The 69,490-nt window shown below is 38.0% G+C and overlaps 5 protein-coding genes across 8 annotated transcripts; 3 read left to right on the forward strand and 2 right to left on the reverse strand.

The window, feature by feature from the left end:
- The first annotated feature begins 14,095 nt into the window (after positions 1–14,095).
- LOC110684852 (ferredoxin-1-like) lies at positions 14,096–14,889 on the forward strand. The gene has a single exon (XM_021861292.1). It carries the CDS (start codon positions 14,326–14,328, stop codon positions 14,776–14,778), a length of 453 nt encoding a protein of 150 aa, XP_021716984.1. The 5' UTR covers positions 14,096–14,325; the 3' UTR covers positions 14,779–14,889.
- Positions 14,890–16,394: 1,505 nt separating this feature from the next.
- Positions 16,395–21,747, forward strand: LOC110684853 (FRIGIDA-like protein 4a). The gene is made up of 3 exons (XM_021861293.1): positions 16,395–17,450; positions 19,733–19,908; positions 20,939–21,747. Exons 1-3 carry the CDS (start codon positions 16,541–16,543, stop codon positions 21,422–21,424), a joined length of 1,572 nt encoding a protein of 523 aa, XP_021716985.1. The 5' UTR covers positions 16,395–16,540; the 3' UTR covers positions 21,425–21,747.
- Positions 21,748–32,375: 10,628 nt separating this feature from the next.
- Positions 32,376–37,975, reverse strand: LOC110684754 (disease resistance protein At4g27190-like). The gene is made up of 9 exons (XM_021861188.1): positions 37,396–37,975; positions 36,218–36,633; positions 35,761–36,081; positions 35,428–35,616; positions 35,158–35,307; positions 34,907–34,964; positions 34,254–34,321; positions 34,095–34,153; positions 32,376–32,469 (listed from the first exon to the last, which is right to left on the reverse strand). Exons 1-9 carry the CDS (start codon positions 37,973–37,975, stop codon positions 32,376–32,378), a joined length of 1,935 nt encoding a protein of 644 aa, XP_021716880.1.
- Positions 37,976–38,015: 40 nt separating this feature from the next.
- On the reverse strand, positions 38,016–39,313 carry LOC110684755 (disease resistance protein At4g27190-like). The gene is made up of 2 exons (XM_021861190.1): positions 39,298–39,313; positions 38,016–38,350 (listed from the first exon to the last, which is right to left on the reverse strand). Exons 1-2 carry the CDS (start codon positions 39,311–39,313, stop codon positions 38,016–38,018), a joined length of 351 nt encoding a protein of 116 aa, XP_021716882.1.
- Positions 39,314–39,579: 266 nt separating this feature from the next.
- On the forward strand, positions 39,580–43,702 carry LOC110684854. Of its 4 annotated transcripts, none has more exons than XM_021861296.1 (4): positions 39,580–40,043; positions 40,661–40,772; positions 42,490–42,748; positions 43,081–43,702. In XM_021861296.1, the coding sequence occupies exons 2-4, from the start codon at positions 40,754–40,756 to the stop codon at positions 43,115–43,117; spliced, it is 315 nt and encodes a 104-aa protein (XP_021716988.1). In that variant the 5' UTR covers positions 39,580–40,043; positions 40,661–40,753; the 3' UTR covers positions 43,118–43,702. The 4 variants fall into 4 exon arrangements, with proteins under 4 accessions (XP_021716988.1, XP_021716989.1, XP_021716990.1 ...); XM_021861297.1 differs by having other exon boundaries at positions 40,667–40,772; XM_021861298.1 differs by having other exon boundaries at positions 40,683–40,772.
- The last annotated feature ends 25,788 nt before the right edge of the window (positions 43,703–69,490 follow it).

The following is a 69,490-nucleotide window of genomic DNA, read 5'->3' on the forward strand; positions in this document are numbered from 1 at the left end:
CCAATAGATATCACCACCCTTCTCCTATTCCACAGGCCAGTTTTCTGATTTAGGGGGCCCACATATTGGACGTATTCTTCTTCTTTGCTCGTTTTTTCCCACTTCTAAAAAATCTCTCAATTATTTTTTCAAATTCTCCTATTTTTTGCACTAGATCAAGGAAATTCAGAATGGAATCATTTAAATGAGGGATATTTTGAATTCGATGAGGGTTCTTGCAAATTAAATTGGGAATTTTTTGAAGTTGACCAACGAACCCCAATTAAAACCCGAAATGAGCAAACCACCTTGACTAATGTAAACATTTAAAAATGTCTTCCCAAAACCAAACCCAATGATAATCAACCTTTCACCGCCATTATTGGTCTGGTCGAATATTTCATCTCAGGAGTGCGTAAAATCCATATTCAAACCAATACAGTTTTAAATCAATCCACATTTCAGTCCAAGTATTTAAGCAAGCCTTGTCCAATTCTCATTTTAGCCAAAACCATTTTTAATCCATTTCACTTATTTATTAATTGAGCCCAATTAATAAAATATCAAAACCCTAAAATGAGTCTAGAATGATAGAAACAATGCATAATTATCCCGTACTTTATGTAAAACAAGATAAAAATGATTTTTAAGGAAGTTTCTAGAAAACAAAACTGCCACGCCATGGCAAGATTGCCGTGCCACGGTAATAAGTACCGTGCCACGACATTTCTTGTCGTGCCACGACATTTCTTGTCGTGCCACGACATTTCTTATAACCCGGTTTTTTTCTTTTCACGCGTTTTTGTCTTTCAAAATGATAAAATATACTACTGCGTGACGGTATAGGTACCGTGCCACGGCATTTTATACCGTGTCACGGTGCCCAATGCCGTGGTCTGGTGCATTTTTCAGCTACGTCGCCTTATTTCTAGGGTTTCGGACCTCACCCCTCATTTTCCATCTATAAATGCGAGGCTGATTTACAGTCTCGGGGGACCAATTTAGATTCTCTCTTTCTCTCTTATGCTCTAGCCTAAATACTTGCCTTCCCTAATCTCACCATTCATTCCCTAAGCACTCCCTGGAGTGCGTACTTTACCCAAAATTCTATACTTAAACCAAGGCGTGAAAAGTAGAACTGTTTGCGGGTTTGGCCCCAAATTAACTTTACTTTCATTTAAATTAATATCCATTTTATTATTTATTTTCCTTGAAGTTACTAACGTGTTTATTGTTTTATAGCTGCAAGCAAACGCTATCAAAGTAAGGAATAATGTTCCTTTTGTTCCTATTATATTTCTAACGATTTTAACTATGTTTGTCATATATTAATTGTTAGACTTATTATGGTTAAATTTCTTCCAATGTTATCGTTCTTATATTATATTGATTGATCACCATATTGCATTTTTAAAGGGAATATGTAATTGAATATAACGCCTAATAAGATAATGTGGACGTTTGGTTAGGATCCTTTTTAATCTTGTTCTTAATTAAAGTGATCACGATATTTAGAATTACGCGTTGCATTAACATTCTACCAATTTAGCCTGATATTAGTTAGGAGAAAATTGAATCTTTGTATTGTGTGCCTTTGAGATCGCAGGAATCCTTTTCACAATAAGAATCGAGTAGAGGCCAATACGGGCAAATGTGACTCCATGACTCACTTCGTACCATCATCCCCGATCCTCCTTTTCGTGGTTCCGAACCATATGGAGTTAGTAATCTCATGGATTATGAATGGGGTGTAACCTTTACGAGTCAATCGTTGTTGCCTATCGTTGACCCTTATTCGTGGTTGGCTTAAATGATTCGTGAACGGTTTACAAGTTTCTTAACTTAAAAACTTGTTGGCGGCATCATACTTTATTTGTCCCTAATCGTTGTCCCTAATCGTATATGTCAAATCCCAATTCCTATGATTGTCAAGCATATTCACACATGCTTAAGTAGGCGCGCTTCAATCGACGCCTACAATTTGGCGACTCCGCTGGGAAGGATTCTTGGTTACTTATCGATTTAAGTGATCGGTATTTGATCGAGATGAGTGGATGAGACTTGAAAGATTCTTGAATCGTACTCCTGTTATTAAATCGACATTTTTGCATATGCATTGACGTTTTAACGTCATATTTAGGTTTGGCTCGTAGGAAAAATCGAATAACTGGGATCGCGATCGAAAAAAAGAGGCACTGTTACAACTTTTTGGAATACCGCGCAATGGCACAGGTGCCGTGGCACGGTATTCTGTACCGTGGCACGGTATTCTTCAAATTATTCCAGTGGTTCTACTTTTTCTCGTTATTAGCTTTCTTCGTTTTTTCTGAAAACTGTATGAGTTCTACATACGTTTTAACCTCGGGGGATATAAGCTCTATCGACTCAAAAACGCTCATGGTAATAAGGGTTCATCCGAGTTTTTAAATCCACCCAAACCATGGAGTCGAGTTTGATTTTATCACGAACTTGCAGAGCCGCCTGTTGGCATAGACCCTCAAGGGAGGCTACCTTGCTAACGCATCCAAGCTCTTAACCATGGTACCCTTTTGACACCCAAACAAGCTTGACCATAGTGGAACATGGAACTTGACTTTAGGTTGCGAACTTCGTTGCATCATTGTGACTATGTGCCCTACGTGCGCATATTAATTGTTGTAATCCTAACCTTAACGATCGTTCTTTGTCTATGATGGTGGTTTGCTTTGTTTGATTTATGACTAATGAATACCCACGGACCATACTCACTTAGTAATTAGGGCAAACACTAAATTTACAAAAACTTGGAAGAAAAAACACAAACAGACCTGGAAACTAAATACCGTGTCGCAGCAGAAATGCCGTGTCATGGCATTTAGTGCCGTGCCGCAGCAGTCTGTACCGCACCAAGTTATGGATTGCCGTGCCACGATAGTTGTTACCGTGCCATGGTACACGGGTTTTAGTCTGGTCAGTCCTGCTTTGGTCTTCCGTGCTATTTTGGTCCTTGCGTCAGTCGTTTTTATACTGTTTACATGTCTAGCCATGTGATCATACCACGAGTCTTATAACATCACTTAATCACTCACGAGTCAAGTTTCGTCCCACACACTTTATTTTTGACTTGAGTCATACACCATGTTGTTTATGATCGTATACTAGGTCCATGCATGCTTCCTCTTTTTTGTCACAAAAAAATGAGTGGAGTTTTCTCGCTTGTTTTAATTTCAAAATGATATATTTCCCCCTTACATTCCTATTTTGAGTAGTGAGTCAAACCATTAAGTAAATTTGTTTTATTTCATAGTTTTTGGTCAAGGAGCAAGGGTCGATTAGTACGGCTCGATTTACAACTTCAACCACCTCTTAGACCTAAGAGGCTTTCAAAGAAAACTCCACCATCTCCACATCAACTTTCACCTCCAATTTACTTTCACTACACTCCAATGGCTAGCAAGAAAGATATTGAATAAATCAACAAGTCCATTGTTGCACTCACTACTAAGGTCATCACCATAGAACATAACAATGCTACTCTTGTATTAGTTGAGAAACTAAAAGAAAAGGTGAGCAAAATCACTAATGAGTTCACCTACGTGGAACAACCTTCTACTACTCTGGTTATGAAGAATAGGCTTACTGAAAAGCTCTCCACTTCTAACATACCAAAGTTCAAGCCTACTGACAATCCAATATTCCATTTAAAGGCTTTATCTACAACCATGACTCTCAATGGAATAGAGGTGGCACTCTTCCCTACTGTGTTTCCTCTCTTCCTAGAGCATGCTTGCCAACAATGGTTTTATTCTTTGGATTCTAAGAACACTACAACTTGGGAAAAAGTTAATGAAAGCTTTATGAATCGTTACAAATGTAACATTCAAACCAAGAATTCTAAACGTGAGCTCTATATCCTTAAGCAAAAAGAAAATGAAGGATTCACCGCATACCTGAGTAGGTGGAGAGAAACAGCTGCACAAATGGTTGAGCCACCAAAAGAGAAGGAGATGGTTTGTCTCTTCATCCTCAATGTGAATAACAAGTACATGCCACATCTCAGATTCCAGCTACTAAACACTTTCGAAGCTGTATACAATGTTGGCATAGAAGTGGAGGATGAGTTAGTGAAAACTGCCGGTAGTAATTACAATAATAACACTTGGAAAAACGAGAAGAACGACCTTCCTTCTTCTTCGTCTTCTAAGCCCAAAAATACTGCTAACAATGTAAGCTAGTATGATCCCAATGAAGTGCTAGCTCTTGATGCTCCCTTGTCAGAGAAAAGGAGAACTTACACGCCTTTGGGAATGACTTATGATGTTGCCTTTGATCACCTCTACAGTCAATGCTTGATTACACCTATTGGACCATTTCCTGAGCCAAAATTTGAAGAAAGGAGTGCCAAATGAAACCCTAATGTTCACTGCAAATTCCACACAGGAAGGGGTCACTCTACTGAACAGTGCTAGAATTTGAAAGATGTTATTCAAGATTTGGTTGATGCAAACAAACTTCCTGTCCCTCCAGGTGGCAAGAAGTAAATAAATAGTGATGAAGACAAGGCACAAGACGAGCCTTCTTGTGAGATTTCATGATTTCTTTCTTTCTTTCTTTTTATTCCCGTTTTCCCCATTCATGTCTAGCATATGTTAATTTTTCCATTCTGAGTTTCTATATGTTTTATGTGTTTTGTTCACCTTTCATTAACAAAATGAGCATCTTTCCTCTACATCGTGATCATGTCATTTTTGCATTATTAAAAAAAAAAATCAATTGCTGAACCAAACACAAGGTATACCAATGATTTGAGGCATCCTTTCCAAACTATCATTCCCCTTAACTCATTTGAATACATATCCCCTTCTTCGTTAGCCATGTTGTGCCTCGTCTAATGTTTGGCCTTCATTTATTCAACCCACATTTACTTAACCTTGGGATGGGAAAGTGTGTAACTTGTGTAGTATTTAAAAACAAGCTAAAAAAAAAGAAAACAAAAGTCTAAGGGCAAGTGTTCCAATGTCTTTGATATGAACACGTCTCGAATTGCGTCTCTCATCGAGTGCTTTGTACCGTGCCTGAGAAACATGAATGCTAAGTGAGTGATAAACTGCATGATCCGAGATTTCTCACATTGATTCAAAAGAATGAAATAAGAAGAAAAAAAAAACAAAGCTCAGAATGAAAAAATAAAACTTGCAAAGTTCAAATTTTAAATACACAATTGCACATCTGTGGGGGCTTCTCTTGGTCTTGAGCCTTTTTTTACCCTTTCTTCTTCAACCATCAGCTTAACTACATTACAACCTTTGAAATACCTCTTTGATGTGTACATACACTTGTGGTTCGACTAGAGCTGCGTTCGGCTTGATTCCTAACAGATACGTAGGCAACCTCGCATTGAGGTGCGGCCACATTCATATTCATATTCATGCATGATCGAGTCAAAGAATCTCCAATGCTCATCCCAATCCATCTAAAGCTAGACTTGGGGGATTGAACCCATTACTTATCTTACCTAGCCTAAAGAGTCACCATCTTGACTCTTTTCACATCGATTTTCCACAACCACAGCCTTTGCAGCCAAACCTTAGTATCACTTTCACACACATCATTCACACATACATAGCCAAATCACCCTTCCCTTAGGAACCCTTGTCATCAAATCTTGTTCCCATACCGTGCATGCTTCATCATCTTAACATTCAGCGAACATCATCATTGTTCAAGAGCATCATTGTACACTTGCTTAGCTTCCTGACCTAAGCAACATTCATCAAGATTCGTTTCTCATACATTGCATATCGTGCTTAGCTCCCTGACCTAAGCAACATTCATCAAGATTTGTTTCACATACATTGCATATTGTGCTTAGCTCCCTGACCTAAGCAACATTCATCAAGATTTGTTTCTCATACATTGCATATTGTGCCTAGCTTCCAAACCTAAGCAACATTCGCCAATTAATTATATCACATGACGTAATTGTTCTTAATCTCCTGGCCTAAGAACATTCATCATACATACATTACTCTTAAATTAAGCGATTCAATTCGACAAGAAGAAAATCCACGAGATTCACCTCACTTCGCTCTATCATATTTGCCGAGGAAGCTCAAAACTTCTTCCCATTTTTCATCTTTTGGGGAAGTCCGAAAACTTTACTGAAATTTTTCTTTTGAGGAACTCCAAAAACTTTTCTAAAATTTTCCTTTTGGGAAAGTTCAAAAAAAATTTCAATTTTTTTTTTAGGGAAGTTCGAAAACTTCATTTTTCACGTCTTTCTTTTTCGGAAGAAAGTTAGTACTCTCCACTCACGACAAAAAATGACGGAAATTTTTCCATGTGTGTGCAAGCACACACTCAATTTTTACACATACACATACAATCACAAGTCATACACATGTCATGTCAATTCAAGCTTAGTCGAGTCAGTTGGTTCAGTCTTGAGTCAATCACCATCTATACGAGTCCTTAGGCAAATTCCATTTTGCAGGTCTTAGGTACAACCTCTGTTCGGGGACTATAGAACAATCACATCTTCAGCCTCTGTTCGAGGACAATCGAGCAATTATATCTTTAGCCTCTGTTCGGGGACAATCGAACAATGTCGTACCCTCTTCTCAACCAATACCTATACTAATATGAAATAACCAAGAAAACTAAGAAAAGAGGGGAGAAAATCAATTAACAACAATTTCAAAGCAATAAAATAAGATAAACCTATCTAAATAATCACCAAGATAAATGAAATATGGGTTCTTAATCAAAGCCAACAACAAGTAAAGCAAGGATTAAGGTGTAACCACAAAGATTACAAGGAAGCAATCACAAAGATAGCAAATAATCACAAAGATTATCGATAGAGAGAGAAAATCTCATTGATTTCAAAATTAAGCAAAAGTTCATTCCAAAAGAAAGCTTAGCCCCCAATTAAAGGCTTTACAAATAAACCTTAAAGTTCTTAAATTACACCCCTTAGATTACAAATGAAAGGCCAAGATTCAACGATAGCAAAAAGAAGCACAAAAGAAAAGAAGTTGTCCGCTCAAAACAGGGCTTCGGGAGCGGCCGCTCTAAAGGGTAGGAGCAGGCGTTCCTCACTACTGAAAGTTCAAGTGACGCTCCTAGGAGCAGGCGCTCCTCTTGGGGGAGCGGGCGCTCCTCGCGACTACCTGGACTCCTCAACTTTAAACGTTCATAACTTCTTCGTACTTGCTCAAATTGGGCATGTGACCTGTCGTTGGAAAGCTCTTGTACTTTACATTCACCTCCAACTTGAATCACCTGAAAATTCTTTGTAAAAAAGAAGATATAGCTTATTGAATTTGATTATTGCATGTTTTTACCAAATAAAAGCTTTTCTTTCTCATCCTTGTTCCCATGCTTCATCTTCAACCATCAATTGTAAAATTAAGACACAAGGATCACTTTTATTCACCTAAGCCACGTTATAAGATAAGAAATCTATCTAAAAAGTAGATTAGAGCCATAAATGCCACTAAACAGGTCATATAGCCCTATAACATGTAGGTTTAATGAACGCTCCCGCATCAAACCCTCTCTGTTGAAAAGGAATTGACCTCAATTCCTAGAGGTGACATTAAACTCAAATCAAACCTTGGATAATGACTTCATTATTAAAAGAAATAAATCCTACTTGACTTCAAAAAACACATTCAACCGATGTATCTACCCAGATCAGACACAAAGATGACAAACTTGAGCAAAATGAGGAGTAAAACCAAGTGAACCATTGTGTAGAACAAGAAGAGGACAATATCACCATTCACATTATTGATTCTTTTTCCCAAGCAACCATAACAAGCTCAATATGATAACCATGGAGGTTGGCCAACACACGACGACCCAACAAATAGTGTAGAATCACATTGAAAATCATCATTGAACGAAAATCAAACACTAAATGTGATACCAATGCAAGATGTCCAAATCAAAACACCATAGAACAAAGAATTACTTTCAAATTGAAGCCTAGCTACACTTTGTCCAACATGAAAATATGGTAAACAAGAATCACACATAGGATGTTCATAAGAATTGGAAGTCATTAAACAACCACCATGCTCATTGAAGAAGTTTTCACAACATCCGACTTATACTCTTCTTTCAATTCATGCTCAATATAGTAACCATCACAACTCTCGTTAACACGAGTGGCAAGAACCTTAATAGAAGAAGATAAGGAAGAATTAGGATTATATACCTCACTTAAGAGATTCTCATGAATCATAGACAAAGAATCATTAACATGAAATGTGGACTCCATGTTTACTTCATTCAAGATCATAATCGGTAGTGCCTCTTTGCAATTTGTTGACTCGACATCAAACACTACTTCTTCATCATAGATTGGTGCACCACAGTCTCTCTTGTGAGAAATAAGAGAATGTGGTGTGATACTTCTTCGTCAAACATAGGAGCTTTAAATTTGCACATAGCCTCTTCCATCATAGTTGGCAAAAGTTTGTGTGTCTCACCTTTTGAAGCAAAAGCATTTTTGAAAGTAGGCTTAGAATAACCACTAGCACTACTCATCTTGTCATACTTCTCAAACCTCAAAGCCTTTTGCTCCACATGATCAAAACTTCCATGGGCATTAACATCAACCTTTTTCCCAAGCTTCCTCTCAAGACAACCAATGTTTCTAGCAATCTTATGTTTCGGGGCTACTTCAATCCCACTCAAAATAGAGAGATTTTTAAACTCCCTTGTATACTTCTCCACCAACATAGATTGTTTTTTGAAAGCATTCAATTTAAGAGAAACTTCATGCAAATAATCTCTAGGAACAAAAGCTCTACTCATGTGTTTCTTCAATTTCTCCAAAGATGTGATTTTTGTTTTTCCTTCATCCCTCCTACGATTCTTAAAATTCTCATACCACAAAGATGCATGTTTCTTAAGCTTAATGATGGCCAATTTATGGCATTTTTCATCATTATAGCCTTTACAATCAAACAATTTCTCCATAGTGCTAACCCAATCAAGAAATTCATTAGGATCAAGATTACCTTCGAAGTCCGAAAGTTGCAAAATGATGTCTCGGTCACGGTTGTCCTCATGGTGCCGTTGGTGGTGTTCTTTTCTCCGGTGAGGAGAGTGAGAACCATCTTCTCCACTTGGACTTCTCCTTCTTCTAGGGCCTCTTCTATTCTCCAAGACTTCAAGAAGTCTATCAAACTTCCTTTCTAGAGCATCCAATCTAGAGTGTTCATTGTAACTTTCATCATCTTCATAAAAGTACCCATCATCCATGTTTCTAGATAGAAAGCTTATATCTTTGAGAGAAAAATTCAAATTTTGTAGGAAAAAAGATGAGATCTTTTGAGAGGGGAAAAGAGAAAATCAAAAGGTAGGATCTTTCTAGGCTAATAACCTAGGCTCTTGATACCAAATTGATATGAAACAACCAAGAAAAATCAATATTCAATCCAAACTTCAACGTTCAAGATGTAATTTGAGTGAGAACAAATAACAAAGATAATTTTTTATCACACCAATCACCAAGTTTTATGGAATAAGGGTTTAATCAAAGCCTAACACAAAGTATGGCAAAGATTAGAGGAGAAATCACATAGATTTCAATAATTAAGCAAAAGTTCATCCCAAAAGAAAGCTTCGCCCCTATTTAAAGGCTTTACAAATAAACCCTAAAGTTCTTAAATTACACCCCTTGGATTACAAATGAAAGGCAAAGATAAAAAGATAGCAAAAAGAAGCACAAAAGAAAAGAAGTTGTCTGCTCGAAACAGGGCCTCGGGAGCGGCTTCTCTAAAGGGTAGGAGCGGGCGCTCATCACTACTGAAACTTCAAGTGATGCTCTTAGGAGTGGGTGCTCCTATTGGGGGAGCGCGCGCTCCTCGTGACTACCTGGACAGCTCAACTTCAAACATTCATAACTTCTTCGTTTCTAGCTCAAATTGGGCATGTGACCTGTCGTTGGAAAGCTCTTGTACTCTACTTTCACCTCCAACTTGAATCACCTGAAAATTTTTTGTAACGAAGAAGATATAGCTTATTGAATTTGATAATTGCATGTTTTTACCAAATAAAAGCTTTTCTTTCTCATCCTTGTTCCCATGCTTCATCTTCAACCATCAATTGTAAAATTAAGACACAGGGATCACTTTAATTCACCTAAGCCACGTTATAAGATAAGAAATCTATCCAAAAAGTAGATTAGAGCCATAAATGCCACTAAACAGGTAATATAGCCCTATAACATGTAGGTTTAATGAACGTTCTCGCATCATATACAGTCAAATGTACATGACTTGAAGGTACCGAGCAACACCTATACAGTCAGATACACATGACTTGAAGGTGCAACCATCGACATTTCATCATCATCACCAACGCCCATACAGTCACATACATACGACTTGAAGGCGCTATTATCATCATCCACAACTTCTGTTTGGAGATAATCGAACATCCCTTTTCTTAGGAGGCAATCGAAGGCATTTATCAACACTCAGTGATCATCCCGAGGCGCGGACGGTTACTGTTCATACTCACATTGTAAGCTTCTCGAGGCGCAAAGGCTTATAATCTTTCATCAACAAGCATGTTTTCCTGAGGCGCAAAAAATGGTCAATCACTGCATACTTCTCGAGGCGCAGTGGTATGCAATTATGTCCCGGGGCGTGGACACCTTTTTTTAGTGTAATTCCCGAGGCGTGAATTTTCACTTGTGAGCTACTCGAGGCGTAGGAGTTCACGATAGGTAATACTATCATTCATCATCCTTCCTGAGGCGCAGAAGATCATCAATCAGTAGGCTGCTCGAGGCGCAGGAGTCTACGACATGTTTCCCGAGGTGCGGAGACTTGTCACCTCTTTTATTTAGTGAATCGCTCGAGGCGCAGTGGTTCACGATAGGATTCTTGAGGCGTAGAAGACTATCATTCAATATCTGGTAGATTTCTTGAGGAGAAGAAAGCTACCAAACGTATTTGGCGCCAACACATTGGTTTACGATAAGCATTCTATCCCCTTACTCTTTTATCTTTTGAATTAACATTTTTTCGTAGGTATCGACATAAACAAAATGATTTAAGATCGCTGAACATCTTAGATCATTCTCCGTTCCAATCGACTACTTTGACTATTGTTTTCGAACCTGACGTTTCTACAAACTCAGTCAAAGTGGGGGCTTCTGTAGACATCTAAAAATGTCTCCCCAAAACCAAACCCGATGATGAACAACCTTTCACCGCCATTATTGGCCGGGTCGAATATTTAATGTCGAAAGTGCTTAAAATCCATATTCAAACCAATACAGTTTACAAATCAATCCACATTTCAGTCCAAGTATTTAATCAAGCCTTGTCCAATTCTCATTTTATCCTAAACCGTTTTTAATGTATTTCGTTTATATTTTAATTGAGCCCAATTAATAATATATCAAAACCCTAAAATAAGTCCGAAATGACAAAACGGCGCAAAATTATCCCATACTTTATGTAAAACAAGATAAAAATGATTTTTAAGGAAGTTTCCAGAAAACGAAACCGTCGCGCCACTGCAAAATTGCCGTGCCATAGTAATAAGTATCGTGCCACGACATTTCTTTTAACCTGGGTTTATCTTTTTACGCATTTTTGTCTTTTAAAATGATAAAATATACTACAGTAACAGGTACCGTGCCACGGTGTCTTTGCTATGCCACGACATTTTGTACCAGTGCTTCGACGCCCAATGCCATGGCGCGGTGCATTTTTCTGCTGCGACGCCTTATTTCTAGGGTTTCGGACCTCACCCCTCATTTTACCTCTATAAATATGAGGCTGATTTATAGTCTCGGGGGACCAATTCAGATTCTCTCTTTCTCTCTTATGCTCTAGCCTAAACACTTGCCTTCCCTAATCTCACCATTCATTCTATAAGCATTCCCCAGAGTGAGTACTTTTCCCGAAATTCTATACTTAAATCAAGACATGAAAGGTAGAACTGTTTGAGGGTTTGGCCCCAAATCAACTTTACTTTCATTTGAATTAATTTCCATTTTATTATTTATTTTCCTTGGAGTTACTAACGTGTTTATTATTTTATAGTTACAAGCAAACACAATCAAAGTAAGGAATCATGTTCCTTTTATTCCTATTATATTTCTGACGATTTTTATTATGTTTGTCATCATTAATTGTTAGATTTATTATGGTTAAATTGCTTCCAATGTTATTGTTATTCTTTATATTGATTGATCACCATATTGCATGTTTAAAGGGAATATGTAATTGAATATAACGCCTAATAAGAAAATGTGGACGACCGGTTATGATCCTTTTTAATCTTGTTGTTAATTGAAGTGATCATGATATTTAGAATTACATGTTGTATTAATATTCAACAAATTTAGCCTAATATTAGTTTAGAGCAAATTGAATCATTGTATTGTGTGGCTTTGAGATCAAAGGAATGCTTTTCACAATAAAAATCGAGTAGAGGCCAATACGGGCGAATGTGACTGCACGACTCATTTTGTACCATCATCCCCGAATGGTTCACCATCTGGAGTTGGTAATTTCATGGATTATGAATGGGGTGTAACCTTCATAGGTCAATCGTTGTTTCCTATCGTTTCCTTTATTCGTGGTTGCCTTAAATGATCCGTGAACGGTTTACAAGTTCTTGAAAAACTTGTTGGTAGCTCCTTGCCTTTTTTGTCCCTAATCGTATATGTCAAATCCAACTTCCTATGATTTCCAAGCATAATCACACATCCTTAAGTAGGCGCGCTTCAATTGACGTCTACAACTAGGTACCGATATATTAGTGGTGGAGCTTATATTAAGGGTGTTGTGGTGCAGGGGCGGTGAAGATGTGGTGTCTTATTGTGTATAGTTCGATGGAATTGGGGCGATTTGGGTGATAGTGTTGCAGGTTGGAATTGTTGGCGTGAGGGAAGGTGAAAATTGCTGGTGTGACGTTGTTGTGGTGTTGCGGGTTTGGTGGTGGTGGATGAGTGGTGGAGCTTTGAGTAAGGTGGCGGTTTTATTTGAAGATGGATGATGGTAGATGAATAGTGGTTTTTGAAGTTGGGCCTGAACACATGAAGAGAAGGAAAAAAATAGAGAAAGAATGTGCAATGGAGGGCCCCCAAGTCAGAATTGAAAACAGGCCGGAATAGGAGAAGGGGTTGTGAAACGTACTGGTTTTGTCTTTAATGGATGGTGTTTAGAGTAAAAATACCCTATGCTACGTGGACCAATCAGCGTGTGACACGTGTCACCTTCAGAGTGTTCACCAGAATCAATCCCCTCTGGACACGTGGCACGTACTTCAAGACCCTATAATTAGGGAGATGTTTCCCCATTGGAAACACATTATTCACATTCAATTACAAGAAACCGAGCATATTAATTGCAGATCATTTACTCCCGATCTCGTAATTCGAGAAGATTCTTAACTTCCGCATTTATTACAGACTCCCTTCCCGTTCTAACTTGATCGTTGGAGGCGGAACTCCCCCAACCGAAGTCTCCGTTGTTTTGCAGGTACAGACGTCCGGATTCTAGTCTTGGTGTTGTAACTCTCCCGAATGACACAGAAAACCCCGAAACAGATGGTATTTTTTAATTTCGAAAAACCGGGTGATTAGTTCAGTGAAGGTGCTTTCAGGGGTGGTTATTTATAAAATTTCTTTTTTTTTTTAACAATGGACAAAAGGGGCTACCCCCCCCCCCCCCAACATCCTACAAAAACGCAGCCACATAATGTGCATAGAGCAAACTCTGCTTGTACCTTTGACACTTAAAACTATCCTTTACGAGATCTAAATTGTCAATACAAAATTAATGGCATCGCTTCCGAATTGCTCTTAAATACTTTTAGATGTCTTTGTATCATTTTTTTTAGGAAGTATTTGCATATTTCTTGATTAAGCTTCATTAATGTTTTGTCGTGAACGTGAAATAACTTGATTGGCTCTCAAAGTCGGACGAGTCTTTCAAATCAACAATCCTATCAACAGACACATAATTCCTTACACAGATGTGCAAGACGAATTTTTCAAATTTGTATCCATGTACACAAAAAACAAACCAACAAACAAAACTAAAATCTCTAATATGACAAAACTGAATAAATATTACATAAAGGGACTGACTGTAATTACTATACTATTTGTGATCTTTTTAACCCGTGCTTCTAAATAACAATACAGTGTTATTTTCCATTTTAAATATGGAATAACTAAAAAGAAAAAAGAAATAAGCAGTACGTTTGCAAAAGCTATCAAAGTAGGATAGAGAACCTTATCCTAGCGCCAACCACACAATCCTCTTAGACTCTCAACCCTTCCAAACAACCCACACTGCCTTCTTCCTCACTAGAGCCATAACCATGACAACTCTCCGCTTCACCACACCATCATTCCTCACTCTCACAAACCAACCACAACCACACCCAAAACCCGCGAAACAAATCACTTCATACACCCTATCATCCCAACCTTCTCGACGACAACAATCTCTCTTTTGTACCGCATACAAAGTGGTAGTAGAGCACGAAGGTCAATCCACGGAACTAGAAGTCGAACCCGACGAGAGCATCCTTTCGAAGGCGCTCGATAGCGGGCTAGACATCCCGCACGACTGCAAACTCGGGGTTTGCATGACATGCCCTGCTAAGCTTATAAGTGGAAAAGTTGATCAAAGTGAAGGAATGCTTAGTGATGATGTTATTGAACGTGGGTTTGCACTTTTGTGTGTTGCTTACCCACGATCAGATTGTAGTATTAAAACTATTCCTGAAGAAGAGTTGTTGTCTCTTCAATTAGCTACTGCTAATGACTAATTTCATTTTGAATTTTGTGTCATTAGCTTTGCAGAATTATTATATTACAGTTTTTGTACTTTAATTATTAAGTTATAGGAAGATCTTAATTATTACACTCACTTGGTTTAATTATTTGATTGTGTTACTCTTCTTTTTTACCTGTTCTAGAGATTGTTTTTTATGCTAATGTTGTTGTAGAAATGAGTGTTTTTGGGTGTGTTACCTTTTTTGATATCTGATTGTGTTATGCATTTTTTGGTGCCTAAGATTTAGTTTTGATTATTCAACTTCGGAAGCTTAAGGTTTACAATTTGTTCTGTTATCTGTGCCTAACGTTTGACATAATTTCATATGTAAAGTACCTTTGTCTTTGATAACCCTGTTTTGTGTGTTTGATTTACAAAGTTGGTCAATATGTTTTAGATACCTCATCATAACGATGTAAATGTTCTGCCCAATACATTGTTTTTGGTTATGGATAAAATGACTTACTCTCTCTCTGTGCTTATCCTTATTTACTTGACACAATTTGACCTTTGCATTATTATATATGTACTCACTTTGACTATCTTCTTTTGCTAAGAAATGAAATTAGATATTAGTATTTAGATGTAAAATATTGTAAAGTTTGTACTTTAACAAACATTTCTAGTTAAAGTGTGTCAAATAAACGGTGATAAGTGGAGTGATTTCAAAGTGTAAATTTTATTTTCCAAAAGCACAAAATATTTTCTAGAACCTTAAGATCAGAGCTTGAAATTAAAAAAATAATAATAATAATATAAAAAAAATTTATTACAACACACCTCCACAAAAATTTTAGAAAGATTGATGATATTCTAATACGGAGCAACGGAAATGAAACAAAAGTAAATCAGTTCATAACGAGTCATTCCAAATAAATTAAAAAAATTAATGGTTGCATTCTATTTATAATAAGGAGTCAAATAGAGAAACAAATCAAAATGAAAAATGTGTCAAATATTGTTAGTGCAGGTAGATGTGTCAACTCCGAGGTCTGGGTTGGGTTTGGTGAGGTCGAGTCGAGTTTTTTAAATTTGAGTCATGATGAAATATTGTATTCATAAAAGTCGAACTCTGAATTTATTTCAAGATCGGTTTGAAATCGGTTTGATCGGATTATTTTAACATCTCTAAGTGCAAGTGAGTATTTCAAAAACTTAAAGCACCCAAAGCGAAACAAAAACAAACATAGGAAATTTCTTGTAACCGGAAGAAAAGCTCTAACCACTTAAGCTATTTCTCACTCTTACATAGAAATTTTTTATTTTTTTTTATTTTTGGTGTTTAAAGAGCCACAGGACGGGTGATGAGAATCGATACCAAGATCTCTTGAAACAGGAAAGAGAGGTCTAACCACTTAACTTATTCCCCACTTCGATAGACAATTTCTTTGATAGCACGGGAGAATAGCATAGAATGCAAGTGAGAGACACCCTGTTACACTTTAGCTATTGGCTCAATGTAGCCTTTACTTTTTCTTATTAAAACGACTTAACCCAAACCCACTCCCACTCTCTACCCTATTTTCCGTACGTGTCACTGTCACATCATCCCACGTCATCCCCCATCCCACCACCTTTGCTTTTTTAAGACACCAACACCCCCCTTTCTTTTTCTCTGTTTTCCCTCTCTTTAATCACATTCTCCCCCTCTTTATTACCCATTTCTAGGGTTTCATTTCATCATTTGGTACAAGCAAACACATCGAGTCACTGACTCAGCGAGAGAGTGAGTGAGAGAAAAAACAGGGAGGATTATGAGTTCGATACCCGACCCGGGCGAGCCAACTCAGTATAACTCACCTAGTTTTGAGGATTTCCAGAAGCAGACGTCGTTGATGACGTCATGTACTCTGCTATGGAAGGAGCTCTCAGATCACTTCAACACCCTTGAAGAAGACATTCGTCGCAAATCCGAGGCATTGAAGAGGAAAATTCGAACCCTAGATGATCAAACCAAGCAATCTCTTGAGGTGCTTAAGAAGAGGGAAGTTACCATTGAAGGTTCTGTTGAGATCGCAATTGGTCGAGCTGAGGAATCCAAGAAGGTCGCATTGAGTCTTGGAGTTGAGGAGAGAGAAAATGAGAATGTTGTTGAGATTGGGGAAGTTGATGATGGTGAAGGGTTGTTGATGAAATTGAAGGGTTTTTGTATTTGGATGGATTACGATGGGTTTTGGAGGTTTGTTACTGTCAGGAAGAAGGAGCTTGATTTGCTTAGAGCTAAGATTCCTTTAGCTTTGGCTGATTGTGTGGATCCGCCTAAGTTCGTGCTCGAAGCGATATCCGAGGTTTTCCCGGTGGATAAGAGGGCGGATAAGATTGAAAGAGTGAATGATTTGGGGTGGGCTTGTGTTCTCTTATTGGAGTCTCTTATACCTGTTGTGGTTGATCCCGTGGTCGGGAAAGATCGTTTAATTGTTACCCCTAGTGTGAGGAAGAAGGCGGAGGGTATAGCCGAGACTTGGAAGCGTAGCTTGGAGGAGCGTGGCGGGATCGAGAATGTTAAGACCCCTGATGTGCATACATTTCTGCAGCACTTGGTTACTTTTGGTATTGTAAAGAAGCAGGATGTTGGTCTGTATCGTAAGCTTGTTGTTGGGTCTGCTTGGAGGAAGCAGATGCCTAAGCTTGCTGTTTCTCTTGGTTTAGGTGATAACATGCCTGGTAAGAATTACTTTTATTTTTGTTTTATTGGTATTACAATTATGCAAATTTGTTTATTTGGTGTTGAATTTTATTATATGTTTATGTCAAGGTTGTATTTTTTAAGAGGAATTTATGTTGCATTAACATTCTTGGAACACTAATGAAATTTGTCTGTATGTAAAATGCACATGGTTTTGATTTATTTTATTGCCCTTTTGGGGAATAATATTGTTTCTCTTAAGGTTTTGTGCAGCCAAGTTGGATTTGGTTGCATGTATGAGCTACATTATTTAAGGATCCAAGGATGTGTAATTTTGTGTCATTTATTGTGTTTAGTTTAAGTTGATTTAGGTTTCGAGGCATAATAAGGTCTATAAGGGTATAAAAGCTGTACTTCTCTCTTGTTTTAAAATTTTAATATAAAAGAGGATTTAATATTTTAATTACACTGTCCTTGGCCACCCGTACATGAAACGAGGGGTGGGGCGAAGGGCGGAGGGAGGAAATTTTCTAGGTTATTCATAGTGGAGAAGGTTTTGTATACTGTATAGATGTATAATTCTTTTCCCTCCAAATGATAAGCTGATTGTGTTTGTTCCTGCAATGGAAGATAAAGTCGGAACTTCAATTGCTGGTAGTTTTTTATGTAGTGCTTTCTGTGTAATTTGTGGTTGCATTTGCTGAAGATTTGAGTGGAACAAATTGTTAAGAATTTGAGGGTGGTGGTAGTGATGAATTCCCTTACAACTAATTTTCAGAATGTTTGAAGGATGTAAGTAGGTATATGAGTTCACAAATCTATGACATATTAAACTTTAATTTTGGGTGCACTATTAGATGTTCAGTGTCCAATGTCCTCCTATGATTCTTCTGTCCCTTCTTCGTTTTCCTCCCTGTAGATACGTGTTCAAGATTCTCTGTGGACTTAATTTTTTCTGTAGTAGGTCAATATTTCTGCAGCATTTTGCCTATAAACTCCCTTGAAAAATGCTAATTATGAAGTACCGGACAATATATATTGAGCAACAAAATTAGCCCCAGTGTTGAATTTACTAAAACATGCGTGTGTTTCTGGCATTCTCTGTCTTAGAAGGTAGCATGTCAGAATTTTATTGACGCTACACTGCATATTTATCCCATCCTTGTACTCCAAAAGTTTATTAATCAAAACCGGTTGGGAATTTAGTTTGTTGCTTTTCATCAACCACATGTTAATCTTTGAGAAGAACCAGAAATGAGAGTGTAGGCTCTCCATCCCTGCCTGTTTTTGCTAGGCATGTACCTGAAAAAAAAAAATAAATAAATAAAATTCTATTGATTCTTCAATGTGCCTCCAAAAGTGAAGATATAAGTCCCTTTTATTAATATTTTTCTCTCTGTTTTGGATTGTTAGCCTCATTTTATAGTTTTCTATAAGATAGCAACATCATTTGCTTAAAAAAAAAACTGTTGTGCTATTTGTAGAGAAAAGAAAATGATTAGGCAAGGATGGTATAGATTATAGAAGGGCTATTTTTCCACACAGAAAGCTCTAAGTCCAATCTCTTGGCTGTTACCAAATGCCACTTTCTCTTGGCAATCTTTCAATCATACTCTTTCATTTATTGTGTTTTTGGAAGCATGTAGTTGTATCCTTGTAACAAATGCTTTTTTTAAAGAGAGTTCTGCCTTTACTTTATGCCTCTGTGGCAACAAGGGTTATCAGCTATTAATAAATGCATATCAATCTTCCCTTAATTGGTTGTATGGTAATGTTCTCGTCCTTTACTACCTTTTCTTGTATCTTAGTGCTCTGGGGGTGTTGCACTGAAATTCAATGAAGGTCATCTCTTTTTCAAACGTTCTTGTTTCATAAACTTATGGAAAACTGGAGTTATCACCCTATTATGTTCCGAGCTTCTAAATTGTGTGTAACATTTGCGTTCTATTAGGATCTCTTCTGGCAGAAACACACACACACGCAAATAAAAAGAGAGAGAGAGAGAGGGGGTGGGGGAGAATAGAAAATGTCACACAAATTTAGCAGCATTACCTTTCATAATTCCTTTTCTAGATCCCTAGCTTCATTAGTATTTATGTACTTTAATAGGATTAAGACGTTTGCATCCCTTACGTTTTTAGATTTGCCATATATATTTACATTTCGTACGCAGGGGAGAACTATAACTTTTATTGCCTGGACTAAGGAGTGCTTTTGCTTCTAGTCTATAGAGTTTACTTTCTGCTCTCTTTTTCATAATAAATTGTGACCGGCTTGTGTCTATTAGTTAGATACTGATACAAGTTATTATTATTTGCAGAGATGATTGAAGAATTGATAAGCAGGGGACAACAAGTTGATGCTGTTCATTTTACCTTTGAAGTTGGCCTTGTAGATAAGTTTCCACCTGTCCCATTACTAAAGTCATTCCTCAAGGATGCAAAAAAAGCTGCTGCTGCAATTTTAGAAGACCCAAATCATGGTGGACGTGCTGCGGTATTTCCCTATTTTCCTGCTGATTGTTCCTTGTTTAGCTTTTTATAGTTTTTACTTTATTACTTTCATTGCCCTTTACTATCTTTTACTTTAAGGACCATTCTAAGATCAACAATTAATTTCTACTCCCTCTTCCCCTTAAGTTTTCCCCATTTTGGCTACATTTTTTATGTTTTGGTTGGGGGGAGTTGATGAGACCTAAATTTGGGGTACCAAATGTAGTGAATGTCAAAGTTAGGTAGTGGTCCGTTGTGGTTATTTTTAGTATGGGGCAAAAAATGGAGTATGTCCCTGTTCAAATACCCCCCCCCTCTCCTCTTCTCCCAAAATAAAAACCCTCTTATTAAGTTGGGATGGCTACTATCCATGAGTATGTCTAGCTTCAGCTTTCTCCCAACATTGCTTCTACACTTTAGTAGTGTACTATGCTTGCTGCTATATAAAGAGCTTTATAAATTATAATTGACACCCAAGAGAACTAAAAAAGGGACTTGGATTAGTGATTTATGTTTGGTAATGTTTTCCTTTTTTCTTGTACGCACGTTCATGGCACACCCCTTTAGCAAGTTAGCTATATGCCTTCAACTTCTCAAGGTCATGATTGCTCTTTTTAGAGCTTTATCTTAGAGGTTAGGCAGTTAGCCGTTAATGGCAGCTATGTTCTTTGTCTGCAGTGCTTCACAGCAAAGTATTTTTCCTTGATGGTTGGCTCTTTAATGATGCTTGCCTAAGGGAATAATTTCTCTATCCTCTTGCCCAATGTAATAGTTTTCCATATTTAACCATATTGCTACTAAATCCTTTCTTGAAACATAATCTTACAAGTCTCTTTGCTGTTAGCCAATGTTAGAGATGTCCTTTTTCTTTGTTGCAGGGAATATTCAAGATCATACACTTATTATACTGTTTCCTATTTTGTGGGCTGGAGTGTGTATTTTTTAAGGGTTTGGGACTTGGGATGCTCTCCAAAGTGAAATTGACATAAGTATGTTATAATTGTGCTGACTAACTTGGAATTTGTGTCCTGTAGCAACTAGCTAATCGGAAAGAGCAGTCTGCTCTCCGTGCAGTACTCAAGTGCATCGAAGAATACAAACTGGAAGATGAGTTCCCCCCAGAGAACCTCAAGAAGAGGCTTGAGCAGTTGGAGAAGTTCAAAACTGACAAGAAGAAAACTGCATCAGTACCTGCAAATAAGAGAACCAGGGTCTGCAACAATGGTTATATGCCTCCAGCCAAAGCTGGTCGTTCAACAAATGCTTATGTATCATCATTTCCACCTGCTCCTGCATATGTCAGGTCTCCTTCACACCCCCAGTACCCAGCTGGGGTTGCACCTTATCCTTATGATAGACCTGCACCTGCTATGTATGGAAGCAGCAGCCCTCCGTATCCTTACTCACCAGAGGCTGCCCCTCCTGCCATGGCTGGTCCATACTCGGGAGCACCTATTAGTTACCCAACATATGGCTACAGCAATGGGATGGCACCGTCTTATCCACAGGTTTACTACTGATAGGTGACTGGTCTTCGTTAACCATGAGACTGGTATGGTAACCACAATGACCACCTGATATTAAAAATGGTTTGTCTGTAATCACTAACCTTATAATGGTAGCGATGTGTGTGTTTATTACGAAATATTCTGTATTTTCTAATGTTAATCAAACTGATAGCTCTAGGTGTTGTGAAAAAGTAACTAGGATGAAGTTTTAATGTTATCCAAGGGTGTAGGTGAACCCTGAATTTAGTAGATAGATTACTCTGCTGATGCTTGTGTCTTGTGAGTTAAATTGCAATCCTGGAAAATATGGTCATGCAGGTACGTTTTCTTGTACAGCAGGCGTGCCTTTATATTTGCATATCAACATTGGTGGAAGGATATTGTATATGCCATATATTGTAAAACTAGAGCAATTATTAAGGGGTCGTTTGGTCTATCTAAGGAAAAAGGAATGACTTAAACAAAGGGAAAGCAGAAGAATAGAATGTAATTCCTTTTGATTTACAATGTTTGTTTTAAACAAGAAAACAAATCAAAACCACCACATAACCACCAATTTACTTCTCTTTCCCTCTCTCTGGCCACCATGAAGATACCACAACCTAGCCACCCTCGTCGCATCCCTCGGCAGCCCCTCCCCCCACCCCTGCCCTTCCTCCCAAATCTTCCTCCCCTTCTTGAAACCCCCTCCCTCCCCCCCCCCCCCAAAAAAAAACCCTTAAAAAACCCTCCCCACCACCCTTGAAACCCCCCAACCGCTAGGGTTTTGGGGGAGGGGTGGTTAGGGGTTCGGGAGGGATTTTTAGGGTTATTCAAGGGGTGGTTTAGGTGGGGGGGGGGGGGGAGGTGGGCGCCCAGGGGATGTCAGTAGGGTGGGTCAAGTAGCAGACCCGCCTCAGTGGGGCGGGAATGAATCTCGGTTTGGCGGGTGATGGGGCGGGAATGGGGATAAAAACCATACTTGCCATGGGTGATGGGGCGGGGGTGGATTTTAGGTTGTACCCACCCCGCCCCATTTGCCCCACTTTGTACCCGCTTCATCCCAACTCGGGCCACCCCATACCCACATGTATATATTAAAAAAAAAAAATATGTATAATTAGTAGTATTTTATAAAAATATTATGTAAATTATAGTAGTAAAGTACATAGTAATTATACTTATATTTTAAAAGAAAATGTAATATTAACCATAATTTTTTATTTTTTTTTAATTTATTGTCATTTATACTTCGCATTACGTAGTATTATTGTATTTGGGAGGCGGGAATTAGGCTGGTCTTGGTTGGGGATTATGTGGGGGTGGATATCCAAGTGGGGGTTGGGGCGGGGATGGTTTTGGAATTATATTCGTCGGGGCGGGGATAGGGATAAATTTTGGACCCGCCGTGGGGATGGGGATGGAGATGGGGATGAGAATTTTAGGTGGGAATGGGGATGGGAAAGCCAACATCCGCCCCGTCCCTCCCCGCCCCGTTGACATCCCTAGGGATGTGGTCAGGGTGGTGGGGTTTAGGGTAGAAGGGGGATGGTGGCTTAGGAAAGGAAATGGAAAAACTAGGGTGGGGGGGGGGGAATCAATTTGGAATACTTTGGGGGATTTAACATAACAATAGGCTCTATCCTTTTATTTTTTTCACCCTTTGGGTACTCAACCCAACTTTCTGGCAACCTAGCCACACTTTAACTAGCCATTATCCTTAGAGCATTAAAAAAAAATAAAAATTGCAAGCATTAAATGAACATTAAGCAAATTAAAGTCAGCAAATTAAGCAAACTAAAGTCAGCAAATTAAGAAGGTTAGATGAGATTAAGCAAAGGCAACATGATTCCATAGATAGTGTTCTGTAGTCATTGTTAATATATGACATTAAGCCGAAATACACTCAAAATTTTCACCATATCCACCTACAATTTTCATATAAACCCTCAAAATAATGAAATCCCTTAAATATATAGCTAGTCCATCATAAACAGTTGAATGATTACTCGTAATTGAATAATTTATAATCATGAAACTATGAACATTTCAATCAAGGACAACTCCTTGTGAGGAGGGTAGCCCATCGTTGGGGATCCTATTTTCTCTATGTTCTTGGCCCTTTAAAAGCCTAAGATTTTACACTTTTTAGGGTATGTTAGGATTTGAATTCCTGACTGTTTGGGAGACCTCAAATTAGAATTGAGTCTGTCATTACTTTTTTTTTTATAAGAAACCAATAGAGAGTCGCCAATGAGTTTTTGGAAAACTCATAAACCTCGTTCATACCTTTCTCCCAAGTAGTGTTCAAGGGATAATTGCCATGAATCATAAGTTTACCCATGCCCAAATTGGTGTATTTAACCAGAAATGAGTTTGGGAGCGAGGGTACTAGAAAAACGTTTTCTTTGAGGTTCGCAATCCTAGCTCTAGTGCGGCATTTATTAGCTCTTCCTTTTTAACAATTTCATACCAAATAATATATGCAACGCGATTCCTAAAAATTAAGTTAGTTGATTTTATTTACAAACATTAATCACAAAAAGTCTACATTGCAATGAATGTCGTTATTCTTATTTATTTAAATTAGTGAAAAAACAATAATAAACAAGATTCGCCTTGGCTTAAGCGGTAAAGCAACAATTTAATTATTCCAATTCTATTCTTTAATTAACGAAAGAATACTACGTGAATTAATTATTTAGAGTTTATTTTAAATGATCAAACAACACTAATTAATTGATTAAAGTTATTTAAACAAAAAAGAAAAACTGATTTAATTAAGTGCTCAGGAAACTAACTATTCTCCTTTTTTTGCTAGATCTCCATTTTGGGCGTTTATGGACTTCCCTCCTTCGTACCTCCAAGGAATTCAAAAGAATAAACTAGGGTTGAAGAGTATTTTGGAAGAGAGGGGAAAAGTAGTATGATAGTAATAGAGAACTTGAGAGATTAGGGTTTTAAGAATTCTAAGGTTTTAAATTTGATTTTTCTGTTGTGTTTAGGGCTAACAAAGACTCCTATTTATAGGAAAAGGAATCTAGGTTTGGGTTTTAGAGCCGCGGTGTCAGGAGGCGCGCGCAACTCTCAAAGTCGCGCTGGAGTTCAGAGCGCAACTCTGGGACTTGCACGCGGCTGCCGCGCGCAACTATAGAAGTTGCACGCGGTGCAGTTTGCCTTATACAAAAACGTGTTTTTAGAACTTCCATAACTTTTAATTACGATGTTGGATTAAAGAAAATAAGATATCATTGGAAAGCTCTGAATTTCTACTTTCCAATGCCGTTAGAATTAGGTTAAAATCTGTTTTGGATCAAAACATATGGCCGTTTGAGTGCAAGGGTGTCGGTTTTAGGGCCCAGTTTAGTATTTTGATGATAACTTCTTCATTTTAACTCGAAATTGGGCTTATAATATACCGTTGGAAAGCTCTTTGAAAGGGCTATCCAGCTGTATATCCTTTAAAGGGATATTATGTGTTTAACGGTTCTGGTTGGCTCGGTTTTCAACAATGTAAGATCTATTTGATCCAGCCATTGCATTTGACGTATTTAGGTTCGTTTTTTAATCAAGATTGAACATGTATGAACACGTTTTAGGCCTAATTATTAATCGGACTACGCTCTATGATAATTTGGTCTCAAATACAGGTTCTAACTTACTTCATAATGCATATCGGAGTCCATAAGCACTTCGTCTTTGATCTATCATGAAGAACGAGTTTTTATAACATCATCGCACTTCCCGTCTGGACAGGAGGCAAAAAGTAGGTGTCTACAGTTAGCCCCCACTTTGATTGAGTCTAGAATAGACGAAAATCAAAGTAGTCGAGGAAATAAATCTGAGACTCATTCTGTGAAGTTCTTTAAAAATAAAGAATCTTTCAGTAGTGTTGAGAATGTCAAAACTATTCTCGGTTCGCTAAATGTTCAAGACAAGTAGCTATTAAGATCAAAGAAATTTTAAACTTAGCGTGCTAAAGAATCTAGGTTGACCCTTTACAAGTATAGAACGCTTTTACAAGTAGAGGCTGTCTTGGGTTATGTCATGTTATGAAAAGGTATTGAGTTTAAAAAAGATTAAAAGAGGATGATACCCTTTCAATATGGCATCGGCGGTCTAAATCCTCGATCTGTCATTAAAACATTAATTCTTGTTTTTAACAAAAGAAAAGATGATAAATAAGGGTTGTTTCGGCGGGTTCGTAGCCTACACTTGAATAAAAGATTGACGTACACTGCCAAAACAAATATTCAATGTCCACAAGATAGAAATACACATCTCAAGACTGGAGGCATGTATTCAAATCCAATGAGAGAGATTAAAATCGGCAACTCTCTTAGCAGTTTTGTCCACAAGATGAAAACACGCGTCTCAGGTTGGGGGCACGTGTCTAAATGGGGTGTAGCTTCAGTTGGGGCCACTCTTTATAAAGGGGGTGGTTGGACACCCTAAATGTCCGGTGAAGCAAGACTGTTTTCAAGCTAACCGTATTTGCTTCCAACGGGGGTTGTCTGCCCCGATGGTCGGCGCGCTTTGTCAACTCACTAAGCTAACGCCTAAAAAAAGGGTTCTACCGTTTTTGTCGAGAGGCAGATCACGTTGCTAGTGCAATTTTACGTGGCACATACGCCATATAATTTTACGCTATATGCTACGCAGTATTTTTGTTAAGCAACGAAAAAATATGAAAAACGTGGAATTTTTTAAAGGGCTACAGGAAAAATGCCAAACTGTCTATGGGAGCTTTTACATAAAGCACCACTACGTGATATTTTTTTCGTCGTCTTCCAAGAAACATCCAAAACGTAAGCTTGGGAAGGCACAAAGCACGGTGTACATGCAGGATGATGCAAAAAATTATCAAAGAAGAAAATAAACTACAAAATTGATGGTTTTTAAAAAATTCGAGAAAAAGCTTGTTGAGGCGCGAATTCAATGAGCTAAAACGTTTGGCTTGGAAGACAAAAAAAACCGGGAAATGGTCATTTTGATTAACTGGTATCTGCGCGCAACTTTGATGGTTACGCTGGAGTGTCGCGTGTAATATTAGAAGTTGCTCGCAATTATCTCGCGCAACTTTGTGAGTTGCTCGCAGAACTTAAACAACGATCAATTATGGAAGAAACACGATCTGCGACTCGTGCTCTTCTTTGTCATTCGCCATTTTTTATCTCTTTCTCTAGAGCTCCATTTTTGCTGATGTATATGTACTAAATAAGCGGCATTCACACGATCTGCGGCTCGTGCTCTTCTTCTTCATTCACCATATTTTAAAAATCCAAATATTTTACAATAAAACCCATAATTTTGTTCCAATCATCGATTAAACTGAAATTAAAATGTTAAAAAGAATCTCAAATGCTTGAGAAAAATCCATAAAAACAACCGAAATTAGAAAATAAAAACGAAGACAATAAAAGAAAAGAAAAAGACTGCAGTAGAAGAGAGTGAAGGGAGATTGCCTAGAGGATTATTTCGACCAAATTGCAGTAGAAGATAAACACAAGCATTAATAGCCGACATGGTTTAGTGTTGTTGCGATTTTGAAAGAGGAGAACGAAGCATGCGTGATTAATCGCCATTGGTGAGAGTAGCAGCAACATCTCCATTTTTGAGTTTGGAGAGATTTACAACCGTGTGATATATTAAACAAAATCCCCATGTTAATTGCTTCCCAAATTAATGTTAACCAAGGGCCCTATCTTTTTTTTTTCCACAAAATGGACTAAGTTTTGTAGGTTAATTTATTTATTTATCCAGAAAAGAGGGTTAAGTACCCAAATGGTGAAGAAAAAGAAACTTAGTACCTGTAGGCGTCATTCGAAGCGCGCCTACATTAAGCATGTTTTGAATATTCTTGGCACTCATAGGAAGTGGGAATTGACATACGATTAGGGACATGATTAGGGACAAGGAAAGTAGGGAGTCGCCAACAAGTTTTTAAGGAACTTGTAAACCGTTCATGGATCATTTAAAGGTAACCACGATTAAGGGACAACGATAGGCAACAACGATTGACTCGTGAAGGTTACACCCCATTCATAATCCATGAGATTACTAACTCCATATGGTTCGGAACCACGAAAGGAGGATCGGGGATGATGGTATAAAGTGAGTCATGAAGGCACATTCGCCCGTATTGGCCTCTACTCGATTCTTATTGCGAAAAGTAATTCTTGCGATCTCAAAGGCATGCAAACAAAGATTCGATTTGCTCCAAACTATTATTAGGTTAAATTTGTTGAATGTTAATGCAACACAAAAATCTAAAATATTAGTGATCACTTGATTAAACAACAAGATTAAAAAGGAACCTAAACCGGTCGTCCAAATTATCTTATTAGGCGTTATATTCAATTACATATTCCCATTAAACATGCAATATGGTGATCATAAATAACAAAATCATCATTAACATTGGAAGCATTTAGCCATAATAACGTTAGTCAAATCAAATCGTAATAATAACCCTAATCATGATACTAGCAATATAATATAAAAGTAAGTAATTAAGTAAATAAATTACTCACGTTCCGTGCGCTCCTTTAAATTGCTACATCATGAATAAATTGTTAGTAACTTCAAAAAAAGAATAATAATAATGAAGGAAATTAAATTAAATAAAAGTAGAATTGATTTGGTCCAAACCCTCAATCGGTTCTACCTTTCACGCCTTGGTTTAAGTACGGAACTTCGGGTGTTGTGTGGACTCCGGGGAGTGCTTAGGGAAGGAATGGTGTATTTAGGAAAATAGGTTTAAGGCTTAGAATGTGAGAGAGAGAGAGAGAGAGAGAGAGAGAAGAGAATGTGTGTTGGTGCCTCAAAATTGAGGAAATCAGCTTCGTATTTATAGAGAAAATATGGGGGGGGGGTGGGGTGAGGTACGGAACCCTAGAATTGATGCTCTGCGAAAAATAAAAACCTAGAAATTGTCGTGTCACGGCAAATTTGCCTTGACGTGGCGAATTTTGCCGTGTCGCGGCAGATTTTGTCGTGTCGCGACAATTGTGTTTTATGGAATTTCGTCTAGGTTCATTTTTATCTTTTATATTGCATTAAGTATGGGATAATTATGCGCCGTTTTAGCTATTCCGGGTTTAATTAGATTTAGGTTTTACATATTTATTAATCGGGCTCAATTAATAAATAATAAGAAATGGATTAAAAAGGGTTTGGGCTGAAATGTGGATTGGACTATGTTTGAATGAATGTTTGGGCTGATTTGTTGACTAATTTGCAGGTTATATTTGACTGAATATGGATTTTAAGCACGTCACTCCTGAGATTAAATACTCGACCCGACCAATAATGGAGGTGAAAGATTGTTCATCATCGGGTTTTGTTTCAGGGAGACATTTTTAGGCGTCTACAATACCTAAACGGTGAAAAATGTGAAAAGATAGGGACCTATTTGTGTAGTTAACTTTAGGGTAATGGAGAGGGTAAAGAGAATGGGAAAAAAGGTAAAAAACAAAAAAAAAAAAAAAAAAAAAAAAATCATCAATGGGAATAATAAGGGCAGTCGATTTTCTTACCCTTTGATAAATTACCCTCAACCATATTGCCGCTAAGAACATACCCAATGATTAACCACAATCATTGTAGTTATCATTTTTTTTCTATTCATTTCACTATCTTCCACCTTATTTGTAACCAATTTATTACAACAATTATATAACCAATGGTTATTCATTTTTATCCCAATGGTTGCCTATTAATTTTTGGTTATTCATTTTCTCTCTCTTAAATCATATAAATAAGATTGATAATGCAAATGTTAATAACCGGTCAAACCAAATAATAATTATACATTAACATTAGAAAAATGACTAATAATTAAAATATTAATGCAATTTGGGATTGAATTAGTAAGTAATTAGTCGTTAATTAAGAAGTAAACAATTATATAAGGGTTACTTTGTTGATACATTAAGGGGTTATTTTGTTAGTATATTAGGGGTTAGCGTTACTTTGTTATTTAACTTTACTAAATTCCTTAACAAAAACAATAATACATACTATAACAAATAACAAGAGTCCCCGAAATATAACAAGTGTGATTACCTAGAGAATAATAATTTAAATGTTACGATAAAACATCTATTAATGCATATTATTTTGCCTATTATTATCACCGAATACAAGTTACGGATGTTCCACTAAGTCTTTTTTTAGGGCTTTATGCATAGCTTCATCACAAACACAAGCTCTATTAGACATGTCATTTTTCAAACTTTCAATTATGTTGTTGCTATTTTAGAATTGAAAAAACTCTTCATTATTTTCACTTCTTGAAGATGTAGGTGTTGCTTGATCATATTCATTTGAATCATAGTATGTTCTACATTTATCTCATTCATCCTTAACGATCATAATGTGTAGAATGATACACGTTATCATTATTTTTCCTAGCATTGATGTGTCACGAGTTGTGCAGGGATTCCGTAATATAGAAAAATGAGCTTGTAATACTCCACAAGCACGTTCAACATCCTTGTGCCTAGGTTCTTGTTGCTTAGCAGAAAGACCTTTTTCATTTTGTGGTAGTGATATTGTACGAATGAATACCGCCCATTTTGTACATATACCATCAGTGAGATAATACCCCATATTGTATTATTGGCCATTCACAACATAGTTATTAGGTGGTACACAACCTTCAAAACATCGTTAAACAAAGGGGATCTAATAAGATCATTATGATTACCTGGTATCCCAAAGAAAACATGCCAGGTCTAAAGGTCAAATAATGATGCCACAACTTCCAAAATTAATGTAGGTTTAGCTCATCTCCATTAAACATACCTTTTAGTCGAAATGGACATTTTCCACCGCCAATGCATCCAATCAATGGAATCTAACACGCCTGAAAATTCTCGACATTCTTCAATTCTTAGTAATCTTACCTTATCTTCTTCATTCGGTTTTCTAAGTTATTCATCACTAAAGTATGAGACAATTCCTTTCACAAACTTTGTAGAGAATCTCTTGTAAGAGATGCACTAATTCGAATGTAGGCGTCCACAGAATCAGCAGTGGTTCCATAAGCTATCGGCCTCATAGTGGGATGTGCATTTTTGCAATGCCGAGGCACCTAATCTACCCATAACATCTTTCCTTTGCTGAAAGAATGGATGACATTCTTCTAAAGTTTCATTTAATTTATACGGAGAAAGACATGTTTGTTCAAATCATGCAAAATCTACGACAAAATAATTGTTGGGGGGGGGGGACACATGTGGGTCAGCAAAGTAGTCATTTCATAAACGATTGTGTCCATCTTCACTATCCTTAAGAACTAACGGGGATCCTTGGTGTCATTGGAACTTTTATTTAATATTCAATAGATTTCAAATGGATTGGACATAAGAACTTCATCCATCATTTGATTAATGGGACGATTGACTTGCCAACGTCTTTCATATCGTTGGTTATTGCTATTTTTTGAATTGGTAGAGGAATTAGAAGAGTTTAAGCTTTATGGATAACATCTTTTTTAGTAGCTAAGTTTGTATGAGAATGGAGGATTGATTTTTTGTAAGGAAAAAAAATGGAATGCTAAATGAGTGAATTGCATCTCAACCATCTTATAGAACCAGTATGTAACTATGGAATCACATATTTTTGTCTTTTATAATAAGTAACTTTTAACTCTTGCATATGCAATAGGTGATGCTTTTCTAGTGTCATGTACACGAATACATTATATTTTCACTTTTACTTTTGCACTGTATATATATTTGCATTGTATATTCACTATTACTTTTGCAAGTGTTATGTACATCAATGCATTATCCTTTCACTATTACTTTTGCAGTGTTAAGTACATCAATGCATTATGTTTTCACTAATACCACACATCTTTTAGAGTGATAAATGTACAAGTTTAGTCAGATCAATTATTAATGTATATTCATACATATATAATGTACAATATTGAATAGTACGGTTAAGATTTTAAAACAACACATGTAATTAACTTATTTAAAAATAAAAATGACATTTCAATATAACAATCATTAATACCCAAAATCAACATTACTTTAAAATTATAAAACTAAAAAAGCAGACCTTAAAGCATAAAAGACAATATTTTAGAATCAAGTTTACAACTACAATACTAATGCATTAATTTGATGGGAATGACTTCTTCAACAAATTATTCCTTAACTTTTGATCTTCTGATGATAAGTTTGGTTTTGAATCGAAATGTTTAAACACTCCATATTTCCTTTGCTTCCTTTTCCCTTTCTAGTTGTTATCTTGTAAGTTCCATTTGATTTTCAGATTGCTTTATAATGTTCATGTTCTCAGCAGTTTCCAACCATTGCTGCTATGCTCCATGTGGCATGTTTTCCATCTTGCTCTTTGCTTTGTTTTGGTTAGATTCACCGCTAGAAGGGAGGCAAAAACAACCAATATAACCATTGGTTGGTGTTTTTGGGTTTGATGAAGATGAGTAGTTGTCACCTTCATTGATACGTGATCTCTTTGAGTCACTTCCTAGAGCGGAATTCATTTGCTTGCGTGCATTTCTGAACAATCTCTTCACTTGGCTTCCATGCATCATAATCTATTAGAATATCCCAAACATGCTTGTCTTGAAAGGTTTTGACATCAATGCTACCTTTGTTTTGTCGAAAGCATGCATCTTCATCATTTTGACCAGTTGCTCTTCTAGATTCAGCATGACCATGTGAACCACAAACTTTAGAACCTGAAGAATTGATCCTCCAATGATTTCTAAGTTGCTCTATACCTCTGATTTTCAACAAATCTTCCCATGTAACCCCGTCAGCACTTTCTTCGAATATTCTAACACTATTATACATTTCCTCAATTTTCTTCCAAAAAAACATCCCCCTTTTGGTTAGTGTTAGGTTTTTTTTATTTATTTTTTCTAACTGAAAGCTAATTAAGCCTTTACAAGAACCACTTATTCAACTTTTGACCAAAAATTTGTTCTTCCATCTTGATTGCCTCATTCATGACCTCCTTCATTTCCTTCAACTTCTTCAACTTCTAGTTTGTCGTCGCCGTCTGATGCGGTTGATCCTCTATGAGCAACTGAAGATCTACATGAGCAATTGAAACCGAAACTACACTTTCACCTTGTGAGGAAGGAAAAGTTGAGACGTGAGAAATGTTGAATCGTCTTGAGAAATTTGAAAATTCTCAAAAGATGTGAAAATGTTTCGAAAATATGAAATTTATGATTTTGTGGTGGTTAAAAAGGGAAATTCAGTCGAATTATTTGGCTTTTAGATTTTGTGAACCATAATTTGAAAATTGTTAAAAATTTGGTTCTAATTTTCCCCAAATTTAATTCCCCAAGTTTTAATTTTCCTCCAAGTCTCTAACTTACTTCTTCGATGTCCTCCAATTATAATATTCCATAATTTTAAACCAATAAAAGATTCTAAGGTAACTAGTGAAGAATTCTTTCCTCTGGATGGATTCTCAAAAATTTCAATTTGTGAATATTTAAGTCTTGGAAATCCTAACTGCTAGATATTTGAGTCTTAAAAATTCAACTACCCAGCTTAAGGTACCAAAAGTCTTGATTATTGCAAGTGTTGTATGACTTTTCTTTTTCTTCTTCTCCTTTTTTTATTTATTTTTTTTTTTTGGGAAAGTGTTGTATGAATAATTCCTTAATGAAATCAAATACCTCCCTATTCAAATAATAATAATAATAATAATAATAATAATAATAATAATAATAAGGTTAATAGAAGTTTCAAAATAAAAGCCCCCGAAAATTCCAACTAATAGTAAGCATAAAGCCCTGGAAATTTCAACCGGTAGTGAGCTTAAAGCCCCGGAAATTTCAACCGGTAGTTAGCATAAAGCCCCGAAAATTTCAGTCGGAAGTAAGCTTAAAGCCCTGGAAATTTCAACCGGTAGTGAGCTTAAATCCCCGGAAATTTCAATCGATAGTAAGCATAAAGCACCGGATATTTCAACCGGTAGTAAGCTTAATGCCCCGAAAATTTCAATTGGTAGTAGGTTAAAGCCCGAAAATTAATTCCTATAGATTGATTAGGGTCCCGAAAACACATTTGGCAATTAGGTTAGGTTACTGATGGTAATACTCCGTATTTGTTTTTGTAGTGTGGAGAGATTCACTGCAATTAATTACAATAGTTAAGATTTCGATACACATATAGTCATAGATTTTTTATGTAAACCACTACTTTATGTTGTAGAAAAATACGTTGTCCATTAATTTGTACTTGGTATAACTTAATATATTCATTCAAATAGGGTAAAAGGTCATGTAAAAAAAAAAAAAAAAAAAAAAATAGGGTGAAAGGCTAAAGATTTTGCAGAGTTCGGATGTTCGGATGTTAAAACAAGGGCAAATTTGAAAGTTTATAATCTGATTAAAAATAAGCTATCCTTCATTAAAAAATTAAATCTGCATTTAGTATCAATGTATCTGGACCGTTGATCATTATAATGTGTGTCAACTCCTTACATTGCCACATTATCAACTATTAAATAGGTGGAGAATCTTGCAAAATTGGGGAAAATTTTTCTATTCAATAACCTTGTTACAACAACCGGTTATAACAATAATCAAGGGATTCAAAAAAGAATCATAGTCTATTATAACAAATTTCTCTGGAAAATCAAGAGCAACCATCATTTCTTCTAAGAAACACATTGACCAAATCACAGACCTTCTTAAATTTACCTGAAGAAGACATCTAGGGCACCTCCTTTCCTACCATAGTGCCTGAGATTTGAGAATATCTTGACAAATAAAAAAAGTCGTCTAACAATGGAAGTCTTTTGACATGTTTAGATGTTCCTAAACCACTTATCGTAATATACACTATAATGCAACACTAACTTGCAGTCTCTTTGATCTCGCCTTTGCTGATCTCTTCTCTTCCACCTGAATCTTGCAAGTTTCCCTCACTGCAATGACAAAAAAAAAAAAAAAAGACAGATCAAACTTTTTTCTTTGGACCTTAAAGAGCAATCAAAATGAATAAAAACATAAAATTATGTCAAACTAGTACACACCTTGGATTGTGTTGGCTTTGGTAACTCCTCTGTAGGAACGGATTAATGTCCCTGATTTCGTCCATGGAATAATTACCAAAATCTACTCTAACTTGGCTCGATATGGGCACTTTGGAAGTTCCAGATGAGAAAAATTGCATCTCAGGGCAATCGAAAATATTCAGGCTTTGCAAAGATGGAAATTCAATAACGCGATTATGATTTCCTGACATAAACCACATCATTTTGGGGCAACAAAAAATTAACAGAATTTCAAGGGATGGAAAATTGGAAATAATGACAATTGATCCACTATAATTTCCCCATCATCAGTTCCTAGACTTCTGTTATTTTAGAACACTCCTTTATGGACAATTTTTTCAGTTGCACAAGAGCAGCAGCTATAGGAAACGAGCCCAGACATCCCAAGTTCGTGCATGTCTCAAGAGATATTACCTTTAAATTTCGAAGGCTTGGAATGTAGTTAACTCTCATTACATCTGACATCCCATAGTGTTGGAATGCTTTTTAAATTGTTCAATTCCACTGCCTCCAGCTATTGAAATATGAACTGCAATAATGTAGCACAGTATAACAAGGCTAAAATAATAGACGGAAATAACAAAGAGGAACAATAAAGCACACACCTCGTACCTTTCTATTAGACAAAGCTTGGGAACCTTGTAGGCCTTGTAGCTTTAAAACATCTTCGTCGGATTAGGGTGTGGCGTGCTGAAATATTCTTCTACTGGATTTGGCACTCCTAATATGCTTTCATGTTTCTCCAGCCCTGAGAGTTGCAAAACTCTTAGCAAAGGCATCTCATGAACACAATGAGCCCCAATGGTGGTTTCTGGATTATAGTTTGAGATATTCATTACTTGATCATTCTCATTCTCCTAGTCCCCAAAAATGACGTTCATCTCTGAACAGCCTCTTACAATTAAAAGATGAATCGGCAGTGCATAGGTTAGCGGGAACAAGCCACAAAGTTCGAGGTGTCGTAACTTTGGGAACACGATCCTATCATGTGGAAGTGGATGGCGGACTATAGTCCTCAAAGAATCCAAGTGGTAGAGTGATGGATATTCCAAATTCAGTAACACTGTCCTTGTTGGTACAAAACAATCAACAAGAGAATGACATTCAGAAATCAGTAGCTGCTTCACACCCTTATATCCAACTCCAAATCCAACCCGTTCGTCTACCTGTTCCAAGTCATAACGTGAATGACCCAACCCGTTTTCTCTAAATATAAGAAGACAGTTTTCTGTAGCAATGCCTTTAGGCAAGTGTTTTCTACAGCTGACTTTAGATTCACCGATTCAGCCACTATAATAAAGACTGCATACTGTTAGATCATTAACAGAAGACAGCTCCGATGTTCCTGGTGAAATCTGAAGCGATGATAACTTGATTAAGTTATCAGGCTCGTAGGTTGAATAATTGAAGTTAACAACAAATACACGAAACTGGTCCAAATTTTTGACAAATCTTCCGTCATGAGGCAACTTCTGAGGATCTTCGACTTGAATCTCAATGACTTTCATGTACCTCCAATCACTCAACTCATCAATGCTAGAACGTGCATCTTTTTTATTGACATCACTCTTTCCACTATCAAGATCATCATCAGAATGATCAGTAGGTAACCCCCCTGAACCTACAGTTTCCTGCATATTATCAGCCCAATCAATTTAACTACAATACGTGTAGAGTCCTTCCAACTGCGAGAGAGTACATAGAACTTTGACTGGTATTTTTGTGTCACTGCAGCATAACTCAAATAGTCAAATCCAACAAACAAACGTTGCAAAGGTTCCTCATTGTCTTTGCAGGTAACTCCTTGAACCTTGATCCACGCAAACTAAGAACAAGAAGGTTTGTCAGCTCACCGATTCCACCAATATTTCCCAACTTGCAGTACTCCAAGACCAACGTTCTAAGACTTCTCTTCAAGTTTGCTATAGATATTGGTAGGTTTGGTTTAAATGTCATTCCTCTCAACACTAAAATCTTCAGATTTGTCATCCCTTCAAATAAACTATCAGGAACCTCATATCGAGGCTTGCTCTCATCTAATATCAGAATTTGAAGCTTGTCGGAATTGAATCCATTTAGACGAGAGTTATCAGTGCCAGACATTAACGATATGGCATAGTACTTTTTGCAAGTGTCCTGCCACAACCATCTAGGAAAGGCTTCTATCAAGAACATGTCCCCGCCTACATTTCATTGCATACATGTACATAAAGTCGGTTTTCTTGCAGCAATCAAATCAAATTCAAATATACATATATACTGTAGATATTAAGACTATGATCCACCACTTTTTAAATTTAAAGTTTGAAATTATACATTTAGGACCAATCAAACTAAGGCACTATATATGAGTTGCACTCTCCCTTTATATAAGGAAATATCCAAGTAACATTATCACATTTATATTTTCATTAAACTAATAGTAATTAATGACCAAATAAGTTACTCCTTATTTCTTAAAACTCTGTCAATGATAAGTGTCAAGACTATTTCAGGAAATAGGAAGTATGTTTATCTCATCATCAAAAAAGATGAGCAGAGTTGATTTTTTTTTTTTTTTCTTTATAAAAAGATAAGTTATATATCTTTATGTGGTAAAAGAACCTAAGAGAAATAGTTCTTAATCTGTATTTGTTTTATACTTTTTCAGGTTTTTTAGTTGCTCTATGTTGAGTTTTTGTACTATTTACATGGCTAACTTTTACCATTTTTTACTAATAAAAGCAAATGTTATTATGTCAAATGACAGTGGATTTGTCTGCACATCTTCAAATTATCAACTTTTTACGCATTGGCAAATGTACCAAGTCAAAATGGATCAACTGTAAAAAAGGCAGAAGTATGTGACTGTAATTAGCATTTTGGCATAGTAGGTATTATATTACCCTATAAGTTTAACTAAACTTCAGCAGCTCTGCTTACGAAAAGTTAAAGCCTTGACATACCTTTTTCTGCCAATGATATAGTAGATGCACGAACGACATCATGAATTTTTACACAATCTTTGTCATCATCTTCTAATAGCAAAGATGAAGATTTTAGCTCATCAACCCATGTGTTGGCTAGCTCCATGGCTTCAGTAAGGTTGTTGACATATTGAAACAAGCCCAATCCAATGCCATATCTCATCATCTCTTGCACTTTTATACTTGACCCAAAAGGAAACAAACAAGCAAGCAAGAAGAACCTCTTTTTCGCTTCACTTTTCATAAGCTTGTAACTCGTTTCTAGAATGGAGTAGGTGTGACTGTGTACACCACTAATTGTGCCTTGACTTGTTAAAGGTTTTTCTAGTTCAATTGCAAAATGTTCCCACATATACAACTCTTGATGCTTTATCACATCAGCTAATGCCACAATAGCAAGAGGCAATCCTCCACACTTCTTCAATAATCTCTTCTCCATCTCTTCTTGAACTTCCCCACCATTGTTGATTTTTTCACCAACTCGCGTTCTGAAAAGTTGCCTTGCTTCCTTTTCATCTAGTAGGTGCACTTCGAATATGTTAGCCAATGATACTCCCATAACTTCACACACATTTTTCTTCCTGGTTGTCACCAAAATCTTACAGCAAAATTTTTTCTGTGTTTTCATCTGATTTAGGAATCCCCACTTTACTCAAATCAAGTTTCTCCCAAATGTTGTCCAAGATTATCAGTATCTTACTCCTTTTATCATCTGCACGTCGTCCTTCCTTAGACTTCACCATAATCATTTTGTTATACAGACGCCGTGCCCTCTGCTCTACACTGTCCACGTCAAAATGCAGACCAAGTTGCTCTGCAATCTGATTTTGAATGCGTTCCATACTAGGGACCTCTGAAATCTCCACCATCACAATTTCATCAAACATGTGTTTTGCTCCTTTATTGGCAATTTCTTTTACCAAAGTTGTTTTACCTGCGTTGTCAAACACAGTATGCATACAGCTTAAGTTCTAACTAGCTTTATGGCCCAGTCCTCACAGGCTGTTAATAATGAAAACGGAAGAAAATAATGTTTATTTCTTACTATATACTTTTTTCTATGTGATAAAGAGTGAACATTGAAATATAATTGTAATAAATATCAAGGGAGAATGTGAAGGAGATAGCATTAAATACTTATATTGAGCATGTATTTTCTTGAAAGGATAATTGTCATTTAGCATGTATGTGCTCTTAGGCGATGTGTAAGTTATGTGTCATTAGATTTCAGGTGAGTACTCTTCATTGTTTTTCTTCCTTAAATATTTTTTAGTGTTAAGGAAAATCTAGAAGGAAGTAAAAAAGGACTTAAGGGACTGATGCTAGCAAAGTAGTGTTAGTTATGTCAGATTTTCTAATGACTGATGCTAGCAAAGTAGCAAGTAGCAATAATGGCGTAAAATGTCAAATTAGATTGAACGGTTTGACATTCTCATTCACAAGTGAAGAATATATATAGTTACAAGAGATATTCTTAACCCTAACAAGATTAGGAATAAGATAGAATATTAACATAACTAGGAAATCTAAAGATATTATACAATATACCTAATTATTATCTTAACATCTCCCCTCAAGATGGAGCATGTCGATCTCGAATGCCCATCTTGTCAAGAAAAAACTCGAATTGCGCCTTTTCCAAGGCTTTTGTAAAAATATCCGCCAATTGAATTTTCGTGGAAACATATGATGGCTTTATCACACCTTCTTTAAGAGCATCTCAAATAAGATGACATTCTACTTCTATATGTTTTGTCCTCTCATGGGACACCGGATTATTAGAAATATGGAGTGTTGATTGATTATCACAATACATGTTCATGCCTTGCTTATATTCCACACCCAAAGCTCGAAGTAATTGTTTCAACCATTTCAACTCACATGTCAACCCTGCCATTGACCTATACTCTGCCTCGGTGGAGCTTGTAGAAACTATGTGTTGCTTCTTAGTCTTCTAGGACAGGACACAGGAGACATCCCAAGTAATACGAACCAACCAGTCAACGATCTACGAGTCAAACACTAGTAGAAAAAATGAATTACGCAGCGCACTTTTCGCACCGGTTCTGGAAAACCAGTGGGAAAAGAAATGGGCGGGATTGGGGAATAATACTTTTCGCACCGGTTTATTACACCGGTTCCTAAAACCGGTGCGAAATCAATTTTTTCGCACCGGTTCAAATCGGTGCTAATTACGAAATATTAAAAAAATAAAAATAAAAAGGGGGAAGGGATTTAACACCGGTTCAGTCCAAACCGGTGCGAAATAGTGTTTTAGCACCGGTTCAAACCGGTGCGAAATTAAAAAAAAATACCGGGCTACTATATCTCTCTAATCCGCTTCTTTATTTCACTCTCCCTGGTTTTGCTCTCCTTCGCTCTCATCTCTGGTTCTACCCTGCTCTCGTTCTCTCTCATGTCTCATTCTCTCTCATCTTTCGTTCTGCTCTCATCTCTCCTTCCTCTTTCGTTACCATCTCGTTCTGCTCTCATCTTCGTGTGAGGTCTTCGATTTTCGTTCGAATCTTGTTCGAGTTAAAGCAAGTGGCGAACGATTGAAGTGCGATCTGAATCCTCCATTGAAGTGCCTTCTTAGCTCTCTCTCCTCCTCCATGAAGCAGCTTTAGGTACGCTCTTAATTTTTTTTAGTTGGGCTTTTAGGGTTTTGTTTAATTTGAAATTTATTTTTTCAATTTCTTTTGGTTGAAGCAGTTTTATGTTCCTGTTGTTTTCAATATGTTCGATGTGTTTTCGATTTTTTTGGGTTGAATCTTTGTGATTGTATTTCTGTGCGAAATCGTTTCGTTTTTAATGGGGTTTATTTGATCGATTTGTGTTCGATTTTTTGGGTTTATTTGTTCGATTGGTTTTCGATTTTTTTATTTTCTCGATTTAGTTTCAAACTTTTGGGGTTTAATTGTTTGATTGTCGTGGATTTTTGCATATATGATCCTGTTGTTTTCGATATGTTTGATGTGTTTTCGAATTTTTTGGGTTGAATCTTTGTGGGTGTATTTGTGCGAAATCGTTTCGTTTAACGGGGTTTATTTGATCGATTTGTGTTCGATTTTTTGGGTTTATTTGTTTGATTGGTTTTCGATTTTTTTGGGGTTTTTTTGGATTTTTTTTTTTTTTTTTTTTTTGTTTTTTTGTGTTGAACTTGAGTGATTTATCTTTTTTTGGGTTGAATTTTTATGTTGTTGATGATTTAAAGTTGCAATTGAAGCAATTATTGATATTATAGTTTCAGAATTTGGATTCTTCAGAACCATCATCACATAGACAACGGGCCGGAGGAGGAGGGATTTGTTTTTGAGGTACTCTGAAACGCACTTTAATGGTGCTTATGAATTCAGGTATGAATAATTGAATATATGTTTTCGAATTTAAATTAATTTGCTGATTTTTCTGCCATTTGTTTAGGCGAAATTTCTTTGTTTGTTATCAGTCGATTAAGCTTCATGTTGTTTGTATGGGTTTTTATTTGTGAGTTGAGTTCCGAGATTCTTAAAATGAAAAATTGGATTTCTTGGGTCTACTGTTTATTGAAACACCTTTTCTGTTTTCGTCTATTTGGAATAACCTGAGCTCTAAGGTTCTGTATTAATCTTTTTTTTTTTTATATATATATATATATATAATTACAGATAAGTCCTTTATTACATCTCAATGGATTTTAAAGAAAGAGATTAGGAGCATGTGAAGTATGATGGGAAGTATGATGGTTATGGAGTTGAAACATGGGCAAAAGGGAGTAGATATAGGGATCAATATAGGAATGGATTAAGGCATGAAATTGGGATTTATAGGTTTTTTACAGGGGATGTTTATCAAGGTGAATGGTCTAATGGTCAATCTCATGGTTGTGGGATTTACTCTTCTCAAGATGGTAGTAAGTATGTTGGTGAATTCAAGTGGGGTGTTAAGCATGGATTTGGTTATTATCAATATAGGTAATTTTTGGTTGAATTAGTTTTATTAATATTTTGATTGGTTTTAGAATTGTTATTATGTTGCTTAATGTTTTGTGGTATTTTTTGTGTAGTTTGAAGTTTCATGTGTTACGTTGTTGTTTGTTGGTGTTTATGTCCATTATTAGTTTACTATTATTTGGGTTTGGATTGGACTATAATAGAGTAAATCAATTAGCTTATCATATGCTTGCTTATTGTAAAGGAGTATATATGCATTATGTTTATCAAGGTGAAATTTATCGGTTATTATACAAGTGAGGTCAAGCATAACCGTGTATCCAATGCATCCTACCTTGCCATGGTTAGTGGTAGGAGACTAGGAGCCTCTTTGAGGTGTTAAGGCTTGAGTGTTTTGATGAGGTTTAAGCACCTTTTTTTTTTTCTTTTTCCAAAAAGAAAAGGAAGTGTTTGATGTTAATGCGCATTGTGTCGGGTGTTGTAACATTGGGGCTGAGTATTTTAGGTTGAAATGATGAATCAATATAAAACAAATTTGTCTGATTTATGTTTTAACTACTTGCATTGTCTGGATGATTTGGTTAGTGAAGCAGATTTATAAAATTTAAGGGTAGTTGTTATCAACTTCTCTGTTGCATTTTTTCCTTAAGTAAGCTACTAAATTCATAATCTATAATTGTAAAGACAAGCTAGTTGTTGTATGAGCCTTCTAAGAAAAGTGTTTCTTCTTTAGTAATCCTTTAACTACATTTCTTTATTGGTCTTTTGCTAACTAGCAAGTGAGGGAGTATTTCCTTGGTTTGGCTGTATATGTGGAGTTAACACTTGACAGTAGAACATATCATGGTCTTGTTTGCATCATGTTTAACCATGCATTAATTTTTTTGCTGTGAGTTATTTTAGTTAACAACATTGGAACTTATATACGTTATGCTGATACTCACTAAATGACTTCTATTTGTACTACCTGTTTGTTAATAAGAGTCACTGGATAAATGATACACTCTTCACTATTGTTCTATATAATTGTCAGAAAAGATATCATTGAACAAACCTTAGATGCTGTGAACTTCAATGATTTAGTGTGGCTTTTTAATCCCAGCAAAAGGCTAAGCCCATGATATTCGTACTCATTTTGCAGAAACGGAGATTTGTATGCTGGTGAATACTTTGCTGATAAGATGCATGGTTTTGGAGTTTACAAATTTGGCAATGGACACCAATATGAGGGGTCCTAGCATGAGGGCAGAAGGCATGGGCTTGGTGTTTACACTTTCAGAAAATGGGAAGCTCAATCTGGTTACTGGCAAAATGGGCTTCTTGTCAAGGCTAGCTGTCAAACTCAACTGCCTGACTCCCTTTTTTCAGCTTACCCTTGCAAAGTTTCCATTGCTATCCAGGTAAGAACGCTCTACTTCTCCATTATATGAAAATATTGTTGATTTTTTTAGTCTTGGTGTCTATTGTTTAGCACAGACAAGTGCTATTGCAGTCTAATTATACTCCCTTCGTCTAGGTATAGTAGTCACATATACTTAATTAATATGTCCGAGATTAATGAATGGTATGTGATTGACTTTCCCACTAATAAAGATTGATTAATTAGAAGAGAACTACAAAAGTAACTATAATATAAGGTTTTTAGTAATATTGGGCCATATTCTTAATATGAGGAGATGAAACTTGGGAAAATGTAACCATCAGTATCTGAATGCACTTATTTTGTATGCAGAAAGCAAGGCAAGCATCTGAAAGAGCATATAAGGTGAAATCAGTAGATAACAGGGTGAACAAAGTTGTAGCAACTGCTAATAGAGCAGCTAATGCTGCGCGAGTGGCTGCTGTGAAAGCTGTTCAAACAAGGATGCATAAAGGAATCGACAGTAAAACATCGCTTCAATGTGTCTGATTAAACTCCTCATTAAAAACAACAGGTCAGCACTTGAATTTTCTGGAGGATCAGAATTCAATTCCCAAATTGATATCCTTGCTTATCAAATGCTGTTTGATTTTCATACTTCGTCTCCATACTAGAAAAGAGAATGAGAACTGCTTTTTACTACAATCAGTAAAAGCAGATGTAGATGATCAAAAAGGTCAAATCTCAATCTTCGTAGCTTGTAAACCAAAATGTACATAGCTGAATATTAGTGATGTTCTGGAAATGGCACCGAAGGTGCTGAAGGAAATGGCACCGAAGGTGCTGAATATTAGTTTGGTTGAATATAAATCTTCTAATACAGAGATCAATGCTCCTGTATAGCTGTTTCTGTTCTGTTGATGTTAGCTGTCTGGCTGTGTCTGCTCAGCTGGTTGTCCTGTTCAGCTATTAGATGCTGGTTCTTTTATCTTGATTACTGCAGGGTTGGTTTTCCTGTCTGTGTTGCTGTGAGCTGTTGTTTCTGCTACAGTGTTGTGTCTGCTGTGTTGCTGTCTGCTTCCTTTTGCAGTGCTGTGTTGCTGGTTTCTAGGGTGCTGTGATGCTGAGTTGATGTGCTTGCTCTGCCGCTTTGGTATTGCGCTGTGTTTTGTTATTTTTGTAGCCTGTTGAGCTGCTTAGTTTTAGCTGTTTAGTTCGATGTTTGCTGTTTATATTCTTCATTAGAACAGGTTTTTGGAGTATTAGAAGTTTGTAACTTTATGTATATGTTAGTGTTTATATATCAATTTAAGTGAAAAAAATGCAAAAAAAAAAAAAAAAAAAAAAGAAAAAATTATTTTTTTTTGGGCATTTTTGGCACCGGTTCTAAGTAAAAATCGGTGCGAAAAGTTCAGTTTTTGCCACCGGTTCTCCACTAGAACCGGTGCGAAAAGTCATTTTTCCCACCGGTTTTGAACCGGTGCGAAATCTATGGGGTTTTAGCACCCCCCAAATCCGGATCGGTTCAAAACCGGTGCGAAATGGGGGGTTTGAACCGGTGGGGAATTCGTATTTTCACCTAGTGAAAGGACAACTTGCCCAATCCAAGTCACCATCCTTCCAACCGGAAACTACTATCAGACCTCAGTAGGATGCCTTGATCCGGACATTTCTTCAAATATCTTACTACTCTTAATGTGCCTCTGTTGGACATTGCATAAATTGTGACAAAATATGCACCGGATAAGCCAAATCCGGCCTTGTGACTGCCAAGTATATCAAACGACCAATCAACCGCCTATATTGTTCACCATCTGCAAACTCCTTCCCCTCTACTAAAGCAAGTTTATGATTTTGCTCCATCGAAAAGTCTACCGGCTTTGCTCCTAGTAACCCTGTCTCAGAAATAATATCCAAAGCATACTTACGTTGACACATAGAAACCATGTTTACTACGTGCCACTTCTAGCCCCAAAAAATATTTCAAGGCTCCCAAATCTTTCATTTTAAAACATTCACTCAAGTATGCTTTAAAACTTTCCAATACAAATATATTATTTCCTACAATAATCTCACATAAATCAAGACACTCAACTGCATTCCACCCTTCGAAAGAGTGAATAAGGAATAGTCGGAGTATGACTGTTTAAATCCATATTTCTTCAAAGCTGTGGACAATTTTTCAAACCAACATCTAGGAGCTTGCTTCAATCCGTATAAGGATTTCTTCATCTTGCAGACTTTATTTGAGTTGCCTTTTTGAATTCCTGGTGGTACTTACATATAAATCTCCTCCACTAAATCGTCGTGCAAGAAAGCATTATGTACATCCATTTAATGTACATCCCAGTTTTTAATCACTTCAACTGCTAAGAAAGTACGTACAGTAGATATTTTTGCCACCGGAGCAAATGTTTCATTGTAGTTGATCCCTTCTTCCCGATGATTTCAAAACACCACAAGTCTTGCTTTTAATCTGAGCAACTTGCCTTCCTCGTCTCTCTTCTCAGTATATACCCATTTACTACCAAGTGCTTTCTTTCCTTCTGGAAGTTTTTCTAAACTCCATGTTCCTTGATCCTTGAGTGCTTTGATTTAAGACGCCATAGCATCTCTCCATCCTGTATGTTGCATTGCTTCCGTGTATGATCTAAGAATTCGTGCCTCTGTCACTGTAGCAATGTGATTCCTGCGTTTTTCGAAAAAACGATCATAATTAACAAAATATGTTATTGGATAGGGAGGACCTGAGAATGGTGATGTCGTGGATGAAGATGAGACTTTATTTTTCCGAATGGTATGTGTGACGCAATCTCGCAATTTCGTCGAAGGAAATTTCACTCTCTTCCCCCGACCCAATTCCTCTTCACCCGTACCTATTCTCACTCCTTCGTCCCCCCTATCCTCGAGCTGCGAAGCCTGCTGTTCGGAGCAGAAATGCGGCTGACCGCTTGCAGTGGGCTGGTGATGACTCCCTGAGGTCGTGGCCTGCCTTGCGGGACTGCCTGGGGTCGTATCCTGCTCTGCTCCGCTGGAAATCCAGCGTCTAAACCAGACACAGCAGTTGCGCTGTCCTGCGGGGTGGCTGAGGGCGCTGGTCGGCCTATGGGCACTTGTTTTCCAGCGGGCTGACCAGACGCACCAGCCGTTGGATGCTGTAGGCGCTGATTCATCTCCACCAGCCTGCTCTCCTTGAATCTCCTCATACACTCCCACTAAGTCTCCACCATGCCTCACATCAAACTCGTCCCCTACTACAAATTCATTCATATTCACAATTGTCGAATTCCCACTATTATCTTCTACAAACTCCCCAAATGGGTACACCCGTTCATGAAATTTCACATCTCGAGACACGAAGTACTCTTTTGTCTCTAAGTCAAATAGTTGCCACCCCTTTTTTCAAACGGATATCCAAGAAACACACATTTCCTACTCCGAGACTCGAATTTATCTCCCTTACTTCGTTGATTGTACAAATAACCAAATACTCTAATAGAATCATACGATGGAATCTTCCCAAACAACATCTCATACGGAGTTTTGTTTTGGATAACCGAACTCAGAGTTCGATTAATCAAATAACAAGCAGTCAAAGTACATTCTCCCCAAAATTTTATAGGTAATCGTCCCTGAAACCGCAAAGCACGAGCAACATTGAGAATATGTTGATGTTTCCTCTCTACTCTCCCATTTTGTTGTGGCGTACCCACACAAGAAGACTCAAAAATATTCCCATTTCGAACAAAATAGTCTTGAAGATGATTAAACTCGGTACCATTTTCACTCCAAACAATCTTAATAAGTCTATCAAATTGACGCTTAATTAAAGCAATAAAATTAAGAATTGTAGATTCAACCTCTGTATTATTGCGAATTAAATAAATCCGTACACCTCTAGAATAATCATCAACAATTGTTAAAAAATAGCTCTCCCCACACGACGAAGGCACCTTGTATGGACCCCATAAATCAATATGAACTAATTCAAATAAACTACTAGCATTATTTTCACTAAGAGGAAAGCTATCTCTAATTTGTTTTGCACGTGGGCATACATCACAAACACTTGTAATTTTTCTAACTAAGTTACTCACAGGGGGGAGTAACTTTAACACTTTTTCCGATGGATGTCCCATACGTTGATGCCAAAGATCTACCTCACAATCCACTGCTAGCACCTTCACTTGCGGCACACCTCGGAAAAAATAAAGTCCATCTTGTCTCTCACCCACGCCAATCACCGTCCTCGTCAACTGGTCCTGAATAACACAAATTTTGTTGGTAAATTGAATTGTACATTGTAACTCATTGCTAAGTTAAGTAACCGAAATCAGGTTATAATTCAAATTTGGCACAAATAACATTATCAATCACCAAACCACCGTCTAAGGTGACCGAACCAAATTGATTCGCATTCACCGTCTGGCCATCCGGTAAACCAACCAGACAATTCTGTATTGTCTTGACATTTCTCATGAGAGATATGTCATTAGTGACATGATTAAAAGCTTCCGTATCCAAAATCCATAATACTCTGGCATTACCTTCCAACCGTGGCTTAAGAATATCAATGATTTGTTGTGCTTGTTCTGTAGAAACTCCTACAAGGCCTTGAGTGGGATTTGTTTGTGAGGATGATGCACTCCCAGAGCTGGAATTCGTCCCCCCATGGACTGCATTAGCACGAGCAGTAGCAGGGGATCCACTTGACGAAGTATTCCTACGACCATAGCCTCCTTTACCTCCACGAGTACTAGAGCCGCCTCTACCACAGCCCCTTCCTCCTTTCTGGTTCTCATCCCATCCTTCCGAGAAACCGATAATCTGATAACACCCCTTCTTCCAATGCCCCATACGATTACAATGAGTGCAAAAAGGTCGGTCACCATCCCCAATTCTTCTTTAGCGCGAGACTCCACCTTAAACGCCATGACATTTTCTTTTGGTTTCCCATCTCGAACCCGCAATCTCTCGGTGTTAATCACCATTTGATATGCATTGTCAACTAGGGGCAATGGTGATTGTCCTAATAATTGAGCACGGATTTCCTCATAGGGATCATCAAGTCCGATCCCATCAAAAAATAATGGAGATAATCCTCCTCACTAATCTCCGTAACCTGCCTTGCAATGTTACACTTACATATACCACAGGAGCATTGCGGAACACGGCAATATTGCACCAATTCTTTCCAAATTTTTGACAAACGACCGAAATAATCAGTCATAGACTCGGAAGAAGCCTGTTTACATTCTCTTAACTATTGTTTCAACTGGCAAATACGAGTCCCACTCACCACACAATATCTTTGCTTGAGATGCTTCCACAATTCCCTAGCAATATCAAAGTCTTCAACCTATGAACGTATGCCATCCTCAAGTGTGTTTGGAAAGACAAAAAAGCATTGTAGAAATACTCTATATTTACCTATGGCTCCCATGCCAAATATGCCAACAGCATCGACATGGTCATCTTGTAATTTCTCGAGTATTTCCCTCATAAGCAGATTTCTCGTAGACAAGGTGTCCAAAAACTCAACAGGGATGGATTTGAATTCTGATCTGCTTACAGGTTCAGCGATCATCGATTTTTTTGGTTTGCCTTTGATTATGTCTTCAATTTCCTTGGCCTTTATTTCAGCCATATGGCTCATCTCATAACGTTGATAAAGATTGCAAAGAAATACGCCAAAGCAACACCGGTCCCTGGCTTTTCTGGCCTTCTCATCCATGAGCTGCTTCCAATCAGCCTCATCTACTTCCATAAGGCTATGTACCTTTGCAAGCCATTCATCAGTGAGCTTATTACTTTTATGCAAATTCTCCTGTTCGAGCTCAACTTTGTTACTGATCATTTCTTTATGGTTGCCCAATTCCTAGTACTTGTCTTAGATCAGGCTTATATTGCCATTGTAGTTTTTAATGTAAGAGTAGCATTCTTTTATCTTGTCAAAGATGACAGACTTGGCAAACTCTTTGGCTGCATTTTCAACTTCACTTGCCATCCATACCCATTTCTGTCCCCCTCTGTTTAGTTTAAAGTTTTGGTAAAAAATCTAAAAGGACATTACAAGCTGCGAACAACAAGTTATATTCGCATCCATATATGAAAAGCAAAATGATCACAACTAGCACTAATTAGTAACTAACTTACATTATAAACAATAAGGGGCCGTTTGGTTGGGGGTATTCATCAAAGGGAATGGGAATCAACGGGAATCATTCCCTTTGTTATTGTTTGTGAGGCCATTTTTTCCATTCCCTTTACCTTCTCCATTCCCCCAAATCCCTCCAAGTTGATTCCCCACCCCCCTAGGTATTTCCATTCCATTCCCTAGCTACCACCATACCACCACCCTCCCCACCACCGGAACAGCTAGCCACCCCACAGAAACCCATCCCCTTACCCTCGATGTCCCTCCCCCACCCCCGGAACAACCAGGCACCCCAGCGAAAACCTCCCCACCACCAGAACAACTAGCCACCACTGTACTACACCCACCGAAATTACCACAACTCCCACTGAAATCACCACCACTCTCACCTAAAACCGCCGAAACCACCACTACATCCACCAAAAAACCACCAAAACTACTACAGCTCCCACTGAAACCACCACCATTCCCACCGAAAACCGCCAAAACCACCACTCCACACATCGAAAATCACTGAAACCACCACAACTTCCACCAAAACCAACGAAAACCACCACTTCCCCCCCCCCTCTCTCTCTCTCTCTCTCTCTCTCTCTCTCTCTCTCTCTCTCTCTCAAAATTCAATTCTGGAATTTTCCCCCAAAATTCACCAAGAACCCTAATTTGTTTTCCTTATTTGAGCATTTGAATTCCAGATCTGAGACCTAAATTGTCATCTTTTTGAAAATGAACAACATATTCATGGATCCAAGTAATGAATCTCCTTAATCAATCAATTTTTTTTCCGTATTGGATCCCTCGTATTTTTGGGTGAGCATGATGGGGTGCTTAAGAAATGGTGGTTTTGGAAAGTTTTGATGGGAGTGGTGGTGATTTCAGGAAGTTTCGTGAGAGTGATGGAGGATTTGACTTTTTTGGTGGGAGTGGTGGTGGTCTCGGGAAGTTTCAGTGGGTGGCACGGGGAGCTACGGCGAGGGGCGGGGGAGGTGCGGCGAAGGGTGGCGAGTGGTGGGGGAGGTGCGTCGAGTGGTGGGGTGGCTGGAAATGGTGGGAAGTGAAGCAATTAGGTAGTTATGTGGTGGTGGTGTGGTGGTTGGATTGGTGGCAGTGTTTCCCTTTGTTTTTAAAACAAACAACATAGAAAATTTAAGGTAATTTCATTCCATTCTTTTTCATTCCCTTTATTCATTCCATTCCGTTTACCCTGTGTAAACCAAACGGCCCCTAAGTCAATAACATCCAATATATTTGGTAACAATAATTAATACTACCTCTATATATATATATATATATATATATATATATATATATATATATATATATATATATATATATATATATATATATATATATATATATATATATATATATATATATATATATATATATATATATATATATATATATATATATATATATATATATTCTTAATCTTAACTTCCTAATCAGAATGTATTGTTCATCATACCCAATTTGAGTAATTTTCTTTTTAGACATAAATCAATCTCAATTATTCACTCTTTTCATTCTATGTTGGCGCATTTTTATATCATTTTTATATAAAAAATATAAATCTCACTACCAATCATCCATGACGGTGAAATCCTCCTCCTCCCTTCCTTTCTTAACTTTTGCACAAGATTCAGATTGGCAAAGTTAACAAAAAATACAAAGGTAGTGTGTAAGGCCTGTTTAGTTCACCTTACAAAAATAATATTCAGTAAAATTAATTTCAGTAAAATTACTGAAATTAATTTCAGTAAAATTACTGAAATTAATTTTAATTAAGTAAAAATCAGTAACTTCAAAGAAGAAATATAATAGTGAATTAGTAAAAATAATTTCAGTTCAGTAAAAATAATTTAGTTGAGTAAATTAATTAAGTTCAGCAAAAATAAGATGAAGTGAAGAGGGTCTAAATATCAAAATCCATTTACAGCAACCTAGCATGTAAGTTTTAACCAAAATTTAATTAAAATAGAAAAAGTAGGAAAATACAACCAAATATAGAAAAGAAAACGCTAATCGAATAAGGATAGCAATCTCTCTTTGGAATTTTATCAAATAGGTGGAGAGCAAGAGTGAGGTCCAGTTCTCTTGAGCTTCTGGACAGAGCAGAGCAGAGCAGATTTCAATAGAGCAAAGTAGAGAAGATTTTATTATTATTATTATTATTATTATTATTATTATTATTATTATTATTATTATAATTATAATTATTATAATTATTATTATAATTATTTTAATTATTATTATTATTATTATTATTATTATTATTATTATTATCATTAATTATTTATTATTACTATTATTATTATTATTATTTGTTTTATTTTTTACTCGTTTTATAACATTAGAAAATGTGTTAAATAATAAAAAAAATATTAATTATTATCATTAAATATTAGTTATTATTATCAATTAATATTATATTTATTTATTATTATTATAAAATATTAATTATTATTATTATTAAATATTAATAATTATTATTATTTTTTATTAAATATTAATTTTTAATATTAGTATTATTAATAATTATTATTATTGGGCAGAGCAAAACAGAACAGCTCAAAAGAACAGAGCTTGAGTATGTGGAGATTTATCTAAAATTCTCACTTAGAAAAAAAAACAAAAAAATTTGAGCAACAAGACACTAGACAACAAGCTATTATATAACAAAAATTGTAAGGAATTAAAGCAAATAATGAAGCTTAATTCTAGCAGAAAGAAATAGCAATACCAGATCATAATTTTAAGCTTTCATATATGAGATCAAATTCTCTGCAAAGCAATAAACTAGGTTGCATTAGAGTAATCCTCATATTCAAATAATTCAAATAACATACAAAAGAAAGATAACTTGAATGTAGAAACTTATGTAGAAAAGCAAATGCCACTACAAAAAAATTGAGAATAGGCAACACGTAAAATTGCAACAATATGACAATTGTTATCTTTTGTAGTAAAAGGCAACAATACTAGTTTGTTACCTTGATCTCTAATAATCTATACTACATTACAGTGCAACAATTTAAAAAGTGTTGCTTTAGAGTATATACGACTACAATATCATTAAATGTTGCCTTTTTCTTACATAAGACAACATTTATCTCAAATGTTGCCCAAGAAAATAACAACAATAAACTTGTGCATATGCAACAATTTAAAAAATGTTGTTTTAAGTTATGTCAGACCATAATTGTTTCATGTGTTTCCATTCTCTTGTATAACAAAAGACAACTTATTATTTTTGCCTTATTTTGGAAATTTTGCAATCAACCACCTTTTCGGAAAAGAGAGGAGGAGTTGTTTAAAGACCTCACGTGACTTGCACGTGTTCAGGTCAACACCAAAATACAGGGTCAAACCCTATTTTCCGGCCAAAGGTGTGGCGTTGCAAAAAAAAATTTGATTTAGGTGTGTCTTTGCAAAAAAAAATTTATAAGGTGGTTTCTTGCGAAAAAAAATTGGTTATAAAAGGTGATTTCTTGCAAAATTTCCTTAAAATTGTTGCACCCTTAACACAAGGATGGAAGATAGCTAAAGTAATAGCGTATGATAGTTTGTTAACTCTGAAGTGTTAGGATCATATCTTTATCCTAGCAGCACTATCTCTATTTTATAATTTTTTCTTTTATTTGTAACGGAGTACCTTTTGTTTTTTAATTTTTTCTATTTAAATGTATCACTTTGACTTTTGCAATTTCACACATCATCTTTGACTTATTTTTTATTTTACTATATAAACTAAATAGAGGTTATTATTTAACACATCAGTACATTAGTCACAACTCACAATGTCTATTTCATAATTTAGGGTGTGTTTTATTTACTTGATTTTCACTTATCATCTAAAGTTAATTGAACTTATCTAAACTTATTTGAACTTAATTAGTAGACCTAATATGGACTTATCTTAACTTAATTGAAATTTTTTGAACTTATTAAACTTATTCTAGTTTGCAAGTTCTTCCTAAGAAAGGATTTACAGTCCTCCGGAAAGAATTTGAAGATCCTTTTGCAAAATTGCTCCCATTTCAAGTCTAGAGAAAAAATTGCAAGTTCGTCCTAAGAAAGGATTTACAGTCCTTCAGAAAGAATTTACAATTCTTTTCTCTAGAAAGAATTTCAAGTCCTTTTTTGTTTGAACAGGGAGCATTAGCGAAAGCTAAAGAAGAATTTATTAGCGGGTTATCAAACCGCTTGTAATTTGAACTTAGATAATCCTTATAAAAACTTATTTTTCTTGAACCAAACTTATTTTTGTTAAACTGAACTTATCATAACTTGACTGAAATTATCTAACTTATTAGACCTAAAATATGTGAATATAAGGTGAATACAACAAACCCTTAATGTTGTTATAATATTTACTTAATAGAAAACCAAATGGTCTGATAAGTTTAGTCTCGGAAAAATTGATGCTTAATTAGGGAGTATTTTTTTATATATATAATCTGTTTCTCCCGTCAAAAAAAAAATTGCTTTGCTGTTTTTTTTTTTTTTTTTTGACAAAGGTTTTAGATAAAATTTTTCCTTTTTTTTTTTTCTTTTTTTTGCAGTGGGTTATACAAGAATTTTTTTTACCTTTGGACTACATATCTTTACAAGGAGAAATTTGCATTATTTAACTTAATTTTTTTTTTGTGATGCTTAGTTTTTATATATATTTTAAACACCTTATTCAAAATTTTAATTTGTTTTACTAATAATAACTTTTAAGTACTTGTATTATATACAGATTATACACCAAATTAAACATATTTATACACTTTTAGATTAGAGATAAATGTGAAAAGAAAAGAAAATGAAAAAAAAAGAAGGAAAAACTCCCCCTTGTCGCTGATTTGTTGCAGCTCCACTAGCCCATGACTCCATGATTCATGACAATTACTGACAACTCCATAATTTCCATATCAATTTAATCGTGAACGTCTAATATGTGCTATCATCATCTTTAATCAATTAATCATGACCATTAAATTAGGCTATGTTTGATTCAACTAATTTTTCCTTAAGCTGGTCCAATTTGATTTGAACTTTTTTTTTTTTTTAATTCGAACTTTTTTTTCTGATATGATTGTTTGGATAAATTAAAGTTTGACCTTATACGCTAATCTAGGTAAAAACATGTCAAATGAATTCTTGTTAGATTCATAATGATATGAACTTTATTAATATGTATTTTTAATAAATTTTTTATTACAAAATTAAATATATATACCGATTAAAATCACATATGAAATAATAAAATAAACTTAAAAAAATCAATAATAATCATGGTTGCTAAATGGAACCCTTGCTTATTACTAACTGATCTGAGAGGAACATATTTTATTGATTTGATCTAAAATAAGTAATAAGTTACATAAATGAGGTGAACTAGTGACTTGTTCTCTTTGTAAAAAATAAGGTGATTTAAATTTAACAAGGTTATGTAAGGTTTAATTTGAATAATTTTATCTAGTATGGTATGTTTAAACGTATTAATTTATTAGACTAAATTTTGACCGCATCTTAACACTAATCAGTTATAACATCGTCAAAATAGATAGCTAAGTTGTCTAATTCATGTTAATAATAATAATAACAACTAGTGTCAAGTCTGGGTGTTACTTTGGGTTGCTATTTTGAGACATAACTAGTTAAACTCAAGTAAATGCTTGAATAATAAATAATCACATGATTAATATACTTATAACGTGTACTCCCTCCGTTTGTTTAATAAGTGTATTGCTTTGACTTTTACAAAATTTTAGGATAAAGAGTTAAATGCAATAAATTATTATTTTTAAGGAGTAAATTGAAGAATTAAAAAAAAAAAAAAAAAAAAAAAAAAAAAAAAATTAGTGGGTGATTGTAGGGAGAAAGAGCTAGAAATAGTACGTGAAAATATTTTTATAAAAAAATAATAAAAATAGGAGACCATTAGTTGAGAGGCAATTATTAAAAAATTGTTACAGGTTTTAAAAAATAGAAATAGATCACTTAGGGTCTGTTTTGTTCACCTTATTTTTACGTATTTCAGATGTAATAAGTTCTTTAAGTGAAAATCAGGTGTATAGAACACACCCTTATTAGTCAAAAATGAAAATTGAAGCACTTATTAAAAATCAGAGGGAGTATTAAGCTTCTAATAAATTCATTCTAACTTTTTGATATATCAAATAAGAAATGATTCAACAATTCCAATTAATCTACTTATCATAAGCTCACAACCAGCCTTGTAATGATACTACATACTTTATACAATTAGTATAATACTTGATACAAGTATATAATAATTTTTTTTTTTTTATGGTAAGATGAAGGACCCTACTGAAACGGCATATGTCACAGGTTAAGCGAGCCCAACTCCGCAGGTCTAACACTTGAGAGTAGAAGGGGAGGGTCTAACGCTTGAGAGTAGAGGGGGAGGTAAGAGAATCCCCCTACTCCGTCCAAGCAAATATAGTTAGTGGGGCTCAAACTCATAAAGTCACAATGTGAGTTTCTCACCAAGTATAATAAATTCCTAACATGATACTATGTGAGTATTAAATCTTCGTACACATGTACGTACATTGAATATAGTAATTGCATTACAAACAATACTCAAAAGCAATAGTCAAAGTGAGTATGTGAATCGTGAAAATTAAAGTCATAGTGTGTTAATTATTATGGAACGAAATGTATACTACAATTTCTCCTTTCTCCCTTCTTTTTTAATCACATAGTTTTGAGTTTTAATTATTCCAACACACTCTTTGATTGGATGTACTGTTTCCCTTTGTTACAAAATCATTGACATGATTGTACTAGTACATCGTATGAAAATATAACATAGTATAAATCGTAAACAAAATGGTATATTAAAAATATAAGGGTTTTTCTAAGCTATGCCCTCTTGTTGAGTTTCTAAGGTGTGCCCATGCTTTTTTAAAATTACAAGTTGTGTCCTCCAACTTAAGTTGTTTAATCAACCGTACCCTCTGACGTAAACTCGACGTTAACAATTGTAAATAAATAGGAAGTAATAAGAAGCGGATGAGCAAAAAGAATAAGAAATACACCAAGAGCTTGACATATCAATGGTAGAAAGAAGAAAAAATAGATGAGAAAATTTGGAAAAAATGCTAAATGATAACCTACTTATATAACTCTAACCCAATTTAGGTGAGAAATTTCTCTCCAAAGTGTGGTAATAAACCGTAAACACAACTACTAACGTTGGATTAACGTTATAGGGTACGGTTGAATAAACACCTTAAGTTGGAGGGTACATCTTGTAATTTTGAAAAAGCATGGGCACACCTTAGAAATTCAATAACCACGGGGGCATAGCTTAGAAAAACCCAAAATATAAATTAATTATGCTAAAATCAAAGTAGAATTTAAAAGGAAAAATTGAAATTAATAATCTCACCTTTACGCGTTCTGCTCAAAATAATCCCACTTTTGAATAATCCATAAATAATCCCACCTTTTACCCCCATTTTCTCAAAATAGGCTTTTTAACCTACAACCTGTTTAGTCGCTTATATTTTTATTATTTTTCCATTGAATCTCTCTCCTCACCTTACAACCCACTTTCCTCTCCATTACCACCACCTTACTTAGTTACTACCACTAACACTGCCACTACTCCCGCTAGCCACCATCCTAACCTCACCAAGAGTAATGATTTGTAGGATAATCACATGGTTTTTGGTTTGGGTCTCTGAGTGAATTTGTAATTAAGTTAAATTTAGTTTGCTAAATAACTAAGTAATTAGTAAAGATCAATAATAAAAAATAAATATAAAAAATTCACTGTAAATCAGCTTCTGATATACCAGTTCAGACCAGATCAGAAATATTTAGATTAGACCAAAAACATTCAGATCAAACTTGTTGAACAATGACAAAGAAAAATCAAATCAGACAAGACCAGATTCAATAGATTCCGATCGATACACCAGATCTTAACATATTTAGACGAAATCACCTTAAAGAGAACAAGTCTGAAGCATATGAGAGTATGAGTCCAACCAATATACTTGACGTGGTTGACTTTGAAATGTTTATGCATTGATTTTTTTACAGTACAATTTTATGATTTATTCATAAAGAAAAACATAGTCATCACTAGAAATTTTGTTTGATCTACTCCGTATTTATTATAATTTTGATAGATGAAACACGTAAATAACAAAACAGAGTAAACATAGGAGAAGAGATAAGGTAAAATTTGAGATTTTATTTTAAATAAAATAATGGATTAATTGTATTTTACCAACCCTTAAAACACACTATTTGGATTTGACCACTCATTTTTTCAAAATACAATATTATGACCCTTTTGAAGAAAGATTTAAAACAATTTTTCCAACAATAATTTAAAAACAAAACAAATAAAAGACCCATTATCTAACGTTTGTTTAAAAAAAATAAAAAAAATAAAAAATTAAATAAATAAATGAAAAAATCCATTATTTGAATCTCAAATTTCTTAGCGCGAATGGTGAAATTTTTTTTCCTCCAACATTTTCCCCCAAGTGAAAAATTCAGTTTCTCATTTTTTTTTTTCAGTTCTTGGTCTAACATCCTTTCTACTCGGTAATAAACCCGCTTTCTCAATCAGTTAAACACCTTCTTCCAATCTTCCTCTGTAAGCAGGTGATGTGATGATTAAGAGCACATTTATTTTTCAATTAATTTAGTTGATATTCTCTCTACTCACCCTACTGAATTTGCGTTCAAGATTGGCCAGTTGGGTTTAATGTCGACGAAGTCGTTGTTCTACGAATTCCACTTGTAAGTCACCATTAACCCATTTATCTCTATATATTTGGTTAATTTAATTTTAATGTGAGCTTAAATTTGATGATGGATAAATTTAGTTTTAGATCTAATTTATGTCTTTAATTTATGATAATTGTGTAAAATTGATAGAGGAATTATATAATAATCGTATTACTACTAGCTAATTATTTTATTCTTGTTTTGTGGTTTGTTGGATGAATGCAAAATCATAAAATTGGGAATTATCGATGCATTTATTGGTATATTTTATTGTTGGCTGACGATGAATTGAATTTTCCGTCTCGTTAGTTGCAACATGGCTTTTGTGATATGCATGTGTTTAGAGCACTACCGGCAGTGAGGAAAAAAACCCTCACGAGTAAAAGATAAGGTGTAAAAAAAAAAATCCCAAGCCACATTAATGAGAGGAAATCCTCTCATGGCTGAGGAGAAGAGGAAACGCTCATCAGATGAGGGATTTTAAAGATGAACAGTAATGGAGTGGGATCCGCAATAAACTGACGCAAGCCCACTTATATTGGTGAGAAAGTTGGCAAAACGCGTCATTTAGCCCAAGAAAAGGCCAAAACGATGCTGTTTTGGAACTTAAATCAGCAAAAAAAAATTAAAAGCTGGCAACTGACGCGCGTCAGCCCAGCGAATAAGGATGCGACACGCGTCCTTGCCTTGAAAACCAACCAATCAGAAAATTACCCATTTTAGCAACGGTAATATATTTAAAAATGTAAATAAAGCTGTTTCGGGGTTTTCTGATGTCCTGCGGGAGAGTTACAATTCCGAGACTGGAACCGGACGCCTGTACCTGCAAAATAACAGAGACTCCTGAGAGCTCCGCCTCCAACGGTCAAGTTAGTACCCGATTAAGGAGTAATCAATACAGAAATTAAAGTAATGAGATCTCTCTAGGTGAGAGTGCTTAGTGTTGGTAATCTGCGTTGTTAGCGAGATTAGCCGGTTGTTAATAACTCTGTTCTTCTCTGCTTGATCTCTTAATTATTCGATCCCCTGATTAATGAGGATTAATCGAGTATTTATAGCCTTGAGAAGCGTGCAACTCTCTAGGTTTAAGGTAAACCTAGGGCTGACCGGGCCTCTAGACTGGACTGGGCCTTGATGGCTGGTGTTCCCATTTGGCATGGGCGGACACGTGGCGTGTCTATAGTGGTCCGTAGAGGACGTATCTGTGACTGACACGTGGCAGGCTCCTGTTGTCCTTCGTGGAGGACACGTGGCGGAACCTGGTTGGTCCACTTGTCAGACGGTGATTGGTGGATAAAAATCCCCTAATCAAAAGCCCCTCACAGGTGGCACGTGACTGGTCACGGGTCGCCTGTGACAGGTGTCGCACGGTGACAGGCGACGGCCTGTTACAGGTGTCACCTTGCAAACGGCCGAGAGATTTTCCCGCCCAAATTTTGAATTTGGAAGCGACCCTTCGCCTTCTCACTTTGCCTATAAAAGGAAGTGCTGACTTCGGTCATTTTCACATTTGAGAACTTTGCGAGAACATTCGGACCCCTGAACTTGCTCTGACATTTCGGACTCTTTCTGCCAACCGCCTGTTCTGACAAGCCGACTGACCCGAACTTTCAGGACTTCATCAACCGTCACTCGTTCAGGTAACTCAGTTCTCTTACTCTTAATTTTCTTTTTATTTTTTGAAATGGCACCATGGAAGCACACGACACGCCCTAAGTTAGTGATTAGCCGGTCACCGGGGACGGCTGAATCTAGGACTAGGAGTGCCGCCTGCCCTTTTCTGGACCCATCTTTGCCCTTTATACAAAGTCCGACTGTATCTGTGTCTATGCAGAACGTGATGGCCAGAACAAAAAAGACTGCTATGATATCAAACTCAGACGGCTCCTCCCAAAGGGTGCTCCTTAGTGAAACATCTGACCAGGCGCCAGATGTAGAACGAGGCGACTGTCAAGCTGACAGTTCTGAGAGAGGGACCAAGGTGTTCCCTTCCCATCTTACCGTGGACATGTCTAATTTTCCTTCTGCTCCTTCTAAGGGAGAGGAGGCGGGCCCCTCTAGGAGAGGGGAGGAGTCGTCCTCTTCGGACTCGTCAGGGGATGAGTCCGAATCCAGCTCTTCTGGCCACAGTTCTTCTGGCTCAGAAGAAAAACATAGCCGCCTACAAGAGGCGAGACGTTCTCATGCAGTTGAGAAGGGGGATAATTGGGCAGAGCCGTCCGCCTCTTACAGAGAGGAAAACGCCCCCTACTACTGCAGGGTACCCCGGGGCCGGATTGCAACCATGCGAGACAACGTGGCGAGCTTTATTGCTAACCACAAAATGGGCCCGGAGTTTTTACTGTTTGTGCCGGATCCAGAAGATACTGTCGTCTGGCCGGCTGGTACCAGCTATGGTGACGGCTGCTTTGGCTGCTATGTGGCGGCCATCAAAGCTGGACTGCGCTTCCCATTACATCCGGCTGTTTAGCGGATTTTAGATGGGTATGATCTGGGGTTATGGCAGTTAGCCCCCAACTCTTGGGTAAACGTACTCGGCTATGTGGCCGGGTGCGAACTGAACGGGGTGGAGCCAAGTTTTGAGGCTTTCGCCCACATGAACTATCTCAGCCGGACCCCTAAGTCGGGAGGTACCGGCTGGTATCAATTAACAAGCCATAGGGGTTACCTCATGACGAGAGGTAAGGCAAACAAATGGAAGGATTGGCGGAACACCTTTCTTATTATCGAGAGTTCAGACACGGAGCTGAACAAACGCTTTAACAAGTGGAATAGGGATCCGCCTCTTCTCGCAGGCGGGCGCAGCATGCCGCCTGTTCCCCCAAAGGCTAAAAAAGAGATCCTAGACAAAGGACTCTTCAAAGTAGAGACTAGGATGAACTCTACTTCAGGGGTACGAGAGCAAGTACCCCTAAACTGCGTCCCGAGCTTCAAGTGGCTCTATGACGAGTACTTCTTGGCCGCCTGTGGCCTCAGCAGTCGGTGCTCTAGAGGTAGCCGGCCTGACGAATACTCTGTTTTTTCACGCCTTGTTTACTTGGGATTTTTACTAACTTTGCTGTTTATTTCTTTCAGCCGACGCCATGAGTAAAATAACAGCATCTAAGACTGCGGCGGCCATGCTGCGGGTCTCGCTAATGAAGCAGTCGTATGCCGACTCCCCCAACAAGGAGGCACCCTTGGTAAGCTTTGAAAACTCTTCTCCTTTTAGTTGTCTTATGCATATACTAACTCTTTTTGTTTTCAGTCTGGCACTCCAAGGGCTTCTTCCTCGCAACAGCCGGACCCCAAGGCCCGGAGGACGACTGTTGCAAGCTCTCCTGGGTCTTCCAGGAAAACAGTGGCGGCTGAGAAGCAGCCGGCCACTTCTTCAAAAACCCAGGCGGGGCCGCCTAGATGTATGGACACTTGCTTGTAAAAACTCACCCTTGCTTCCTTCTTGATTAGGTCTAACTTGTTTTTTCCTTTCGCTTAATGCAGCCGGCCCCCAGGGACTTGACTTGGTTGAGGTAGCCAAGTCAATGGTTAAAGTAGTTCCTCCATCTGACAGGGAGGCGGTCAAGGGTGCCGGCACCCTTGACCTTGATGGAATTTCAGGGGTCCTTGCTGAGGTATACTTAGTATATTTTTGAGCTTTTTGAGTTCTAGGACGCCTGTTAACTTTTTATCTGGAAACTGACGCCTGTTTTTCTTTGTACTTAGGCCCTGCTCCGAGTCAACAGCCTACGCAAGCCGATTGATCGGAAAAACAAAGAGGTAAAGGCCGCAAAGGCTATGGCCGCCTCCAGCTGTGATAAGGCAATGTTTCAAATTGCCCAAAATGAAGTACTGACCATTGATCTTCTTTATTATCAGGCGCAGGCGACCGCCGCTGTTCGGGCTCAGCTAGAGGCGGCCCAAAAGAAGGTTGACGAGCTGGAGGGGACCGTCACCAACCTTAAAGCCGAGCTGAAACCCCTTCGCCAAAAAATGCACTCTTACGAAGCCATGGAGAAATCTTTGGCTAACGTAAAAGAACGCCTGGTGAACCAGGAGAAGAGTCTTACCCAAGAGCTCTCGGATAAGGCCGAGCAAGAGAAACAAGAGCTCGTCCGGGAGATGGTGGAAGACTCCGCTCAAATCCAACGCATGACCTGGGAACGACTGTTCCCCAGTGCCGACTTTGCCTCGTGGGAAAGAACGTACCGCCAGTGTTCGGAAATATATAATCAACAGATCCTGGCGGCTGCTGAAGAAGAGGCGTTGGACGGTGCGTTGGAGGAGGAAGAGCCGGTTGTGGCGCTTGTGCCACTTGGGGGTAAGGCATCAAAAGATGGTGCAGCTAAGGCCGAGTCCAGCAAGAAGAGTGCTGACCAGGCGGCTGCTGCTGATACTGAACTGCCCCCTTCTTAAGCTTTAAGTATTTTTTCTTTTCACGGCCTGCGTGCCGTTTGCTTTGTAATTACCCGGCCAGGGGGCCGGGGTTTTGAATATTCTGCTGGTCTTTTGTGGCCGGCTCATTTTTAATCAAATTTTTTGTTTTGGTTCAAATTTGTCTAAGTATTTGAAATTTGCTCACTAGACCGACTGTTGTGTATGGCCGAACGTTAAGACAGGTACAAATAGTAAGTATGCCGCCTATGCCCCTGGACGACTGGTTGTCTGTTTCCAGGATAGATGATCAGTCGGCCATTTAATCAATCGGTATTCGAAATCTTTATTCAATTTGACCAAGTAAATAGAATTACCTAGTAGCCAGGGAATTAAGTAGGAAAACAAGCGGCGGGTACCGGTTGTTTCCCTTTATCGCCAATGTTGGCTTTTAACTCGTTATTTGTTAACCTAGCAAGAGTATTGGTTGAGAGCCTTTGTTTATTAAAAACAAGTGGACGACTCATACCTTTTAGGCTCCATACTAAGTTTGAGTGACTATTAAGTTAACATAGGAGTTACTTAGTCTTTGTCACAATCTTGATTGAGTAGTAGAGGTATCAGGCGGCGTAGGCCGGCTAGACCCCTTGATTCACCAATGTTTGTTGGCTATTAACTCAATAGGTTATCCAGTAGGAATAGGGGTTCGAGTGCCCTTGTTTGTTTAAAACAGGCGGACGACTCAAACTTTTTAGCTTCCATACCAAATTTGAAGGAGTGACTATGAGTTAACTTTGGAGTTACTCAGTCGCCATCACTTTTGTTTGAGAAGTAGAGGTACCAGGCGGCGTAGGCCGGCTAGACCCCTTGATTCGCCAATGTTTGTTGGCTATTAACTCAATAGGTACCCCCTGCATTTATCCCAAGTAATACAGGCGGTCATCTGACTCAGATGTCAACTGCTACCACTGGTTTGGTTAGTGATAGAGTTATCCTTGTCTCAAAAACGGCTACGTGGTTGCCCTTGGGGACAGTCGTATAGGTGCCGTGTAATTAGTTTATAGAACAATGTTCCACCCAAAAGGGAGCTGCTCTCTGCGACGAATTTCATCCGGAGGGATGCCGTCGGACGCCTGCTATGATGTTGGGACAGGTCGAATTAGTTTTGTAGTTTTGATCAGGTGGCTTGGCGCCTGGTCTGATCATTCGGCCGGTGGCCTTGGTAAGTTCTTGGTGAACGTAGGTGCTAAGTAAAAGAAGGGTAGCTGCCTGTTAGTTACAGGATCGGCCAGGCCCTAATCTTTTTAGCTAAGTATTGTGAGTAAAATACTCGATGGAGAGTAGCCGACTGTAAAGGAACAGACGGCATGCCCCTCTAAAGATAAAGAGTGAAACTCAATGGAGAGTAGCCGACTGTAAAGGTACAGACGGCATGCCCCTCTGGAGATAGAGTAAAAAAACTCAATGGAGAGTAGCCGACTGTAAAGGTACAGACGGCATGCCCCTCGTAATACAAAATTGAATAGTAAGTGCAAACTTTATTAAGTAGCTCTTTACTTTACATCATTCAGAAAAAATATTTTTTAAGGTTATCTACATTCCAGGTTCGAGGCAACGGTTGTCCGTCTGGTGTTTCCAGACGGTAGGTACCGTCCCTGACTTCCGCATAGATTCGGTAGGGTCCTTCCCAGTTGGGCGTTAGTTTGCCAGACTCATTAGCCCTACCAACTGCTTCCATTTTTCTAAGTACAAAGTCCCCTACTTTGAGTGGACGCCTGTGTACTTTTTTGTTGTATGATCTAGTCATTCTCAGGCGATAGATCTCATGGCGCAAAACAGCATTGCCCCTCTTTTCAGGAAGTGAGTCTAATGCCAGGCGCATAGCTTCCCAGTTTGCCTCTTCGTCATATAGCATTACTCGAAGAGTCGGCTCGTAGTGTTCTATTGGAAGAACAGCTTCTGCACCATAAGTTAGGAGGAAGGGAGTTTCTCCAGTCGCCCCTTTTTCAGTCGTCCTAATGGCCCAAAGAACATGTGGTAGTTCATCTGCCCATAGGCCGCCTGCTCATTCAATCTTTTTCTTGAGACCGTATGAGATGATTTTATTAAAGGCTTCTACCTGGCCGTTTGCTTGTGGACGGCCGACAGATGCAAAGTAATGTGCAATTCCTTGGTCTCCCAACCAGCTTTTGAGAACAGGCGTCTCAAATTGGGGACCATTATCAAAAACCATAGACATGGGAACCCCGAACCGAGTGATGACGTTTTTCCAAATGAATGAAATTACATCTTTTGTCTTGATTCCCTTTACAGCCTCCGCCTCTACCCATTTAGTGAAGTAGTCAACGGCAACAAGTATATACCTTCTGCCGCCTGTAGCAGGCGTATATGGACCCAGAATGTCCATGCCCCACTTAGCAAACGGTAGTGGGCTGTGAATGGTAGTGAGGTCAGTAGCCGGACGGTGAATTAATTTGCCAAACCTTTGGCACTTGTCACATTTTTTCACCATCTCCATTGCATCTGCTTCCAAAGTAGGCCAAAAGTAGCCCTGCCGCCTTGCCCTTTGAGCAAGCATCCTACCACCTATATGGGAAGCACAGAAACCAGAGTGAAGATCATCTAGTATCTCTCGTCCCTTTTCAGGAGTAACACACTTTAAGAAGGGTTGAAGGTGCCCCCTCTTGTGAAGTTCTCCCTGTATCATTTCAAAACAGGAGGCTCGTTTTTTCAGTGCTGCCGCCTGTTGAGGATCATCCGGCAGTGTACCGTTTGTCAGATATGCCCTGATTGAATCCATCCAGGTTGAGCTTCTGTCTAGAATTCCAATAGAATTTTCCTCGATGCTTCTCTTCTCCATTACTTCCCAAAACACAGTTCGAGGAGTATCGGAGGAGGCGGATGATGCTAATTTCGAAAGTGCATCTGCCTGGTTGTTTTCTGATCTCGGCACTTGGATCAGATGGAAATCCTCAAGGGAGCCGACTGCTTGTCGGACCGCCTGTAAATACTTGATCATGGCCGGATGTGTTGCTTCGTATTCGCCATTGTACTGACTCACTATCAGTTGTGAATCAGAACAGGCGTCTATTTTCCTTGCCCCTGCCGCCTTACACATGCGGATCCCGGCTAGTAAAGCTTCATATTCTGCCTCATTGTTTGAAGCCTGGAAACTGAAGCGTAGAGCATACTCGAACCTGTCGCCCTCTGGAGATTGACATACGACGCCTGCTCCACAACCGTTTGAAGTAGAGCTTCCGTCCACATATACCTTCCAGACTTGGTCTGGAACTTTAGAGTCAGGAGGACGAGTCATCTCTACAATAAAGTCAGCAAAGGCTTGCCCCTTCACTGCTTTTCTAGGCTCGAAAGTAACTTCGAGACTCTGCATTTCTATGGCCCATTTGATCATTCGTCCGGAGGACTCCATGGTGGTAAGGGGCCGCTTGATCGGTTGGTCGGTATACACGACGACTGCATGTGCCAGAAAGTAGGGCTTCAATTTTTTAACAGCCATGAAGAGTGCAAGACCAAATTTCTCCACTAGGGGATACCTCAACTCGGCATTTTTCAGTACGTGACTGACAAAGTAGACCGGAAGTTGACAGCCATCCCTTTCAGCAAGGAGCACCGCGCTTAACGCATGATCAGAGACGGCCAGGTACATGTAGAGATTTTCTTTGGGCAAAGGGCTGACCAGCCTCGGCAAGGAATGCAAGTGAACCTTTAATTTCTGGAAGGCGGCCTCAGCATCCGGCCCCCATTCAAACCTTGCCTTTTTCTTAATTGCCTGGAAAAAGTATAGGCATTTGTCGCCTGATCGGCTTAGGAATCTTCCCAAGGCCGCCAGACAACCTGTTAACTTCTGAACCTCTCGGACGGTACGAGGCGACTGCATGTCAATGACCGCCTGTACCTTCTCAGGGTTCGCCTCTATTCCTCTCTGGTTGATAAGGAATCCGAGAAATTTCCCAGACTCAACTCCAAATACACATTTCTTGGGATTGAGCATGACATGGTGCCGCCTGAGTGTGGCGAAAGTTTCTCGGAGGTCCGTCAGATGATCTTCCTGAAGTTTAGTCTTGACAATCATATCATCAATGTATGCCTCGACGTTTCTCCCAATCTGATCAAAGAACACTGTGTTTATCATTCGTTGGAAGGTAGCCGGGGCATTCTTAAGACCAAACGGCATGACCGTGTAACAGTATAATCCCTGATCAGTGACGAAGGCCGTCTTCTCCTGATCTTTCTTCCATAAAGGAATTTGATGAAAACCAGAATAGGCGTCCATAAAACTCATCAAGGCATGGCCGGCTGTTGAGTCGACCAGGTTATCAATTTTAGGCAGAGGGTAACTGTCTTTGGGGCACGCCTTGTTCAAGTCTGTGTAGTCTACACACATTCGCCAGGTGCCATTCGGCTTTTTAACAAGCACCACATTTGCAACCCAATCTGGGAAGTAACATTGCCGAATGAACCCTGCATCAAGTAATTTTTTGACTTCGGCGGCTGCCGCCTGACCTCTTTCTTCACCATGGTTCCGCTTCTTTTGTCGTACCGGCTTCTTTTTCGGATCCACAGCGAGTTTGTGTACTGCCAGATCAGGACTAATGCCTGGCATTTCATGGACTTCAAATGCAAAGATGTCCTTGTATTCTTTCAACAGGTTGTGAAAGTCGTCACCAAGGTTTCTCAGAGCAGTCGTCCCTACTTTGACTGTTCGGTCAGGATGGGAGTCGTCTAATATCAGGTCCGCATGCTCACCAGCCGGCTGAGGGCGGAACTCATCCGGCCGGTCCTCTGCCAATGATTGCTATTTTCTTGCCTTTCTTGCGGTCTCTGTCTGGGACGCCTTTCTTTTTCTGTCGCCTGTTTCTTGAACAGGCGCACTTTCCTTGACATTGTCAAGGTCTGTTTTTTCTCCACTTGACCCAGTGGCCATAACAGTGGGCTTGACATCCGAGAGATAGCACTCTCGGGCCATCCTCTGATCTCCCCTTAGGGAGCCGACTGTTCCATTATCCCTTTCAAACTTAAGCAGCATAAGTGACGGGATTATAACAGCCTTGGAATTATTCAGGGTTGGTCGACCCAGAATCATGTTGTAGGCCGAGAGTTCCTCTACCACTAGGAACCGGACTACCATGTGTCGTCCTTCCCCTTTTTCGCCCAGGCGAATGGGTAGATCCACTCGTCCCAGTGGGTGGACGACTCCTCCTCCAAAACCTATTAAAGGGTGGGAGGCCGGATGTATGCAGTCCGTCTGATATTTCAGTTTTGACAGACATTTGCTGCTGATGAGATCTGAAGAGCTCCCGGTATCTATGAGGATTCGGCCAACTCTCTGGTTGGCCACTTTACATTCAATAACGAGAGGGTCGTCATGCGGTCCCCTTATTCCTCCTAGATCCTCTTCAGTGATGACAATCTCAGGAAATGTATATTTGGACGGCCGTTCTTGGTGAACGGAATTTACATCTAACCGCCTTATATTATCTTTGTTGCCCCTAATAGTGGGGCCGCCTCCTGAGAAGCCGCCTGCAATGGTGTAGACGACTGCATCATCTGTATCGGAACTGTCGGCCTGTTGATTCTTTTTAGCCGACTGCTTTTTTGAGGAAGTATTCCCCGTAGATTTCTTGACATAAGTGTCAAGATCACCTTGATCAGCCAAGCGGTCTAGGTACCGCATGAGACTGATGCAGTCATTGGTGTGATGACCAATGTCATCATGATAAGCACAGATTTTGTCTTGGTTCCGGTTGCTCGCAGAACCCTTCATGGGGAGCGGCTTCTCAATTGAGAGCCGTCCCTTTATTTCTTTTAGGATAAACTGGTTATCCTTGTTAAACACATACTTTGGGGAGTATGGTTTGAATTCTTTTTTCTTTTTCTGGGCCGGCTGTTTAGAGGAATCAGCCGCCCAGACCTCTTTTCTTTTTTCATCTTTGTTGGACGACTGTTTCTGTCGTCCCTCTCTTTTGTCGAACCTCTTCCCGTCCGACTGTTTCATCGTACACAGATCAGTCGCCTGTATATAGGCTTCTGCTTCAATCAAGGCCTCTTGAAGAGTCGCCACCCTTTTTCGAACTAAATCAAATTTGAAGGTAGACCCGTCTTTGAGACCTCTAAAAAAGTCAGTATAAGCTACCTCATCCGGTAACCCCTGAATCTGTATTCTCATCAGGTTGAACCGCCTGATGTAGGAACGAAGCCCCTCTTTCTCGCCCTGCTGAATTGTTCCCAAATCAAGGGTCGTTTTCTTCGCAGGGATGTTCATTGCGAAGTTGGAGGCAAATAAGTAAGCAAGCGTCCTGAAGCTGTTTACACAACCATTCGGCAGGTTGCCGAACCATTGCTGTGCAATTCCCTTGAGAGTCGCTGGGAAACACTTGCACCAAGTGGGATCATCCAACCCTTGAAGGTACATCAGGTTGGTGAATGCCATCAGATGGTCTTCTGGGTTAGTAGTGCCGTCATAGGCGCCTACTAGAACATTTTTTACTTGGCCGGCTGAGCGGCTTCAGTAATTTCCTTGGAGAAGGCCGACGGCTGTTCACCAAGTCTAAGCAGCCGTAGCTGCCAGTCCATAGGTTGGACGTTTTTTGCTGCAGGTCCACCAAATGGAGGTGGCTGCATAAAATACTGTTGTTGCGGCACAAATGGTAAGTTTGGTACCGCCTGGGCACTATGAAAGCCGGACTGACGGGAGGTGCCGCCTGACTGACTCTCATGGTACGACTGAGTATGCCTCATCGAGGCATTTCGCAAACTGTTCTGAAGATTTGAAGTAGAAGCCGACTCTGATAATCGGTCACTCTTCTTCTGCTCTAGCAGGTGCCGAGCATCTGTGAACGTTTGCTTTGACCCGTCCGCCTGAATATGACGAACCGGTTTCCTATTTCCCGTAGGATAACGGAGTTTTGTGAAATCAAGAGCAGACGGCTCCCGCTTCTTGGATTTAGGATGGGGAGTCGCCTCTCGCCCTTGAACTGGCTTCCTCTTCAGTGAAGTGGAAGGTTTCTTGGCCGACTGCTCTTTGACTGAAGCAGGCGATTTTTTGTTGATCAACTCTTGGATCTCTCCCTTGAAGTCCCTCATGAAGGTCATGAGTTCGTTCCTTGTGATGGGAGCAGACCCATCAGTCGGCTGTTGCCGAGCAAGCGATGCGCCTGCTGGCTCGCTTCCTGTTTGAGGATACTCCCGTTCCCTCATTTCGGTATGACGGGTACGTCGGGCCCTTAGGGTCCCGTCTGGAGCTGTATGAGTTTCAACTTCAAATTCACTTTCGGTATCATGGTCCGACTGAACTTGAGAGTCGTCTAGGGGACGCCTCTCTTCTGGAGTCGGTACAGACTTGGATGCCATCTCTGAAGTACTCTCCCCACAGACGGCGCCAAATGTTTCGGGGTTTTCTGATGTCCTGCGGGAGAGTTACAATTCCGAGACTGGAACCGGACGCCTGTACCTGCAAAATAACGGAGACTCCTGAGAGCTCCGCCTCCA

Source organism: Chenopodium quinoa, unplaced genomic scaffold (assembly GCF_001683475.1).
Source record: "Chenopodium quinoa cultivar QQ74 unplaced genomic scaffold, ASM168347v1, whole genome shotgun sequence".
In the NCBI taxonomy this organism is placed as follows: domain Eukaryota; kingdom Viridiplantae; phylum Streptophyta; class Magnoliopsida; order Caryophyllales; family Amaranthaceae; genus Chenopodium; species Chenopodium quinoa.

What these genes read in the sequence shown, in the direction of transcription:
- LOC110684754 (XM_021861188.1), bottom strand. Translation starts at nt 37,975, where the DNA reads ATGGGAGTATCATTGGCTAACATATTCGAAGTGCACCTACTAGATGAA. An exon ending in CTTCTGTTAATGATCTAACA is followed by an intron (nt 35,617 to 35,760) that starts GTATGCAGTCTT and finishes GACTTGGAACAG; the next exon opens with GTAGACGAACGGGTTGGATT. An exon ending in CACTTCCACATGATAGGATC is followed by an intron (nt 35,308 to 35,427) that starts GTGTTCCCAAAG and finishes TTTGGGGACTAG; the next exon opens with GAGAATGAGAATGATCAAGT.
- LOC110684854 (XM_021861294.1), top strand. Translation starts at nt 41,207, where the DNA reads ATGAAATTGGGATTTATAGGTTTTTTACAGGGGATGTTTATCAAGGTG. An exon ending in TTTGGTTATTATCAATATAG is followed by an intron (nt 41,370 to 42,489) that starts GTAATTTTTGGT and finishes CTCATTTTGCAG; the next exon opens with AAACGGAGATTTGTATGCTG. An exon ending in AAGTTTCCATTGCTATCCAG is followed by an intron (nt 42,749 to 43,080) that starts GTAAGAACGCTC and finishes TTTTGTATGCAG; the next exon opens with AAAGCAAGGCAAGCATCTGA.
- LOC110684852 (XM_021861292.1), top strand. Translation starts at nt 14,326, where the DNA reads ATGACAACTCTCCGCTTCACCACACCATCATTCCTCACTCTCACAAAC.
- LOC110684853 (XM_021861293.1), top strand. Translation starts at nt 16,541, where the DNA reads ATGAGTTCGATACCCGACCCGGGCGAGCCAACTCAGTATAACTCACCT. An exon ending in TTTAGGTGATAACATGCCTG is followed by an intron (nt 17,451 to 19,732) that starts GTAAGAATTACT and finishes TATTATTTGCAG; the next exon opens with AGATGATTGAAGAATTGATA. An exon ending in ATCATGGTGGACGTGCTGCG is followed by an intron (nt 19,909 to 20,938) that starts GTATTTCCCTAT and finishes TGTGTCCTGTAG; the next exon opens with CAACTAGCTAATCGGAAAGA.